The sequence below is a fragment of the Nymphaea colorata genome, chromosome 3, assembly GCF_008831285.2.
Source record: "Nymphaea colorata isolate Beijing-Zhang1983 chromosome 3, ASM883128v2, whole genome shotgun sequence".
In the NCBI taxonomy this organism is placed as follows: domain Eukaryota; kingdom Viridiplantae; phylum Streptophyta; class Magnoliopsida; order Nymphaeales; family Nymphaeaceae; genus Nymphaea; species Nymphaea colorata.
Window position 1 is genome coordinate 2272099 of NC_045140.1, and position 72089 is coordinate 2344187.

The 72089-nt window shown below is 36.8% G+C and overlaps 4 protein-coding genes across 14 annotated transcripts in view; 2 read left to right on the plus strand and 2 right to left on the minus strand.

The window, feature by feature from the left end:
* The window catches only part of LOC116250685 (40S ribosomal protein S28), a 2900-nt gene extending 2106 nt beyond the window's left edge, over positions 1–794 (minus strand). Inside the window, exon 1 of the mRNA XM_031624504.2 lies at positions 638–794. The gene's annotated coding sequence lies outside the window, so the exon portion shown is untranslated. The remainder of the gene's footprint in view (positions 1–637) is intronic.
* Positions 795–15523: 14729 nt separating this feature from the next.
* Positions 15524–24728, plus strand: LOC116250715 (protein STRUBBELIG-RECEPTOR FAMILY 8). Its single transcript, XM_031624565.2, has 17 exons — positions 15524–15809; positions 15969–16129; positions 16806–16938; positions 17039–17110; positions 17192–17257; positions 17351–17422; positions 17499–17570; positions 18409–18480; positions 18577–18642; positions 18727–18792; positions 18879–19186; positions 20992–21251; positions 22226–22497; positions 22590–22725; positions 23280–23419; positions 23537–23693; positions 24254–24728. Exons 2-17 carry the CDS (start codon positions 16042–16044, stop codon positions 24404–24406), a joined length of 2133 nt encoding a protein of 710 aa, XP_031480425.1. The 5' UTR covers positions 15524–15809; positions 15969–16041; the 3' UTR covers positions 24407–24728.
* Positions 24729–26546: 1818 nt separating this feature from the next.
* Positions 26547–33207, plus strand: LOC116250731 (probable anion transporter 5). 11 transcript variants are annotated; one of them, XM_031624602.2, is made up of 4 exons: positions 26547–26908; positions 27839–28072; positions 31330–31405; positions 31696–33207. In XM_031624602.2, exon 4 carries the CDS (start codon positions 31719–31721, stop codon positions 33066–33068), a length of 1350 nt encoding a protein of 449 aa, XP_031480462.1. In that variant the 5' UTR covers positions 26547–26908; positions 27839–28072; positions 31330–31405; positions 31696–31718; the 3' UTR covers positions 33069–33207. The 11 variants fall into 11 exon arrangements, with proteins under 11 accessions (XP_031480462.1, XP_031480464.1, XP_031480468.1 ...); XM_031624606.2 differs by lacking the exon at positions 26547–26908 and adding an exon at positions 27347–27782 and having other exon boundaries at positions 27873–28072; XM_031624603.2 differs by lacking the exon at positions 26547–26908 and adding an exon at positions 27347–27771.
* A 2470-nt stretch (positions 33208–35677) lies between these two features.
* Positions 35678–41939, minus strand: LOC116250260 (squamosa promoter-binding-like protein 10). The gene is made up of 3 exons (XM_031623859.2): positions 41456–41939; positions 36686–36828; positions 35678–36377 (listed from the first exon to the last, which is right to left on the minus strand). The coding sequence occupies exons 1-3, from the start codon at positions 41752–41754 to the stop codon at positions 35890–35892; spliced, it is 930 nt and encodes a 309-aa protein (XP_031479719.1). The 5' UTR covers positions 41755–41939; the 3' UTR covers positions 35678–35889.
* Between the last annotated feature and the right edge of the window lie 30150 nt (positions 41940–72089).

A 72089-nucleotide genomic window follows, 5' to 3' on the forward strand; every position in this document is an offset into this window, starting at 1 on the left:
AGCATCTGTGCACACAATAGGACAACCAATCTGTCTTCTCGATTTTCCGATTCAAATGGTAGTCCCAGATCATTTAAGTCCGTCTCGCCTTTAAAATAAGAAAATGTAGCGTCAGATACTAAATACTCGTTAGGCATATTGACGGCAAAAAAAAGAGACTACACGTAGTTTCAATATTATCGATTAATTTTTGGATGCCGCTACAACTGCAGAAATCAAAGCATCAAGGAAAACCTCACAACAGTAACGTCGAATACCTTGATTCGGTATTAAAATGCAGAGCTCCAGACTCAGGAGAGTTCCAAAGGTACCTTCAACAGCATTGAAAACCCTAATTCTTCGCTTACTTTAATCCGTCTTCCAAAAATGTGGTTATCCCAGCTAAAGATGAGAGACAAGCACCGAAAGTGCTGCTATCCATGCAATCGGCGACAAAAAGGAAGAAAAACACGAAATTTCTCGACAAAGAGTAAAACCCTTGTGAAATTTAAGCATCCCACAGCCCATATGAATCGTCAAGCACCAGGATTTTTAACTCTCCATAACCGAAAAATAAACGCCTAATTCTCAAATAACACCAACAAGGAGAAACTCAGCAAATTTCAAAAGAAAAACGATAGAGAGATAGAGGGAGAACCTCAGAGTCAGCCGATTCGCCTCCGATTGCCGAAAGATCGAAGCTCGTTCGAGAGAGACGGCGGCACCTCCCCTCTCCACTACAGAACAAAACCCTAAACCTTGTTAGGTTTTCCTCCGCACTCTTATAATACTTGAGAATATGTTCGAAGAAATTACAAAAACCCGCCCCACACTTGGGCGAATAACAAATAAGGCTCCACTTGTTAAGCTTGACAAATCGGCGTCCGAGTTTTCCTTATAATTCTTGAATCGCCACTTTCAATTTAAATTAAGGGTGGGCACGGGCTGGGGCCCAGGCCGTAAATTTGGGCATTCTTCTTTCCTGAGTCGGTCTAGTGGTTTTAAATTGAGAAAATATTCTATTAACTAATTAAATTTATATATTATATTTTTACTGTAAAATTTATCACAACTTTTTAAAATGAAATATTACAATTCACCCTTCTTAAAACACATGTGTCTATACATATTAAGACCACATTCCAAGTGTTGAAGTGGCTTTAACACTGCTACAACAATCGAGACTACTCTCGTACGGAACTCGGGCTCATAATGTGAGCTTCTGTTGTAACTTGAAAGGCTTGGAACCAAAACAAACAATCATTTAACAATATCTTTTATAAGTCAATCAAGCTTTTTCATAACTTTAGATAGAAACTAAACCTTTCAAAATGAAAGGTTACAATGTATGTTGTTTATTATGCATTATATCTAAGTTGATGCTTGAAGGCCTTTCGTTGCAGCAATATTAATATGGTAAACTGATTAACATGATTGGTTAACCACAAATGTGACATAAGTATTGCTGCCCAGATTTAAAGTCGACATACTTAAGCTTAAGGACAACCCTTATTCTACATATGAAAGAATATGAACTACGGTATTTCACACCATGTGATTTGGTTACATAGTCATTGGGCATTATCAGCCCTAACTGCCCCTTGCTCCTCACCTGGCTCTTGACCATTAAGCTAATGTTGGTGTTTGATTGCGAAGAACTTTGTGTTCATGGGAACGTAAGGTTCTTGCATTTAAATGGGCTTGGCATGAAGAGCATAGGAAATGTTTGAGGTCGCACACACTGGTCGTGTTTGCCACATTGCCTCCTATGAGGATGAAATGGATACATGCAAAAGTTGCCCTTTTTATACGAGATTTTTACAGAAACCGTAGGGCAGGCATTGTGTGGGTAATTATTCACACAGACTCGCAAAAAATTATTATTTTTATATTGATATTTTAAGAAATTTTTTTCATTTAAATATTGGTATTTCTTAAAAATTGTAAATTTTATAACTAGTGTCTCATAACTAAAGGTAAACTGTACAAAAAACACACCAAGAAGATCAATTCTCGAGAATGGCACATTTATTGTTTCTCCAAGCATAATTCCTTGTGTATTATGAGCCTCTTGACTTATGTATATGACTTCAATATGCCTCTTAATCTTCCTCTGAGTATGTCAACCATAGCTAGTTGGACCTGCGGTGCATGGACAACAGATCTCAAGTTCAATTCTCAGAACGCCCAGCATTGTGGTTGCACCTCCCTCTCCCTCTTCTCTTTCTCATTCTCCCTGCCCAGTTGCTTATTAATACTGGAAACAAAGGGAAAAATAAGTAAAACAAGTATATTTGTATATGGCAATAAGATATATAAACTGCTGCCTTACTCGAATATTTAGCTCAAATCCATGACCAACTAAGCATAACATAAAATGAAAGGTAAAACAAGATATATGGTCTTATGTAACCACTTCTCTCGTTTAGCGGCATAAACATGGACTTGTGTTAGAATTGATTATCTTGTGCATGACAGATGGAATTTTTGGCATCAGACCTTGGAGCTCCATACCTCAAGCTTTTCTCCTTTCGAACCAACTAGTAAGCATGTAAAACATAAATTTATATTTGTTACGTCCGTTGGAGGGGCAATGAGAAGGTTGTGTAAACTCTTTTTCATCAAAAGTAATGGAAAAAGATTCCGATCGAGTGTAGTGTATCTGGTTCGGCCAGTAGGCCGGTGATAGCCCAGTTATTAGCTTGATTCATGTGGGTGCTATTCTGAACTGCAAACAGTGGCTACGAGAAAATCAATATATCATAGGTCCATCCAGATCCCAAAGCTGCCCTGAACCTTAAGAATGGGGAAGAGGAGAGGACTGCGGCCCTTCTTCTAGCTTCTGTTCACCAGAAAAGTAAGAAGGTCTCTTCAGTCTTCAATATTCAACTTATTGCCTGAGTTTATTGCAGGGATTGTGAAAGAGGACATATTCTTTTTTTTTTTCTCTATGGATTATAATCTGCCATGAGGTGATGGGACTGAAACTGAATTTGCTTTCATTTCATTTTAAGTGATCAAAATAAGATCGATCCACATGTGTGTGTGTGCGTGTGTGTGTGTGTGTGTGAGAGAGAGAGAGAGGTGATTACTGCATAACTTGTGATGGATTAGGTCAAATAAATTGATCACAAGGCAATTTTAATTACCGTAAATCAAGTTCTAGCAAATACATACTCTCTCTCTCTCTCCCCCTAACCGATGTGTAGCTGTGGTGCTGAACAATGTGTCTTAGGTTCGACCCCCATGAGCGTCACCTTCTGGTCAGTGTTGGAGCCGAAGGGCTAAGGGTGAAGTCCTGCGGGCTTTCAGGATCAGGGCAATGGCTAGCCTCTTACCAGGGCTCCAAATTTCGACGATCATAGATCCTAGCTCTTATAATGGGGAGACAAAAAGCAAGATAATCGAAGGGAATAATTTAACATATAGTAAACTTCATCAACAGAAAAGAATTTTCTGGGAGTCATATGTATTAATTAAGGGGGAAGATTAAGCCACAACAGCCAACAAATTGACCTCAAGACAAAAAGTATGTAAGTTGGTCTTGAGAACAAATTTAAAGTATATGTAAGCATTAATAAGTTTGATGCGACATTATTAATAGACAAAAGATAAAAATAATTGCTCTTATACGAGACCTTGAGCAAAGTTCATGAATTGGCTGCAGTTTAATAGTAACGCTTTTATGAAGCCTATAAATGAGGTTTTTTGACATGAGAGTCCTAAGTTTAGGTATGAAAAGTATGGGTATAAGTAGGAAGAGTTTGCGTAGTTGAGCCGGACTAGTGTCTTGAGTGGGTTAGGTAAGACCTGTCTCAAGTTTGATGGGTTCAAACTGAGATCGGGCCAAATACATGAGAAATGCAACCTGGATCAAACTTAGTAACCCAACCAAGCCAAAATCCTAAAACCATAACCAAATCCTTTACATCCTCAAAAGATCCACATGTCCAGACTCAGATCACCATTAAAGTTTGTATTTGAACCAATCCAAACTCAAACCAGCTGTCTTACTCCCGCTGAGGATGTGTTTGAAGGGAGGGAAAAGTCATCTAGGGTACCAGATGTCAACGGATTGGATATATCCTTAATCATATCCGCTTTTCAGATATTGACGTATTCGAAATTTGAATAAAGAAAAGTCACATCTGAATCAAAATCCAAAATCCAATTTTACAACCCAATCTAAATTCGATTTTTATATTTATATCCGAATCCAAGTCCAAATTTTGAACCGAATTTTGCCAATTTTCAAAATTTAGATAGATGATATTTGTCCAAAAATGAATTTGATTTGAATTCTTATCTAAATCTAATCAGATATTTATATATATATCCAAATTCAATGGGATGCCATTTATTAAATCCGAATCGGATCCATTACATGGAGAAATGAAAGGACACGCAGGTGCTTGCCGCTCAAAACGCCTCGATCGAGATAGCACCAATAACGAAAACGATGACAACAGAGGCAGAAAATTCAGAATTTTGAAGCTTTCCAGTGAGACGTTTGATCAAAAGGGATCGTACACTGCTGTTGTGTTCAATCGAAAAACCATTTTTCAATCACAAGAATTACTTTTTCTTGTATCAGTATTCTGAGAAATAAATAAACAAACAAGTAAATATATAATATACATATTGATAATGAAACGATTAAGTCGAAATTAGTGGTTAAGAAGTACTCTAAGTTTAAATTTTTAAACTTGAATAGCCACTCATATATAAAATACTGATGATGTTTCTAGAAAAAGAAGAAAGAAGACAAGAGGGCAGCTACCAAACATAGGGGCAGGCACCTTTTCTAATGATGAAAAGAAAAATGATAAAAAAAAAAAAGCGGCTTCAATATGATATTGAAAGAGAGTGTGTCTGCATATACACACTTATACTTCTCAAGATTATTGAATTTTTTTTTTTTCTATTTTTTGTTCTTTAGGGAGAAATTTATGTGTTAGATTGCAATCTCATCTGGTTTTGTGCCTCCTCTGATTCTCTGATCCCAACGTAACCTTCACCAGTGCCGTTGTCCTGTGTGCCCAATTCTAGATCTCTATCACAAAAACAGGTGGAGTTGGGAGGAGCATCATCTCATAAGTTATTGAGTTTTCCCTTTCAGAAAGAAATCTGTATTTTTAATTAACCACTTTGCCTAACAAATTAAAACAAATAATGGGTGTTATCTTTAAAGCTCTGAAAGTTTGGACCCAATTTATCATAATCTGGAGAAGGTAGATAAAAGATTATATATATATATATATATTCTCACACATGCATACATTACATAGGGCCGTCTGCATGTTAAGAATCTCATGACACAGTGCCAGATGTCGGCGATGTGTTTCATCATGCTTGCATCAAACAATAGTAATTGTATGTCCTGATGGTAGGACTGCACATGAGCCGAGTCGAGCCCGAGCTTGGTCAATTCGAACTCAACTCTTTTATCGTTTCGAAGTATCTTTGTAAGCTCGAGTCGAGCCCGAGCTTGGTCAATTCGAACTCAACTCTTTTATCGTTTTGAGTATCTTTGTAAGCTTGAGCTCAACTCGTTTATAGACAAGCCGAGCATAAGCCGAGTTTTTCGAGCGAGTTTGAGTCGAGCCCGAGTTGGCTCAGCTCACTGTGCCGCCCTACCTGATGGCGGGAGGAATTCACCTCTCTATATACACACACAACCATGTATGTCGGATCAGATTTTAGCGACATTAAAGATTTCCAACAAAGTTTTATGTTCATATAGCGGACAAATTAAGCTTTCAAGTTGAAACCGAGCCGTGTTCCAAAACATTATGCATGCCGACCACAATTAGCGTATTTTTCATGTTTGAAAATTTTAGGACGTATTTCATGCATTTGTTCGTAGCAATTTCCCAAATTTTTTGGTTTCCCTGCATATTAAATAATATTTTTTATTTGACAAACTTGTCAAAAGTGAGCTCTATCGAAATCATTGAGCAGGTGAAAAGTTTCAAGATTAGGTGGAAAACCCTCAACTACATGTCAAATCCACTTATTTTAGTGGATTTGAGAATATCATGGATTTTCATATCTTTTCCAATCTGAGTTCCGTAGAAAATTAAGCTCAACCCAAATCCACGGTTAAATTTTAAAAAATTTTACTTGTCTTGTATAAAAATTTTGAAAAACAACATGTCAAAATTTAAAAACTTTAATCGAAAATTCAAAAGAATGAAAAAGATCAAAAGTGGTCTGAAAAACAGGCTCAGCTTTTGCCATTTTGTTTTCTTCGTCTACTTTTCCGGCGAGACATGAAAACGAAAATTTGAGCTGAGATGAAAACAAAGAACCCTAAAGAGAGAGGACGCGTACAATTGTCAAATGTCACTCGCTGTCGTCTAGCTTCTGTTTAGTCAATAAAAGAAATCAAAGGGAGGGGAGGACGGTGACCTGCCTTGGACTTGTTTCTATCCCCCTTTTATTGATTCCATTCCGCCGTGGAAGTTTCAGGTCGCGAACAAAATATATATGGACAGCGACGCAACGTGGTCGGCCCTTTCTGGCTTCCACCATGAGCAGATCATCTTTCCACTCTGTATTTGTCAAACGTTCTATGTGGAAAAGGCCATATGCAGTTTTGGTTTCATTTGTCTTTTTGCGACGCGCTTTCTACGACGGAAAATGTTTGTTCTAAAGCAAGGGCGAGCCAGGATTTCATCTTTATTTAGGATTTCATCTTTATTTAGGACATCTGCCCTTCTCCCGATTGCCTGTATGAGAGGCTGAATCAATGTATATTTTGCTTTTGAATGAAAGGTGGAGAACCAACTCTCCCATACATTAAAACCAGAATGGCTCAGATTTACTTTTTTTTTTTTTTTTTCCCAACTCTTTCCACCACGCAGCCCTACCCACCGTGCCGGCGGTCGCCCTAAGAAAGGAAGGCCCGCCGGCTCTCGGAGTGGGGGGAGCCGGCCTCTCCTTCACCTGGGTGGAGTTCCCCTTCCACCCACAACCGTAGGCGGAGGCTCTTAGCGAGAATTGTTTTAACTTAGCCCTTCATGTTGAGCAGAAGATGGAAGGCTTTTTCCAAATCATGGGTGTTAAGTAGGTGCTTAAGCAGTATTAGCGCAAATCAAGGGAGAGTTGTCTGATTCCGGGGCGGGGAAATTGTGAAGGGGTAATATAGTATTGACAAAGCTAAGAATTTCTAGTTAAAAGAGCACCTTTATTTTAAGTTTCAAAATTTTAAAGTACTCTCACATGTAAAATATAACAACCCAACCCTGGCCTTTGGTCGAGCGGATCTCAACCCACTTCTTAAAAGTTTCAATTTCAACTTAAAAAATGCTTAAAACCAAGAAAACCAACCATTTTAACAACCTCATTTATATATCTTTGAAGATATCTTATAATTTTCAATACATGACTAATCTTTTAGAGATATTACAATCGACCTCCTTTAAAGTACATACGTCCTTGCATTGGAAACTCAAGATATGAGTGTTGAACTGTGCATTGATATCAATGTTATGAGCCGACCTACTTTTAAACTCTAGCCCTTGATTCGTGGATCCCAACGTGCTCCAAAACAACCGTCCATGAAAACCCTAACACATTGTTTCATCAATCTATTCTTATTTATATATTCATGTAATGATAATATAATATAATTCTTCTCTTACCAATGGCTACAAAGGATACAATATTTGTGATAGTGTATCATGAATCTACCTAGCCTTTTAAACAAATTCAATAAAATCTGTTAAGATAAAATGTTTTAAGAAAAAGAGTATTCCAATTATTTGGTTTGAGTATCGACAAGAAGTTGCTACCAAGTGTCTCTATTTTGGGCAGTGGTATATATTGGGAAACACAAAAACAAAGTAAAATATTCCTTTTTTCTTTATATATGCTGATGATAAAAACCTCCAACTGCTACTAACACTTTAATTTAATGAGTCCATTCCTTGGAAATAAAATTCCAGCCGCTGATAAAAAACACAACAAATAGCATAAATATTTATTGACTTTTGATTAGGTGATGTCATTGTGCATGTATTGTTTGAAGCACTCTTGAGAGTGGGAAACAAGAGAAACAAACAAACCAATCCATCTTCAAGTTTAGTTCGTTAATTTCTTTGAGTATCTTAATTAATTCCTGCTCATCATGTAATGATATTTAAGGGTGCCCAACTCATTTAATATTGAACACAGTTTGCTCTGATTTGTCTCACTAATTAATTGATTAATATAAAGTTTTGAATCATAAATCCGATGAACAGAAAGAGTATTTCATGCCATCACTCGGCTAAAAACCGAAACCCCTACCCTTCCAAATCATAAATCGAGGTTATGGAGTCAGAAGTGAGGTTCAAACAACCACGACTCACATAAATTGGTGTTGAAAATCATGATTCACATATGATTTCACTAGCTTATGACTACATACGAGTTGGTATAAAACTATAAATCTAAAAATACAAGTGAATTAGAAGCATTGTACATAACAAACAAAGAAAATACTCATCTGGTGCCTGACAAGAGAGAGAGGGAGCGGCAAGTATTTATGAGAGAGAAGGGCATTAATGGTTATGCAACTAAAAAGTTGTGCACTTAATTAATCTAAATAAAGAGGGAGAGTGAAAGACAGAGAAGATTACCTTGCGTGGAAGGAATACAGGTTGGGAGGTGTTTCATTGGGAGACCACAGATTCAATGGCTTTAAAAGAAATCAGACTGACGAATATTTTAGTGCTCGGCGTTGGATCTGACAGAGACAGATCCAGATCCAGGTATCAAGGCCTCACTTTGGCGATCTTACTCTTAAGGCTTCCTTTGATGAAAAAAAAAACACCGTGCAGATGGATTTTTTTCAAAGTTTGTACGATTTACCCTGCCCCATCAAACGGGACAAATTTTATCCTGTAAATTTTTTTTTGTAATAGAAAAAAATTCACATATAAAAAAAGACGGACCTCTTTAAGTCCGACTTTTTTCTACAAAAAAAACTCCTTGCAATAATTCTACTTCTTCACGTGCATCAAATAAGGCCTAAAAGAAAATATTATGTACCACAAATTTAAACCGATTCACCGGATTCAATAGATTAAGTCATGAAAACAGTTACCCGATTCTCTCCCTACTTTTGTAAAACGATTCACATGTGCTAACGTTGACAACAGTTAATCTAACGCTGGTAATTCTATCGGGGAGTTAATGCAAAGTGAAAGTTGATAAGCGATCAATTTTTGTTTTGAATTCTTTTTATGTTAATTTTTTTGTTCTTAATCTTAATATAGAAGTTAAACTATAAGGATGTCATCATCCCAAAACACTAAAATCAGAAAAATCAAAAAAATGGAAAACCGTGGGATTTCCTTCCTTCTTCAAAAATGATGCTGACTGATGCAAGAACTTCTTGAAAAAACAAGCATTTTAAATTTTTTATTAAATAATATATTAAATATTTTTTATTAAAAATGAATTCATCTAAAACTGTAGGGGTACCAACACCGACACCGACACCGACAACGGTGGTGGCAGTCTGCAGCGGATGTAATGTTTCAGAATTTCTTTTTGATAAGCAAAGGTAGAAGACTTTACGTCAAATCACAAAAAGGAAATCCATTTATTCCACGGCTGCCCATCAGTTTTTTAAGTTGAGTAAGGTGACGACTGCACCATGAAACATCAATGTTCAAGCCAATTAGTTTATTATCGTGAAGCCAACATCACATAGATTCTTGTGATTTTCTTTCTTCTCCTTTGATTTGATTGTGAGAAAGACTGTATTGAAGTGCAGTAGTTCAAAGGCGTTTTTCAATATTGCTATGTGTGCTCGATTGGGACGAACATTCGAGTAGTAGGGTCTGGACTTCAGAGAATTTCGTTGGCGTGGAGTCAGAAACTTGAAGTTGTATAGATGCTTCTTTTTTCACTTAGAAGATTAATTTTCTGCCTTTATCTGTTTGGTAGTCTTTGATCATCAGGAATCGTTTATAAGCTCACCATGCCTTCAGAACTACGTAGATCATGGCAACTCACATGGGCAGATAAAAAAAAGATGGCCTTGTTCTTAAAAGCGGGCATTTGCAAAGAGAAGCATTAATTTAATGCTATGTCACCATAGTGTAAAAGGTGTGGGTGCCAGAACAGCACATCCTAAAAAATTTAAGTGCGGCAATGCGGTGAGGGTATTTTATTATTATTATTATTAATTTATTATGTATATAACAGAATAAACATATTATTATAATTTAGTTATTAATGTATATAACATTCTTATTGTATTGTATAGGAAAATATCAAAACAACATATATTATATAAGTAATTTAGTAATATGACATTTTAACTGGGCTCAAGTGTGAGTCGGAGACGCACCTATGTCCGGTGCGCACTTGACTTGATGCAGACTCCGGTGCAGCAGTAAAATAGAAGAGTCTGGTGACTTAGGTTTAATGTTCCATGAATCTATGAGTCAATTTGATGAACAAAACAATATGTTACTGTTTTATAAATATGGAGGTAAAAATTATGGCAGATTTATGAAATACTTTAAAAAAGTTTTATAAATATACTTTAAAGCTTGAAACAGATTTATGAAACAATTACAAATCATTGCTAATGAAATAAAGTGTTTTAGTATCCCGTGAATTTACCATAATTTTTTAGATAGATTCATGAACGTTATGTTAGTGTTCTGGTCACTCAACACCTCTTAAAATTGCCATGTTGAAAGTTGAAACAATCTTTCTAGCCTCTAGAAACCTATATTTTCAAGTTCCTTTTTTAATGTAATCTCCACGATAAAATAATCTTTACAAATTGAATTTTTTTATATTCATTAGGAGAACAATGTTTTGGTCAAAGTATATATATATATATATATATTAAGTCAGGGCTTATTTTCAAATATATTCAGGAAACAAGGACCAATTTTGGAAGAGGCCATAGTAATATATTATCTCCGATCAAAGCAATTATAAAATGCATAATGGAAGTGGATTTGGATGGGCCCTTTGACGGAAGGAGATGGCTCCGTGGTCACAACACATGTACACATGGAACAGGTGAGCTTTTCTCCAATATTTTATTCCCATTCGAACTACCAACGAAACCACAAATCTCATGCGCACATCCTTTTCACTAGTATTTGTTCATTAAGTGCGTGTTTGCGAGTTGGATTTTTCCACCGGGAATAAATTTCTCCCCCAACTGTACTTTATCTTAAATGAAAAAGTTGGGGCTTCTCCATTCAACCTTTTCCTTTCAAATCCAAAAATAAAAATTCATAGAATGTTGCGACAAATATTAGATTTTCTACCATTGCAAAGTCATGGTGTCAGCATGAAAGGAAGTTTTCCCTGTTAAGTCTAAGCATTAAGTCTGGGCACCGGGGCCCCAGTTTTAGATGTCGAGCCGGTTCGGGCTCAACTGGTTATCGGGCCGGACTGGTCTGATGCCCAGGCTTACTGAGCATCGATGGACTTATTGTAACGCCTCATTTGAGAAGTTTAGTCTTGTGTTTAAAATCATAAAATTTTTTAAAAGGCTTATACGGGGATTGACTAAATATAAGTGTTCTAATTTTTAGACTTTTTGAGTTTAGAACAAAAACTGTATGAAAAGTAGGTCAGGTTGTTACAGTGGTATTAAAACAAGCTCAACACTTAGACCTGAGGTCTCACATTTGTTGATACATGTGTCTAGTTTAGTTATATATTTAAAATTCTGAGAATACTTGAGGTGACTTACAAGGGACCTAACCAAAATGGTTAAGTGTCTTGGTTAATACTTTTTTTTTGAGCTAAAACTAAAACCACTGGAGCGCAGGTTGAGATCCACCAAATCAGGAGTTTGAACCCCACACAAGAGTAGGTTAGGTTGTTACATTTATCATGGTTTTCTTTTACAAAGTTTTACTTAAGAAAAAACCCAAGAAATTACTAACATACTCATCGCGGGCATAAAACTCCTCAATGTTTTTGTTGCCCCCAAAGTCTTGGTATGCATTGACTTTTATAAAGTCCGTAGACATCAATGAAATTTGGACCCCAGCATTAGCCATTGATTCGACCAGCTGTGTCACACCCCTTGAGGCAGATAGACTTAGTACCATACTCATGAGTTGGCGAGCATTATTATTATTATTTAAATATTTACATAGAAGAAACCACATTTGGTGTAAAATCTCTAAGGTCATACCCTTTAAAATCTCAAGGTAAAGATTTACCTTTGATTATAGCAGCCAACTGTTAGGGAGCAGGCTATTATGAATTTGTCTACTATGCCTAACTTTAGGGAAGGTTCCTCCTTATAATCTAAGAAGTACTTGATCAATGCTCATAAACATTTTGTATACAAGACTTAGCTTATGGCTTGTTACAAATGCGAAGTCTCGTGCAATCTTGTTTATATTATCATTTTCAAGCAAGCAAGCTGTATGAATAAAAATATATTTTCTCATCTTCACATATATATGGTTGCGGGGCATGCATGCTATATGTAAAATTGACGGTTGAGGGGTGGCACCTGTAAAATATAAGAATATAAGGACTAAGACTGAGAAACTATGACAGTTCATGAGTCATGACATAAACAATTCTATACAATGACTTTGAACAATTGCCACCTACTTCTTATCTTTTTTTATAGAGTACGTGTTCCAATTTGATATGCCATTACTTGTATAGATAATGTGTCTGTCATGCCTACCACCTTTTATACGTTCATGATTAATACAACTTGGGAAAACATAATTAACTTTTCATTATGTGTAAATAACATTGTAAAAGTATTTCAAAACTATTTTCCTAGAAAAAAATGCAGTTTGTGTTTGGATGACATTCTAAAAAAATGTTGTTATGTGAAAATTAGGTTCTGATAGACTAATTTTTGAAACTTGTTTGTGTGTCACGGTGTTAAGACCAAAACAACACCTCGAGGGGCATAACATAGTTGATCGGGCCAGCGAGCCGGTGAAAGCCTAGTCGTCAGCTCGATTTCCTTGGATACTACTCTTCTAAACAGTGTCCAACTTCCCACTTGGTCCTGAAGCAGCCTTAGACCTCGGCAAGGGGAATGAGGTAGTTTTGAATTTTCATTGAAATTCTTTTTATGAAAAACCTAATGGAGGAGGAAGGCGGGTAATCCATGCCCTTTCGAAAGCCTTTCCACCTATTGAAACTTCACTTTTTCACAACCTTAGTTTTTGAACTTCAATTTTTGAAGGCAAAACACATTTAAGGTCGTTTGACATAAGTTAAAGAAACAATATAAATCCCCAAGCGGGTTGGTGGAATTGGGTAAGGGCTGGCAAGCAACCTGTTATCGTTTAGATTCTCCAATGTGCCAACTCCTTGTGTTGCAAACGAGGGGCTATCGCTGAGCAAGTTGAAAAGCAACAGGAGTGACATCTCGAGACACAAAAGCAGACTTCGACTTTTTTCAAGTAGTGGTAGGTCACTCGAAAGGAATGATATAAGATGTTATTATTTTATATATTTGTTTGAAAAATTGAGGCAAATCTATGAAATACTTTAAAAAGTAATCCTTTTTTTTTAGCAAATAAAAGAACAATAATATCAAGTTATTTATTGCTCACAAACAAACCCTTAATATTGTCATGGAGACACAACTCTCTGCCAGCCAAATATTGCTTAGCCGGTGGGCACCAGTAGAAGCTGCCCTTTTGAGGCCTCGACATATATGAGACCAAGCCCCTAAACCCTAACCCTAAACCCTCTAAGGTTATTTTGGCTCATTTACCAGCTGTTATAGTACACGTCTTAATTACGTTTCTATGGCTCCACAGCCTTTTCTTTTTTAACGTTAGATCTCCCAAGCCAAGTGCACTGCCTACCAATCAAAAAGGCCTAAAAATCAATGCAACAATTTTTTTTGGCAGTAGCGTCCACTCTTTCCTTTGCTTCTCCCAAGACACAAATAGTACTTCGCCTTGGAATCCGAATTCCGACGCCGTTGGTAAAATTCCGGTGCCTCTAAACCCTTGGTTAAGATAGTGATAAATACAGTAAGAAGAAAGGCATATGTTCGTGAATCTGCTAAATAAAGTGCTGACCCCGCAATGCCATATTTATTAGAAAGGGAAATATGCCTTTCTTGGCCCTTAATTTATATCTTTCTTCTTGTATTGTTTGCTTGATATGTGAAATTTGAGTATCGGGTTGTATGAAACCATGAGCTTTAGAGAACCTATAACACAATCGGGGGAGGCACCCTAAACCCTAGTTAATAAGTTAATCGTTGTATATGAGTTTCAACTAATTAAGTCTTGTTTGGCATGCTTGCTCAAGTGAAACTTCTTGGTCTTAAAAAATCATGTTGTTAAAAAATCTATTAAATATGACACATGGCAACATGTATCAGAAGGTTTATCAAGTCAAAGTGCTGCCATTTGGATTCAAGTTGGCAGATTTTGTCGTTGTTTTTTAGGGTTGTGGTAGTACCAAATTGGTAGCATAATAGAATGTCCAAACTGGTAGATGAAAAGAGAAGTTGCAAATTTCGGGCATGGATACCAAGTAGCTATATCTAGGGGTAGAGACAGAAATTTTTCATGAGGTGATCAAATTAAAGTTTATAAATTTTGAAATGGGCCAAAATATTATTTTTCAAAATTTGTATACATGACAAATAAAGTTATCTAAATCAGATTTAGATGTAGATTAAAAAAAAAAAAATTGAGGTGGGACGAAGATCCATGAAGCCCTTCCTTGTTCAACTTGAACGTTTGACCCACCTCCTTAGGCACAAAAATGTAAAATCTCATCAGTCAAAAGAAGAGCCGCATAAGGTACCCGAAAGTTTTTCCATTTAGAAAAGTTGGCTAATTCAAGCCTACTTTTTGTGACGCTGGCATGAAGGTTTTTGGGTCTTCGAGCTGAAGTTTTGTATTATCCTTTATGTGAATTTGTCGGCGTAATGGGTCATCCATTTGCCGTCAGATCTCTTCTCTTTCCGAGGAAAAGATAGCACGAGCTTGGAAAACAGTAGAGATGTTAAGAGAGAAATATGATCATATGTTCTTGACTATGAACGTAAGTTTGATTATGAAACATAATCACGCGTTGACCTTGATGTGGACTCAATCTCGGACCAAGGAGCTCCCCACAGCAGCTATTTGGTCAAGTTGGTATATTTAAATGAGCTTGAGTTTTAAAGTAGAAACTCAACTAACTCCACTAACTTGGACCGCGGTTATGATTTTTCCTTTGGAATTAGCTCAAAGGAGAAGAACAGAATCCATGTAATGTAACTCTACGGTGCTTTTTTCTTTTCAATTTTGTTACTGTACTGTTGTGATCTTTATATTTTGAAAACTAAAAATACACTGTTGGATGGGTTACAGAAACAAAATTCTCGCCAAGATAAAAAATTGGCATTCAATTTTTTGAAAATTCATAAATAACAAAATCCAAATCTAGACATCTGAAGAAGCTGATCCGGACAGGATTTACAGTCTATTAAAGTTGTCTATGCTGGGAATTGCATGTGTTGGGATGCATCTTGATGCCCTCCGCCTCGCCCAGATGAGAATGGATTCTTGAGGAAGGTTGGGGTGTGAGGGTGGGCGCCACATGGCCTTCTAGCTCTAGCCTTGGAGAAAGTCCAGTCTTATAAGACGGCCACCTTCAGTGGTACCAGCGGAGCTGCCGGTAGTAGGAACTCGTAGCATGGTGATTTTTTGCGCACATTTAAATGCTTTGACTCATCAACTTCACGGATGCCCGGTGGTCAGTCAGTGAGCATGTCCCACCTTCTCTCTCTCTCAACTGTGCTTTGGTGGCTTTCCCTACCGACACCCTGATCCTTCAAGCCCATTAATTGCGAGCGTTCTTTATTGGTAATTTTTTATGTATTTCTTCGCTGTTCCTATGATGCAACTTTGACAAATGTTGATGAAAACATAGAAAGTGAAAGAAAGGAGACAGATCTCTCCTTCTCTCTCTCTCTCTCTTTCTCTTTCTCTCTCACTCTCTCTCACATAGACACACGGTTACAGATCCCTGTCCGTGGGTTCTTCAGGCAAAGGGGGAACTGGGAAGATGGAAGCTTTGAAGTCGTGAAAGAAGAAGATGGGACTTCTCCTTAGGATGGGTGTCTTGCCATTTTGGGTTTTGTTTCTTCTTCGTGTTGTTCGTGCCGCAACGGATCAAGCCGATGGTGCGTTCTTGCGCTTGCATTTTATGACATAACTTTTGCTATTTCTTTCTTTGGCATTTCTCTGATCAAAGTCTTGCGCCCTTTGTATGCAGTGGAAGAAATAGATATCTGTCATGCATTCTCTCGCTATTGGTTCAGTTTGTTTTAGGACGAAATGAGAAGGGACAATGGTTTTTCACTTGTTCTTCTACTTGTTGACGCTTGATCATCCTGTCTGTCTTGCTTTCAGACTTTCCTGTGATATTTCTTTTTTAAGGGCTTGTAGTATCAAATTAGTGCAAACATGGTCATCGTCATCATGCGGTAGATTAAGATTGTCCCTGTCAAGATCTGAAGTTTTTTTTGGGGTCATGTGTAAGACTTGCTCATGTATTGTTTTAAGAAAAAGTTCGTTGTTTTGGTGATTAATGAGAAAGTTATGAGCATTTTCATTAAAATATCTCAATCTCGGTTTGTCCTTCATCTCGCTACTTGTTGTTCTTATAGCTGCCCAGATGTTGAGTTGACTGTTCATGTGGACAAAGAATACCAATTTCAGAAATTCCAAGTTATCTCAGCAATAGCGAAGAATGAAATTTCCTTTTCCGTTTAATGTGTAATTCTGTTAGTTGAATCTGTGATCTCTTTTTATATAAATTATATGGTATCAATGATTAATCATCTCTCTTTTGTTTAGTTGGAGCCCTTCAAGTTATCTACAACTCACTGAACCAACCACCTCAGTTAACTGGATGGAAAACAAGTGGCGGTGATCCATGTGGGGAATCTTGGTTGGGCGTCTCCTGTTCCGGTTCGTCAGTTGTATCCATGTATGCACAATGTTTGATGAGAATTTAGATATCTTTTGATGCCATTTCAGATTGAATATTTTCTTTTCTTTGTCTTATTGGTACTTTTTGTTTTTGCCAGCAAAATTTCTGGTCTTGGGCTCAATGGCACGATGGGATATGCACTTGCAAACTTCCTCTCCTTGAGAACGTTGTGAGTATCTTTACCATGGATTTTATTGATTGAGGGTGGTAAAATATGTAATTGACACCTTTGTGGCTTTGTTCCTTATAGGGATCTCAGCAACAACAACATACACGATACAATACCCTATCAGTTACCTCCTAACGTAACCTACCTGTATGAAATTGCCTTCAGTACTCTCTCTCTTGGTGGTTTTTTCTTGGTCTCCTGTTAATTATGTTTCTAACTTTTTCCTTGTTAACAATGTAGAAACCTAGCACGCAACAATTTAAGTGGGAATCTTCCTTACTCAATTACGACCATGCTGTCACTTAATTATATGTAAGCTGTTCATAATTTGATTTACGATAATATTTCACTTCATTTCCGTAATTTACTTGCTATTTAAATTTTGCAGGAATGTGAGCCACAATTTACTTTCACAGCCAATTGGAGATCTTTTCCTTAATCTTAATGGTCTCTCTGTCCTGTAAGTGTGATCATGTCTCAGGTCATATTGTTGTCGTTATAGTAAATCACGCTAACAGAATGTGCTGCTAAGAATATGTTCTAACTTTTAACCCTTCATTTGCTTTGACTACCTTCTTTAAGGATGCATGCTAGAGCCTGTTGTAAATGCTTAAACGAGAAATCTTAAGTGAAGCAAGTTTGGCGACTCGAGTATAAGTTGAAAATTAAAAAGTGACATAGTGTATAGCAAATTTCAAAGGCAGAGGAGAGAATGCTGAGACAATGATCAAGCCCATTGAAAGGAATAGAGATAGTGATAGGCCATGCCAAACAAATGCTTATGTGTTCAAAAAGTATTCAGAATGGTTTTTATTGAAATGTTGCATAAGTGAAGCATCCAAAAAACAGAGACTAAACATGTATTCATGCTCTCACTACTTAAATATTCCATGAAAAAAATCTTTCAGAGTTCCGTCTCTGATATTTCTGCTCGTTAGGGAGAATGGGAATTGTTCTGTATATCTTCGAAATACCATCTTCAATCATTATGAATCTATTGGCTTCTCCAACATTTACTATAAAATATGTGAATGACAACTTTTGCTTATTTTTTAATTTGTGAGAACTTTCCCTATTTGTCGATTTTGAAAGAATTTAAGCATTGATGGCAAAATATGCTAAACATTCCATTTGATGATAGAAGCCACGGATATCTGCATGCTAATTTCTTGTCATCCAAAGTGTCATGAGCTATGTAATTTGGTGACTTAACTAGCAGGCAAGCGATCCATATAAGCCTATTCATATCTGTGTTATGTTACATTTTACCAATTAAAGTATTTGTACTGTCATGGCAGGGATTTATCTTTCAACAATTTTACAGGAGACCTTCCTAATTCTTTGGGTCTGCTGTCAAATCTTTCAACTCTGTAAGTATGCTTGGAGCCCTAGTGTATATGTTCTTCAAGCAGCTTGTGTACATGAGAGGAAAATATGGGATTTATTCATACAGTTGTTTTCTGCAGTGACATGCAAAATAATCAATTGACTGGTTCAGTTAATGTCCTTGCAAATCTGAGCTTAAATGAACTGTAAGTACTTTATTTGTTTCTCAGTTGAGCTGATTACTTAATTGAGATTTGAGAACAATTTCTCATTTAGTCTAGTTTCAACAGAAATATTGCAAACAACCATTTCACTGGCTGGATTCCACAGAAGTTGGTCGGTATTCCTAATCTACTGTAAGTGACAATATTTTCTTTTTAATTTTTTCCATTTGTGTCTTTTTTACCATGACTTTATTGTGTTTTCTTTTTTACTTCTACAGGACAGAGGGAAATAACTTTAATACTGGCCCTGCTCCTCCTCCACCACCATATACCCCTCCGCCTCCAGGTAGCACAGGCAAAAATCATGGTACAGGAGCATCTGCACATAAGCCATCAGTTGTTAACAACCAGAGTGGTTCAAAAAGATTGGCAGCTGGAGCCATAGTCGGCATTGTTATGGGCTCACTTCTGGTGGCTGTAGTTGTTTTAGTTGGCCTTGTCCTTTGTCTACGTAAAATTCCTAAAGGTGGTCATGCAAAGGAAACTGCCATCAGTAATTCCTTGGAGATTCATTCCCTTGGTTCAGGTGACAGCACACCATCTTTTCCTTCTTGTGCTTTGATCTTTACTTAGCAGCAAATTGGTAATGTGTTTTGGGTTGACAATGGTGCATTAGAGTGGTTCAACTAGATCAAAATTGTCAGGGTCCTTTACATGATCATATATTTCACTGATGCCATTCTATATTTCACATAGTTATATGCATATCTACATATCTTATCGGAATTGCTCGTGTTTGATACCACTGTGGCTCTCTTGAGAAGTCATAGCTACATACATCATAAGATTCACAACATGCTGTATTAGGCTTTCAAGCTAACTTCGTGTGTAAAAGAAAAAAACATATGCAGGCACACACACACACTCCAGTAGAAAGTTATGGTTGCAGTGATCATCTGTTTTATGTATCATCTGTTTTTAACGATAAACACACTCTTGGTCAATTGAAACGTTTGATTCTTTTAATCATATTTTGGTCTGTCATGGCTCATAGATTCTGAAATTTCTTTATGGATCTCTTTATACATTTGATCTCTATGCATTCATTGGATTTAGAAAGCAATCGATGCAAATACTAGAAAGTGAATAGGTCTATTTGAGAGCATGGTGCCTGCCCTGGGTCGAACAATTTTGCATGGTCAACATTTTGAAAAATAGTTGAACACACAACATTTTGTAGGTGGAGTTCTGTCATTACCTCAAAAAACGGATTTAGAAATTACATATTTTGAAGATGAAAATCTGGAAAAGAAAAAGTTTGGAGGACCTTGACGGGGCAAAGAGTGGAGCAATGCTTTGAAAATTACATTACAAGACTTGGGGCACCAAGAGACTATTCTCGGTAGGATCTTGATATTGAGGCTGTTGTCAGTACTATTATTATCGTAAAACTTGGAGCTATATCTCATGCTGGGAAATAAGTTTTACGAGCCAAGGGAAACTCAGTCAGCCTCTGACCTGTCAGTGTGCTGGCTAAACTGAGCAAAAATGTGGCTGAGTTAGAGCTCGTTCTGTCATTATTATTATGCAGGCTAGGCTAGGTATCTTCACATATTTTACGAGCTTAGGGGAACTCAGTCAGCCTCTGATCTGTCAGTGTGCTGGCTAAACTGAGGAAAAGTGTGGCTAAGTTAGAGCTGGTTCTGCCATTATTAATATGCAGGCTTCTAAACACTGCTAAAAGTGTGGCTGAGTTAGAGCTGGTTCTGCCATTATTAATACGCAGGCTTCTAAAACTGCTTGTTTTCTAGCCTGTATTTTGTGAGGCTTAAGCTGGATCTTAGTTCCTGCTTAGTGCATATGTGCATCATTTATGTGTATATGGGCATGTGGATGTACATATCTTATACATGAGGGCCTCTATGTCCAATTTCATATTCCAAGGCAGAAACATTACCAAATTCTGGGGTGCGGTCAGAAGTCTTCAGTGGCATGCCTATTCATGCAGATACCTTGTTTCAAAGGGGGTAAAAGTGAGCAAGAAAGCAGAAGTATATCCCTATAGTATGGGTATCATATTAGCTTTAAGTTGGTACTTTGGCTGGTTCAATCTTTTAAACTTTATGGAAGTTGAATATATTTAGTACTAAAAATGCTAGATATATTATGGCAACGGGAATGTGTAATGCTTATCTGTATATTGGCTGCTTCTGCTTCCACATAAGACATCCACACTTGGCACGCACTTGATTTTTGTATGCATTATCTATGTAGTCATGCCTTTTGAGTTTGTTACAAAATACTGAAATAACTGGTTATGAAAACATTGTTTTGGTCATTATTGATTGCTGTTTTATGTGAAAATAATGTATGTTTGTTTGTCTTGCTTAGTTGCCAACATGGAAATACATGAGCAGATGGCTAAAGTTGATCAGTCTGTTACAAGCTTGAAGCCTCTCTCAGCAGACAAAATGACAGGAGAGAGGTCAGTGAGCAAGACTGCTGCTGGAAAAAGAGGGAAATCTCCTATAACTGCAGCCTCTTATACAATCGCTTGCCTTCAAACTGCAACAAACAGCTTTAGTCAGGAGTGCCTTGTTGGTGAAGGTTCACTTGGACGTGTATATAGGGCAGAGTTTCCTAACGGAAAGGTGGAGTACTTGAACAGTTTTCTACAAATGCTGCTTTAGTAGGATTTCCAGTGGTAATTTTTGTGAGTTTGTCTTGTTTGCAATTTTATAATTTCACTTAGTCATCTATCTGACCTATAAGAATCATGTTCTGGCACAACATTGCTGTTGCCAGCAGGCCCTTGGTAACTGATCAACCCCATGGATAATTTGCTTCATTGTTTTGTCACTCAGCTGATTCACTGTATAAAACCTTTTGTTTTTGGTTAAGACTCGGTGTAGGAACTGCTTCCCATTTTTTTAATTTTTTTGTTTGCCAAGAAGCATTAAAAGATGACAATATTTGTGTCTTGCTTAGGCTCAATTAGCCTACTATTGAAACCAAGCATTCCAGTTAAGCCAAAGTGGATTCCATGGTCTGAAGCCTGAATCCCTGATTGTTTGTGAGCTCACCGAGAAAAGCCATATTTCAAATGATTAGGTCCAACTAGCCTAGAATATCAGTTTCCATGAACTGGATTTGCCTGGTTGTTCATTGTCAAAGTGGAGCAGTTGATTCCCTTCTACAAGGCCTATTGGTGAGCATGCTATGTGGCCTGTACAAGTTCATCCGAGTTGGTCTGAAACAGTCTAAGCAACCTATACTTTTCCTTTCTCCTTGTGCATTGGTCTGAGAAAAGTCTGGATGTTTCACCTAGGCACTTGTTTTCTTAGTTTGTCCTCCTTTTCTAGCTGGCTTGCATGTCATGGGTGTCTCAATATGGGCCTTATGTGCGGTTAGTGGGTAAAAGATTGACACAGTTACATTTAAACATGTACTGATCAATATTCTACAGTAGGTCTGATAAATCTTTTGCATGTACCAGATAATTAAATGTCATACTTTAATACAAACCTTATGGAATTGTTTCTCATGGTGATCCTGTTTCCTTATTTTCAATATTATTTATAAGGTTTAATTAGCAAGTAATGCCACATCATTTCCCACACTGTAGGTTCTAGCTGTCAAGAAGATTGACAGCTCGGCACTGTCCCTGCAAGAGGAAGATAATTTCCTTGAAGCAGTATCAAATATGTCACGCTTGAGGCACCCAAACATTACAGCGTTGCTAGGGTACTGTGTAGAACATGGGCAGCACCTCCTTGTATATGATTTCTATGGAAGTGGAACTCTTCATGATATGTTACACTTTACTGAAGATAGCACTAAGATATTGACATGGAATGCTCGTGTCAGGATTGCCCTTGGCACTGCCAGAGCACTTGAGTAAGTTCATTGCAACTACACCTCTTTTTTTTCTGTTGAGATTGAGGCTGCCATAATGTTTTCCTTCTCACCTTTCTCAATTTTCTGTTCAGATATTTGCATGAAGTATGTCTGCCATCCGTTGTACATAGGAATTTTAAGTCGGCCAACATATTACTTGATGATGAGTTGAACCCTCACCTGTCGGACTGCGGGCTTGCTGCACTTACACCCAACACTGAGAGACAGGTGAGCGTTTGTGTGCACATGCACATCCTGTGATGTGCATATGCACATACACATGCACAAAACCCATTATGCCCCTTAAATCCCTAACTGCTTGCAGGTGTTATTTTAATTAATATGATATGATTTAATGCAAATGTTTTGTCTTTCGCAAAAGTTCTAATTGCGTATGGACAATTGTTTTTTTGTTTCTTATAAAAGAAGCATCCGCAGAAAATCCTTGAAGCAGGTACATGCTTTTTACCATGTAAACTAGTGCAACACCTGCCTACCCTATAGAAAAATGGAGGTTGTCAAGCATAAGAAAATCCTGCTAGGAACCTTTCCTTAATGGACAAAAAGGCCAATCTCTTGAATGATGACTGGTCTTGAATGCAGGGCACTAGCAGTATTTTTGCATGGTCATTTAGTGGCAATTTGATCTGTTAAAATTGGATGGTGTTTGTTTGTTTCCACACCCACCATGTTGATTCCAATATGAACCTAAACATTCATTTGATGTAAAATTGAACAGATACTGTGGTTTTCTTTATTCTGACAAAATTTGTGTATATCAGGTTTCAACACAGATGCTTGACTCTTTTGGTTATAGTGCTCCTGAATTTGCCATGTCTGGAACCTATACTGTGAAGAGTGATGTCTACAGTTTTGGAGTTGTAATGTTGGAACTGTTGACTGGTCGGAAGCCACTGGACAGGTTTCCTTCTAGTTCTTGCAAGACCCATAATTTAATTTTTTAAAGAGTGATTAGCTATTTGCACATATCAAATTGAAGTTTTGTTTTGTTTCTGATTCCCAACTCTTGGTTTTGAAGTTCTAGGCAAAGATCAGAACAATCTCTTGTGAGATGGGCTATCCCACAGCTTCACGATATTGATGCATTGGCAAAGATGGTTGATCCAGCTCTTAAAGGAATGTACCCAGCAAAGTCTCTTTCACGTTTTGCTGACATCATTGCCATATGTGTTCAGGTATCACAGGCCATACTTTTTTTTTAATTCCTAAATGTGGAAATGGCTCAAAATGAGATATATTGAATTGTCAAGAATCAAGTAGAGGTCACTATTATTTCCAACTGCAGGGCGGAGGGTAATGAAATAGCTGCTACAATAAATTTTAAGTGGTGGGTTTGTCAATGTTGGAAGTAGCAGGGAGCTACAGTTGTTTCAAGGAGAAAAACTCTTTGTCTAGTGTTACTGAAAAAAGAATAACCTCTGAATTTCTAAGTTTAGAACTTTTGGATGATCAAGAAGGATGAGTTCTTTTTATGAAATCAATCAATATTCCATGTTGCTGTTAGATACTAAAATCTCTTTGCTGGTTAATTCAAAATTCTAGATTTCTTATCTTCGTTAGGTGCAGGGCCTGGTAATTTTCTGGTATTTATATCTTTTATTATATCCTCGAATGTGCCTTTAAGTGATCTTTCTAGTGTGTGGTATTGAAGTTTCTTGTTGCTTTTTTTGTTTTCCCAATGTTGACCTTTATCTTTATTTGATTTGTTAACTAATGCTTTCGTCCAACTTCCTAGGCTGAGCCAGAGTTCCGGCCTCCTATGTCCGAGGTGGTTCAAGCTTTAGTTCGCTTGATGCAAAGAGCTAGTGCCAATAAAAGGCGTTCTAACGATGAAACGAGCCTCCCCTACAAGATCCCAGAGCATGACCCTTCGGACCTGTCCATTTGAGTATCCAGAATGGCAGCAAAAGAGCATGTGCAGGGTTCTTGGTTTTTCACTGTTCTTTTGCTTGAGCACCCAAAATCTATCAGAGCTTGCATCAGCTTCTGGTTTGGTAAGCACTGAATCAAGTATGATGAAATGTTGGTCTTCCTCTCCCCGATATATGCTGTGTATAAGTTTTGTATTTATTTTTCAGTTAATGGCCAATCTTCCTCCACAAGTACAATTAACACACAGTTATTCTCCATATCCGGTACTTGCAGTTGTAATTATACTTCGTGAAACATTCGTTTATTTAATGAAACACGGCATCTGGATTACAAGTAGCTGTAAACGCATTTGGCGCAAAAACCTGTAGATGTCTTTTTATTCTTAAAAGCCCTTTGGCAGCCTGATACATTTGCGTATCCTAATCGGAGACGGTTACTTGTGATATTAATCTAATCCTTGTCAAGGAAGTGATCTCTTGATCCGGCGGCAAGTTTGACGACGCAAACTTTGTATATCTGCTACCTGGGATTGCACAACTAGTCAAGCCATGACTTGAGCTTGAGTTTAAGTTTTTACACGAAATGATAAGAGAGTCGAGCTCAAGTTGTAGGAACTTGACTTGTTTAAATTTGGCTCGGCTCGACTACATAAAGCCGGTTCATCATTGTTGAATTAATTAAAATTAGTTGAGTTAAAAGAAATTAGACAATTTAACATAAAAAAGTTAAGTGAGTCGAGCTCGATGCTGTATAGTGGAGTCGAGTTCAAGCTTGTTTTATGAGCTTGACTTGAGTTCGAGCTCAAACTTTTTGAGTCGAGTTGAGCTTGAGCTGGCTTAGCTCGACTTGGCTTGTGTGCAGTGCAACTACCATCAAACCACAAGTTATCATCTTTGGCTATTCGCTGCAAGTTGTAGAATAAAAGGTTGAGAATTCGCAGCATTTTTACTTTGTTTCGTTAAAAGGATAAATAATGTAATTGTTTCAACCAGCAATGGGTGCGCCTCGGTTTTACCTCACTAGCTCCGCAAAGATATATCATGTTATTGAATATTTAAGTCATAAGCACGGTTATATGCAAATTTATGAAATTGTCAAAATGGGGATTTAATACTTTCAACGTTGTTCACATGGACGTTGGACGAAGAAGCATTCACATTAGAAGCAAAGAAACAATTAACCAGTCTTTTTGAGCTCGTTCTTCTCATATTACTTTATTTTTCTTTGTTCATATTCACTTGCATTTATGCTCATTTTTCTACAGCGGGTGTGGTATTTACATTAAAAAATTATTAATATGACGAAATTATTTTGTTTAGATGTATATATAAAAATTGATAAGATTTGAAGAATTATAGATTCAACATTTTTTACTTTTGATCTCAATTTGCATGTTAAAGGAAACATGATTTTTATGTTTTCAATTTCCAAGTATCGTTTCTACAGTTTTTGATAGAACCGTTCCACTTTTATCGGAAGCAAAAAAATATGCAGGCGTTTTGGTAAAATTGTTTTAGAATACATTGACTGCCTCCAACAGGTTGAAGTTTTCAAGAAGCAATTTCTTATGAAAAGAATGGTTTTGTGTTCTCAGAACATATTGTTTAAAAGCACATATTTGAGAAACACCATGGTTTCATTTCAAAAATATTTTGTACTGTGTTTAGCATTTAAATATTAAATTTGATAACTGCGTCCGTACAGTTTTGAAATAAAATAGTATTCTTACAATACTTGTTTTAATAATATGTCTTTCAAAACAGTAACGGCTTTACCATAGAATAACACCCACAACAAACCGTGGTTGATTTTAAGATACCATACACCCGTTCTTAATTAATATTTTAATATTTAAAAAAGTTAAATTTTAATAATGTATTTTTTAAAATAATCTTTATTTATATATATATAAATATATGTTTAAAATTCACAGTCAAATAAAGTGGACTCGGAATCAGTGAACAACGAGTCGAACCCGCTCGAATGTCGACTCGTTTAATAAAGGAGTCTAGTCTAGCTCAAATTTAGAACCAGTTAACGAGTTGAGTTCGGGTTTATAAACTCAACTCGTTTTCACCTCGCGAGGCTGGGTAAATTTTAATAATGTTACACTAAGTTAGGCTTTTAACTTTTTACGATTTACGAATTAGGGTATCAGCTCCTTACTTCTCATGTTCTCCAATTTTCTCCTCACCCGAGGTCTGGCACCGGCAGGTGGCAGTCTGTGCTTGCCGGCCGGCAATATTTTGGGGCCGATGCCGTCCGGCGAAGCCTTTCTACCCGAAGAAATTGAGAAAGCGCAGCATTTGAAGTGGAGATTGGGAAAATCGAGCCCACTTTTCAGCTTTCACGCTCTGCTGTTCATCGCTTCTCAGTTCTATGTGCTCTCTTGGACTCTGAGGTGTTCGTTCTCTTCTGTATAAAACGGTGATCACTCTCCTTGTTCGCCACTTCTCGTCTCTGTTGGACCAGAATGTCCTCTCTCCTTTTGGGGGCTTCTTCAGATTCACGTGGAGAGGTGAGGGTGAAAGAGAAATATGAATTCGTTTATGCATGATGAGATGAAAATCTACTTTGTCTTGTTCCTTCCTTTGATTCTTCTATTCTTTTCCGTGTCGATTACTGGATGTTGTTTGCTGATGTTTCTCTTCCTGGGTTGATTTTTTGGAATCATCGTTTTCCTGGGAAAGAGGTAATCTAGGGTTTCTAATTTCCTGGCTATTGAGCGTATGTGGAGGCCTTGTGATTCCTTTTAGTTGCTTTAGTTTCATGACATTTGTTGGGCGACACTCTCATTTGCATTTCAAGGTCGGTTCTGTGATTCACAGAGGTATTTTTCTTTTTTTGCATTCAGCTTTTAGGGATTCAGAGTGTTGATTTTGTGCCATTAGCTCAGCAGCAATATATTGAGTAGCTGTTAAGTTTAGTTTAAACGAGTCTAAACGAGCTAAAATAACAAAAATATTGGAAATCAAAAGTTAACAACTTTAAACGGGTTGAGCTCGAGCTCGAGCTCGAGCCGAGCAAGTTGTGAGTCGAGTCGATTTCGATCTGACCGAGCTCGGACGCGGCTCGGCGCTACTACTGAACGGGTCCCCTCTGGCCTCACACGCGATCTCGGCGGGATTAGTCTCAAACCTGTTGCCGGCAGTCTCCCTGCCAGGGAACCTTGACCGCTGGACGGTTACCGATGCTGCCGTGGACTGGCGTCTGTGCTGAGACCCGATTTGAAGCAGTTTCAGATCAGTTTCAGACTTCGTTTCCGCGAGGGGTAACTGACCTTCCAATGAGCATCGCCTCTGCCCCTCCTGCCCCTCTACCCAATTCCGGCGGGACGCCGTCCCTCGCATCGCATGACCCGCTGACCCTCACCGACCCATGGTAGTGACTCTGTGAGTCTCTGTTCCTCTCCTCTTCTTCATCTTCACAATCTATTGTCTCATGGCAGGTCACCCTCGCCGATCCTCTCTCTTCTTCTTCAGACCCTCACCGAGCGCCACGTCTGCTGCGAGACTCATCACTCCAGTCAGGCCCCGTTTGATGCACAGGAAAAAAACTGTGCATCAAGGAGAATTTTACCATTTTGAGGGCTTCTATAGTTGGTATGTGCCCAAGCCGCCGCCGTTGTCTCCACCGCTTCTCGCCAGCCACCATCATCGTTCCTGTCCACCCCCTCCCTCAGGTACCTCTTTCTTCCATCTTCTTCCTCTCAATTCCATATCTCGCTCGCTGTCTGTCTCTCTTCCCCTGCTCCCAATTTCTCTCCCGCTCCCTGTCTGTTTTTCCTCTGTTCGGTTTCTCCCCATTTCTTCTGCCCAATTCTTCCTTACCAACTCCATCGCCATCTCTGCGATCACCAACTCGCCCCCTCTCTTCCCTTCTGTTCTCCACTCCTGCTCCGCTCGCTCTCTCAATTCCCCTCCGTTCTCATCTCCTGCTCTTCTCGCTTCCACTTTTCCGTTTGCCCATGTTTCAGTGTTGGGAACCCAATCCACCCACAATCAGCTTCACCGCCTCGACCGTCTGACGATTCACCGTCGGTCTCAAGCTGTGCAGCCTCACCATTCTCCTCTCCACCGCAGCTTAGTATGTACCGCCTTCACCAACGCCACCATCATCCGGCCGTCTAAGGAGCAGACCACCATGTGCTTCTCTTGTCCACCAAACATTGAATTTTTTACCTTGAAAAAAAATTTCAGACCATCAAACATGGCCAGGATTAGGAAAAAGTAAATTTTTCCTGACCGTACACTTACCTTGCATTTCTTTCCTTGAAAAAATCTTCCCTCAAAAAAAATCTGTGCCATCAAACGGGGCCTGAGTGATTGTGAGTCGTTCTCTTCTTCTCTTAACGGCATGTCCTTTGTTTACGTTGGCTCACGGTTTTCTTTCTGTCATTTCGTGTGTTTTTTTATGTGGTTTGGCATTCATTTTCAGCTCTCCTATTGTTCTTAACCGTGATTGCTTGATTGTTTTTGAATGTGAAATGTGATTGTGGATTGTCTTTCAGGTTTTTTTTTTTCCAATAATTGAAGATCAGATGAGTCAGTTATTCCTGATTCCTGATTTGTATATTTCAGTCTGTCTTTTAGGGTTTTGGTGTCTTACAGTAGTATATTGATTTTTGAGGGTATTGGTGAGTCTTTAGGGGATGCAGCTATCTTTTATTTTATCGATCACGTTTTTGCTGGTTTTCATCATTATATATTTCAATCTTGTTCTCTTGATCATTCATGATTTTTTGGTAGTATGTTCATTTTTGTTTTAAGGTTTTACCATTGCCATCTTTAAATACATGCATCATATTTGGCCACTTAGGTTAAGACAGTACCTCCAAAAAAATTTCTCTCTTGGAATGATGAAAAAAGGCAAAATTTTTCTGAGGTACTTTCTCATGTAATGCATGTATTTATAGATAGGATTGTTAAAAACTCAAAAGAGAAAAAGAATATGGAGATCTGTAAAAAGTATTTGCCTTTTCAAGAGAGAAATTCTTGTTTATAAAATGTTACATCATATGCTTTTACAATTTGTAAGCACATGTATCTCATTTAAAAGTATACAAGGAAAAATTGAAAGTTAGACCTTTTTGCATGATATTTTCATAAGAAAGGTAACTGAGGCCAACTGTAAAATTTTGCACAACTGTAGTTGTTTAATTTGTTTTTTAGACAATGCTTAATTTTGTTTATAAGCTTTTTATTTTATTTTGCTATATATGTTACTCCCATCCTTAAATTTGTAGCTCCGACATTGTTGAGGAGCATCATTTGGATGCCACATCACTCTGGTTCAGGGCCCTGAACAACTTGTCCTGTCATCAAGTGGTCAAACTCAAGCTTTGAGACTTCTTGTTGTGCTTTTGAATCCATTTGTTCAATTTCTTTGAGTGAAACTGTGTGTGACGATTGATGGTTTGCATAAAACAAAAAGAAACTTGAAGATGACTTTTCTCCAATATGCCAAATGAGATTAACTACCTGGGCCCTTCCACAAGATCATTGCCTCACAGGTAATCTGCTGTTGTTGAGTACGAACAACGTTGCACCTTCTTCTTTGAGGATCAGCTGGTCCCTTTTTCTTCTTATCATTCTCCAGCTTCTATGAGCACTTTTGAATAAACGACCTTTGGTTCTGCGGTACAGACATGCTTGAGTCTCCAGGTGGTATTGATAAGATGGGTTAAGCATATCCACATATTTACAAAAAGGGCACTTTGTTTTACTCAAACACATGATAATATTTAAAAAAATACATCTCCACCTCCTTCATTTGAACAGCTATTGATCAGAAAAGAAAATTAACTTTTATGTTTCCCGACTATATACTGGCTAGAAGATGAGTGGCCAAAGGTTGCCTAACATGGTGACCTCAGATCCACCATTTTTCAGCTGATGAATGGCCAGAAATTGGTTATTGTTAAATTTTTACTTTTTGAGTATTTATTTGTTTATTAACCTAAAAGAAGTCAAAACCAGGTTTTCGGCAAACCTAATTCATGAAAAAAAAATATGGTTTTCTTGGAAGCAGGTTTTGTCCTCTGTCGTCCACATGGGGCCTAAATGTTGGAAATTGGGATCTGTTCGTTGGTAAGAAAATTGGTTTTATGACAGTCTTACTTTACTAGAGATTTTTCGTAGTATTCATTTTTCTTCCTGGTTTAATATTTAACTGCTTTGGACAACTTCAAAATTTCAAAGCAAGGACCGTTAAATAGAATGACAAATTGAACTGTTCAATGTTCACAAGAAAGCAGTTTTGCCTGTAATTTAAGAATGATGGAACACTTATGAAAAATAATAATAATAAATTTGAAAATTAAATATAAAAAGGTATATAATAGTTGATTAACCTGAAAAGACTGAAAAGTACTTAATTCACAATGCAGACACTGATAAATACAACTACACTAAAAAAAAGAATACCTTTTATTATTATTCCTTATCTTTCTCACAGCCAGCGCCCAGCAGCTTGACTAGTTTGAAAACCATGATCTGTTTGGTCTCTTGTCGGATGACTTTCATTTTGCGACTCTGATTCATTCCTGTAAAGAATGTTTTCAACTTTGTCTCCCTCCCTCTCTTGTTTGTCCTTTTTTTGCCATCTTACTGGGACCTTGTGAACTGCAATCATAGAGATTTATCAAAGAAGGTGCCAAGGTTACCAATTATTGTAGGTATGTCTTGTATTCAGATGTGATTGCTCCATATCTCTGTGGAAGTTAGGATAATCCACAGTATTGGCAAATGGCAATTACCCTTTTCCATTGATCATCTAATCTTTAGTTTGGAAGATGTTACTTTCAATTTTTTTTATTCCCTTGAGATAGATCAATTTGTCCTTTTGATGGCAATTTTGAGATTCAAAATAATTTTTGGTACAATTATGTAAAGATTGTGTCCCTGAAGGCAAGTTTTTGTTTATATGCTAAAATTTCAGTTTGTGAATGAACACCCAATCAAGCCCAGAGCAAGGAAAGCAGAAAGACTTTTCTTTTACAACATGTGTCTCAAAGGTTTGTCAAAATCCATATCAGAAGTACCATGACTTAATGTTTAGTTTTCTTATGATACTTAAATGTTTGTAGGTTATGCTAGTTGAACCGCTTCATCAAACGATGTGATAGCTAAGCTCATGTTCTATTCATGTTCTATTCCTATATAACATTATTTTACTTTACATTCCTCAGTTGAGGTCATGTTACCAAGTGCTGACCGTTGGTTTCATTTAATGTGATGAAAGTGTTCTCACAGAAATCCTATGTTAGACTTTTTTGGGAGTTACATGCTTTTCTTTTTCCTGCAGTTCAAGGGGCAAGTTGATTGAAAATGATGATGTCACATTTGCCAAAGCGATATGTTATTGTGCTGCTAATGTTCGTTTGTACATGCATTTGTTATGTCGAGCGAGTGGGCTTCTCCATTGCTTACACAAAAGCTGCTGATGCTGCTGATGTTAATCAGAGCACGAAAGGATTAATCTTATCAACATTCTTCTATGGGTATGCGGTCTCACAAGTGCCAGGAGGATGGGTTGCACAGTGTATTGGTGGAAGACGTGTTTTGTTTCTTTCTTTTGTGTTTTGGTCCCTCATAACTGCATTAGTTCCTTTGGACCCTCTTCAAGTGAAGACTTTGGTTGTTGCTCGCTTGTTTGTTGGTGTTGCTCAGGGTTTTATCTTTCCTTCCATCCATACTGTTCTGGCACAATGGGTTCCTCCTCATGAACGATCGCGTTCTGTGTCTCTTACAACTTCCGGCATGTATCTTGGTGCAGCAGCTGGTATGCTTTTTTTACCCAGCTTGGTGAAGTTCAAAGGTCCAGAATCTGTCTTTTTAGCTGAAGCAACACTTGGAGCTCTATGGGCTCTAATTTGGTTTAAGCTGTCAAGTGAGCCACCTCGCAGAGATAGTCTGAAAGCTGCAGGACCTGGGTTTGGTGATTCTCTTTTACCTGTCTCAGAAATCAAAGAAAACAAAGGTAGACTCCAGAAGATGAAACTGGAAAATGGTGTTGGTTCTGTTCATGTGCCTAAGATTCCATGGAAAGGGATCATTCTCAGTCTACCTGTTTGGGCTATAGTTATCAATAATTTTACGTTCCACTATGCCCTGTATGTATTGATGAATTGGTTGCCAACATATTTTGAGCAAGGCCTGCAGCTGAGTCTCCAAGAAATGGGTTCTTCAAAAATGCTACCATACTTGAACATGTTCATATTCTCCAATATAGGCGGAGTAGTAGCTGATTACTGTATTACAAAGAAGATATTATCAGTGACGAAGACAAGGAAATTTTTGAACACCTTTGGCTTCATCATTGCTGCTGCTTCTTTGATGGTGCTTCCTTCATTAAGAACTTCTACTGGTGCAGTGGTTTGTTCCTCTGTTTCTCTTGGGTTCCTAGCCTTGGGGAGAGCTGGTTTTGCTGTTAATCACTTGGATGTGGCACCAAGATATGCAGGGATAGTCATGGGGTTTTCTAACACAGCTGGAACATTGGCTGGTGTCATAGGTGTAGGTCTTACAGGTCGGATCCTTGAGGCTGCTAAAATTGAACATTTAGGTCTTTCCACTCCAGAAAGTTGGAGAACTGTATTCTTTGTTCCAGCGTATCTTTGCATATTTAGCGCCCTCATTTTTCTGTTATTCTCAACGGGAGAGAAGATATTTAACTGATGCGCTGTGCAATTGCTTTATGGTATTAATCCAATGGATTCTTCATTCTTGTGGGATATGTTCGTTGCCAATGTGATGCATTCAAGTGTCTCTTTTGTACTACCATTGACTAAAAGATGAAAGATGAATATACAGAAAATCATGTACTAACAAGATTTGCAGCTTCTGTAAAAAGAAATAGGAATCATATCCAACAATTCCTCTTTTTTTTTTTAGTCAATGAAATGGATTTTTGAAGGTTTTTCGGTTGTTCCGAAGGTTCTCCAAAAAAATGAGAGTTGCATGCACCAGGGTGGTGCACTCAACACATATTTGCGGGAAAAAGGTTAAGGCATCTTGGAGATCTGTCGTAAAGAAATGCATGTTAAAGATTTTTAATTTCTTCACTGTTTTTTTTTTTTTTTTTTTTCCTGAAGAGAGGTTCCCTTTTTCACTAATTAGGGGTACTCTGCTCATTACATCCCAGAGCATATCAACAGTTTCAGCAAAAAGGGTGACCTGCTTTTGCGAGCATCTGAAAAGGAGGAAAAAGGAACTGAAGTGTCTCTGCTCACTTCCCATTTGAAGGAGGACACACTTCCTTCGAAAGGGAACCCAGGTTCCTTTTCTAGTGCAGCGTGTTTCCTTTGAACGAGAACACAGATTCCTACGAATGGCGACTGCTATGGGTTTTCAGAAAAGTTTTGCAGTTCCTTCACGTCTAGAACTTGAAAACAGAATTTCACAAAAAATTTGTCCTGACACTTAAAAGTATTTGTTCTTGGTAAAAAAAAATTGTAATTTTCTGCTTCCTAGTCTCTGTTTAATTCGGTTCCGTTTCACTTCAAGGTCTGTTTCTGACTCGATTCTTAGTTTACTTCTAGTTCGTTTCTCCATTCCCTTTTCTTAATTTTTTTCGTATGGTTGAAGTCGAAGATTGTGAAAATCAGAAGGTTTTCCGGTTCCTAATTAACTGGCAAGTTCGGCAGCCAAAAAGGGCTCCTACAGATCGCTAGGATGTTGGCTGAAGATGGAAAGTTGAAGGAGATCCAAAGTTCAATGACCCAAGGACATTTCTTTGCACAATCTGGTTAGTTTCTGCCTAAACTCAGGTTACCAAATTGCATCAGTTTTTTTAGGGCAGCATAATATAGATCGCATCAGCAGTTAGTCAACTAAAACAATTGATACATCGCGATGAGGAATGAAGTGTTGCATCCATCTATTTTAAATATCATATATTATTAGTTGTTCTATCCGTAGAGTGTTTGGCTGTTGCAACTAGTTGTTTACTCACCAACTGATTAAATCTGTCGACACACTAAAAATCCATTTCTTGTCTGAATTGTTTTTTCCAGAAGTTTCATATTATATATGTAGACAGTAATCACCACAAGAACACTAGTGGAAGTTTATAGGGCAGCAACAGTTCAAGGCACTTCATCAATAATTTATGGTGTTTCCAGTAATAAGTTTTTAATTTTCAACCGCCCACTAGATTTAGATCTTCCTATAAAGGACGTGGATTTCTCTAACCGGCCGAATAAATAAATAAATAAATAAATAAATAAATAAATAAATATATATATATATATATATATATATATATATATATATATATATATATATAAGAGTTGAGATCTTTTGGTCATATCGTTAAAGCCATTATAAATTGTTACCACGCCATAAACGGTTGCTAATGCCAATGTAGTCGCTGTTTATTAGTGTCAGATTTTTAAATTTTAACTATTTACCAACATATGTAGTTTTATAAAGAAATATATGTTGACATACAAAAAACTGAAAGATTAGGCTTGATACTTAACTGGCCAGCTTAACTACGAATATCCACAATTCTTGTATAAGCCAATTAATCACAATTTCATGATAGTCCAGGCCATCAAACACTACCTGAGGAGTCCCGAGGAATTCACAAGGTAGGCTACCACGGGTACGAGCTTGTATGTCAGAAGGGTATCGTCATTACCAAGCTTCGATCGACTCAAACACACATTGACGAGTACGCACAATCTAAACAGATGGCCCTAGTTAATGTCCAACTCAATGCATAAACTGTAGAACATCCCAGTACAAGAAACTTAGGGGCGACAATTTACGCCTCAAAAGGACCACAACGAAGGCAGCTGTAAAGTTACAGGGATAGGGGTAGTGACATAGGATACCACGTGTATGTCAGGCCTAAAAGCCTTGCCATGCTATGCTATGTTAGGACGCATTGATGGCGTGACAATCAAAGCAACAGTGGTAACTCTGGTCTCCGCCACCTTTATTAGCAGAAGACTGTCCTTGAGCAGTAAGACCTTGGGCACTAGAAACCCTGCATGCCCTTAAACGTTTCGGTTGAAACACAACCTGTACTTGAACAAGTACTTATAGGCTTGTTCGGCTCACACGAGCAGAGACTGAATCTGAGTGGATCATATCAATCAACAAATTTTTTATTTAAAGACAACAAACACCCTTCACATACACTGCAAGCAGACCACAATCACAAGAAACCGTTTGTTGAGGACTAACAACAATTGAGGATAATCATGTTGATGGTCAAGAGAGTTACCAGCTAGGTCTCGCATGCAGAAACTTTTAAATTTAAAACGTGACGCACGACGAGAAACAACATTGAAAAGAAAACATTCCAAAACACGTACATCCATGGGTGCATTTAACATGATAACACAGTTTAGGCATAGAAAAACAGTATAGAGGCAGTGTCAGTTCCTCCCAACCAGAAACTTATTTGCTCAAGCGAGAAGAAAATAAGTGAGCATTCAGCAGTCAAAAGTTTTGGCCAGCATCTCCTCTGGATACGGGATACTTGAAACTAAGGCCTGTGAACTACTGCTGAAGGAAAGAAACCAGATGGCTGCAGGTGCACTTGCAGCACATCATCTGAAACCACACCAAATTGCAAATTTTGTGGCACCACCTTAGACGATGGCTTTTGGTTTGCGGATGGAGCATTGTTGATCCCAGTATCGTTCCATCCCTTTGACAGAAGACAGAGAGCACGCCTAGAGATGGAAGTATCAGACAAATTCTCTACGTCATCACCATCACCAGTATATCCATTCCCAAGTAACAACCTTTGAGCACCGGGCTCAAAGTACTGATCATGAAACCTCCTTTCGTAAACAGCGTTAGAAGTGGGATGGAGTGGCAGCGTCTCCGGATTAGGATTAAAGGACATTAGTCCAGGTGAAGCAGCAACAACCTTACCAATGAAAGCGTCACAAGCATCCGGCTTCATGGGCTTTGTGGAGCTAAAAGGAAATGGCCTATTCATGGTAAGACCCGAGGTAAATTGTCCACCTGACGATCACGCAAGAACTTGTAAACAACAATTACAAATACCATATCATACAATACATTACCACTGTTAAAAAAGAAGAAGAAAAAGACAAACTGAAAATTTCCAAAATGGCATTGAACCTCCAAAGAATACAACAAAAACGAGATAAAATTTGAAAATTTTACCTGTGTCTGATTCAAGAACTGAATATAGAATATTTTAAAATTTATTTTTTCCTTCAAAAATTAAAAGTCTTTATAAAATATTCGAAACAAACGAGGACAACTTAAAAAGGCAAATAAACAACGGTTCTGAAGGATGAACTCACCATAGAAAGGAGCAGTAATCTGTGCAGGGTAAGGGAACAAAGTTGCAGGGCTAGATGTGGGTTTCCTGCGCCGCTGATTATGACCAGCCAAACGCCTACGACAGCTGCGTTTAACTTCATCAAACTCCCCTAACTCATGAAACCTGATTTGCACATCCACAAATTGAAAAGAGAAAGGAAAGGTCACGAAAATAGAAGTTATCAAAGGGAAAAAATGTAAAATAGTTTAAGGAAATTCCACGAGAATTTATATGCAAGAAAACTGAATGGGACAAGAACTGCCATAGTTCTGGACAAAACCAACAAAAAACTTTGAGAAAGGTATACAACCTGCCAAGGGATGAACGTGTACACATACCATCGCATCTAATTGACTTCAAACTTAAAATAGAAAAGTTTCTAAACCAGTAACAGCTGCCATCCTAGATTCGAGTGTCCTTGTAGAAAAGTTGAGATCTGAAATTATCTCGAGCAGCTTTATAACCATCCCATTATTGGCCATGACTCCAAATGCTGAACCTCACGTCTAGAATTTCTTTCTTCAGTAGCAATTTTCAAAATAAAAGCTGAAGCAATTTTGTATAAAAATGGACACTTTCTAATATAATTTAACAAGCAAACCAAATGTGAGATCCATGTTCAATGTCAAATCAGAAACTATATCCTGGTACATGTACTAGATGCAATTGCATCAAACTATTCAAAATCAGGATTGGCATTAACCATGGCCTGGTCTCCAAATTCAGAAACATATGAAGTAGGATTTTTCTTTAGTTTTGGATATAACTTTAAATCAACAAAATGTGATTATCAACTTACACACTTTGAGATTTATAGTTTTAACTTACGGAAAGCTAGGAAGTAGTTAAGTACAGCTTTCCATAACAAAAAACAAACATATACTCATTCATATAGTGTCAACCGTAATGAACTAATCCAGGGTAATCTGCGTAGCACAACTCAACTCTACATGGGGATTTTCTAACACATGAAATGAAGTACTCTTGCTGTAGATGGTCCAAAAGAAACTAATTTGCACATGTTCTTTCAATGAAATTTGTTCATAGCAATTCCTTCTACAAATTGAAACCACAATTTCACAGAAATTTTCACTTGGAAATTTCTTGTCTTTTCCTTTTGAAAATATATATACTTACCCTTGCAAAAGCATGTTACACTTCTCCTGCCAAACGCTGAAGAGGCAAGAAAAAGTGCTTGAACATCACTCAAAACAATGTCAAGCTATCTGAACAACTGTGAAACCATCACCGAAAGCTTCCAGAAACAGCAAGATTTTAAGTTTTTGCTAACTTTACCTCATCCGCAAGCATTAAATTTTACGTTTGGAGAAAATTGTGTTTGGTCCTGCTGCTCCTGCATGCTTAAGGTATTTTTAGCTTGTCTTGGAACCAGCAATTAACAACCTGTTTGGATGGAGGGAGAGGGAGAGAAAGGAATGGAAAGAATGGTCTTTCCTGTGTTTGGATGACTAATTAATAGGGAGGGAAAGGAAAGGATTTGTTAATGTAATTCCAATTCCTCCAAAATGGAGAGACCGAGAGGGAAAGGAATGGAAGTTCCTTCCCTTCCCTTTCCTTTCCTTTCCCTTCCCTAGGTATGGATATAGTTTTGGGTTTTTGTTATTTGGGCTGAACCAAATTTGATTCGGATCCAATTTCCCTTGCATTTAGCTTGTCCAAATCGAAACCCACCCTTGAACAAGTCATATACATTGTCAAGAGGATCCTTTCACTGGCTCTGACATGTTCGGAAGCTCTTAATTATTTTGTACAAAAGTAGCTAAATTGTTCTCAATGTTTCAGCGATTCCCTGGCATGGATTTCTCAGTGGTTTATTGTTCTTTTAAGATGTGGACTTTCTTGGTAAAATATCAGGAAAATTTAGAAAATTTTAAAAGAATATATATGTAAAAAAGAAATGGATAATAGATTTTCTTATATCTTTCCCGGAAAAGTTTAAAGAAAAAAATAGAAAAGCTTTTCCAAAATATAAAAAAAACAAAATGAGAAAAATCACAAAGAAAGACTTCTATAAAAGACTTGGAAAATATTGAGAATATCTAGGGATAACATTGCAACAATATCTCCATATTCACTTTTGGTGGTATTTCACGAATATGGAGATACTTTGCCAATGCCACAGTTTATTCCAAAATGGCAATAAATCCAAGGAGACTCAAAACATAGATGTTTGTGACTAGTCTCAAACAGATTATACACCTCATATATCAGGATAGTATTCCCATATATGGCCTGGCTCCGATGTTCATTTTTTGGTCTTTAAAATTCAGGAGGATGTTTAGATGGTAAAGCCATTGGATGTTCTAAAAGGGGATCTAGATCTTAGGTCCAAATCATACAAAGGCAGTCTCTCCATGGTCTACATGATCGGCAGTTTGGAGCTGATTAAAGGCAAAACATCATCTCACATACAGCTGCTAAACAGCAATTAGTTTTTGGCACAAGCTCATTATCTTGCACAGCTGTCAAATAACTATTAGTTTTTGGCATCCACTTATAATTCACATAAGACTACTCACTGCCTTCTAAATTCATGTTGGACGTTCCTGTTTTAGGACTTAAAAGGCATTTTGGTGTTCCTGTTCCATGTGATTGAAAAGAATATGGATCAGAATTGCATTTGGCTTTAAATCATATTTTTGCATGAGTTGCGCATTACAACAACAACCTCCTGTAAGTTCTTGCTGTGTGAAAAACTTATTGTATTTGAAAACATACCAGTACACAAATTGAGTCCGTTCCAACTACAGCAATTGACTCTCTAGCATCTATCATTATTTTGGTATTCATCATTGTTTTTGTTCTTCTCAAATAGTGAACAGAAGAACTTCTATTAGAAGCAAGAACAAAAATCTAGGGGAAATCTAAAAGCTGCAGTGCATCACTTCCAGGCAGCATGTGTCAAGGATGCCCACAAAGCAAGAGAATGCACATAGAATAGGAGCCTGTATTTGCACACAAAAAAGCCGTGCAAATTCAATGCACAATGCTAGTGTTTTTTTTTTCCTCCATGTAAACTGGAAGAAAAAAAATGTTGCCCAAGTGGTGAAAGGCTCATCAATAGGAAAGACAGATGTCAAAAGTTAAGAATGAAGGAAGCATTTTAAATGAAAATGCCCAGGCCGATAGAGCAAAAGATCACTCTAATCAGCATCCATCTTTTAATTTGCCCAAACGTTTGGATTTTTCAAGTAAACAAACTTTGATTCATAACTACTACTATGATATTCCTACCAAATCTCCTACCTACTGGCAATAGATCATCAACAATGAAAAAATTCACACCACAACATATATCTCATGAGAGGAAAAAAGCCAGGAGATGAAGTACAACCACCATGCCTACAGAAGAAATTCCGACTGACTCAAGCAGTTCATGCTAACTTGCTAGCATACTTGCAGAACAAGTAATTGACATTCTAAGATTCTACGACACTTCATAGTAGAAAAAAAAAGAATCTGGAAAAGGAAATAAATAAAGTGCATTCAACCAACAGATAATGAACATCTGCAGCAGAAAATATGGAGAAAGTGCACAAATAGAACAAACTTAAAGCGCAATCAGTTCTCTTGACTGAATGGAATAGAAAAAAAAGCAAACGGACGAATGCAATAAATACATAAATTCCCAACTTCCCAACTTCAGAGAGAAAGATAAACGCCCCAGACGAAATGTGTATGCCAAGTTGATTAACAATCTCTAAGAGCGGTACATGCACACCAAAAGTTCATGTATGCTTACGTGAGAAACCGTAACGCACAAAAATAAAAAGAGAAAGCAAGAATAAGATCCGAGGTAAAAAGAACGAAAGAGAAGAAAAATAAACAATTCCCACCGATCCATGTCGGTTAGCTATGCAGTACCCAAAAAAATTAAGACATTAAATGATTTGAACGAAAGCACCAAACTGTGACAAAAATGGTCAAAACACAAAACGTATGCGTGCATCATATTTATGTTCATGAAAAATTTCCGTTTACTGATGAACAAAAAAAAAAAAAAAAAAACAACAAAAATATGCAAGAAAATGAGAAAAGATCCCAATCATTAAACTCCCAAATGAAAGAATGGTCGATATTCACTCTGAGAGAGAGAGAGAGAGACACACACACAGAGAGAGAGAGAGAGAGAGAGAGAGAGAGAGAGAGAGAGAGGACATAAGCATCTGCAATATCCTCGAAAGCCAAAAAGAAAAAGCCCAAAGCTTATAAGGTTATAGCAATTGTACATAGAAACGTCTTCATAATGATTTCGAAATGGAAAATGAAAACCGAAAAATAAAGATCGCCAACATCGGGTAATAACTATTACCCTCCAAAAGCAATATTCGAGAATCCGACTGACAAGAATACATAGCACAAGAAAAACCGATAAGGAAAACCTCCTGTCTAGCTATATTAAGTAAATAAAAAACGAAAAAAAAAGTCACCAACATTTAAACAAGAAAAACGAGAAAACTGTAAAGGATAACTAAGATGAACAAATAGAGAGGGAAAGAACCGACCAACATTTGTGAAACAACAAATAGGAGAAAACCTCACCGATCAAAACAGAAACCATTTTCCGATATTTGTGAAACCAGCAGAATCAGACAACGTCACTTGATCGTAGACAATCGAAAGAGAAATAATTGACCAAACATTTCTGAAGCAGGAAGAACAAGAAAATGAAACCAGCGAGAGAGAGAGAGAGAGACCTCCCTTCCTCCCAAACCCACCACCAGCCCACCTGCTACACTGCTGGCAGAACCTCTGCCTGCGGCCGTCGACGACGACCATCGGCGACTTGGAGTGCACCTCGCAGACCCTGTGCCGGATGTGGTACGATTTCTCCCCCGACAGGTCCGCACCGCACCCCTCCACCTGGCACCTGCTCTCCGCCGCCCCCCTCCCCCTCCTCCTCTTCTTCTTCCCCGCTTCCTCCGCCGCTCCCGCCGCCCCGGAACCAGCTGCCGGGTCCGCATCTTCCCGTCCATCCGAAACCCTCATCCGAGAGAAGGACGAAGAAGACGAAGAAGAAGAATCCATCTCTCCCTCTCGCTGGTCCGACAGCGGCGGGAGCAGCAGTATCAGCAGCAGACGAAAAAGCCGAAAAGAAGGGCAAGAGCGACCGGGATCGGCTGCGCCCGCTCTCTCTCTCTCTCACTCTCGCCGTCTCTATAAGAATGCCCCAAGACGCAGGGAGGCCGCCTCGGAAGCCATGTATGCCGGCGATATTCCCCCGCAGCGGTTTTAACACGGCGGTTGGTCGCAAAGGCTTCCGCCTCGATTTGATATTCCTATTTTGCCCCTACTCGTTGCTAGGGAGAGGGCAGCCGGGAGCAAAGCCGCAGGCCCCACCGCGATGGACCGGTCACTGTCCCTTCACGTCAAATTACTCTTATGCCCCCGCTTTTCACCCCGCGGTGAATGAAACGCGTTTAGACACTTCCGGTATGGATTCGGCTGAAACTCCTTACCAGATCCGACCCGTTTCCTGACAGAGCAGAACCCAAACTGGGCTGCCTCTTGATCGTGAGAATCTTTTCACGAACTTGTTTACTTTTCCAAATCCGAATTACGCCTACCAACAAGAATATTGAGATTGCAATTCTCAAAACTGATCCGAATTAGATTTGTGGGGTCATATTTTGAGATGTTGGTAATTTCGACTCTGGAGTTGAGCAAAAATTTCCGATTCAACGGTTGAAAAATATAATTTATAAGTAGAGAGAGGAGGCACATAATTATTCCATATATGAAGCACGGATTATATATGTTTGAAAAAAGTAATTCTGACTGTGCTGTCACTGATATATGCTTACGTACCAATCTTACTTTCAACTTCTTGGCGACTTAAAAAGCAGGTTTTTCATACTAAAAATGTTTATCAAGGTTCGAGGAAAACATGTTTTTCCTTTTGTGTGCAGGCTTCAACTCGTTTATTAAGGAGCATTTAATCAGCTTCTAAAACAGGGTGCATGGTTTAGCGACATATCTGTACTTAAAAAACAAGCCTCTTGGCAAAGGGGATGATGGCAAATCACCACTTTTGTCTTTCCTTACCTTCACTTTGCTTTAATCTTTTGAAATTAATTAACATATTCAAAAGCCTTCTATTCGATATATTAAATGCAATGGTCACCTGGTTTCCTTCATATCGAAGGACTGGATCACCAGTTCCATTGTTTGGAACTCAACTATTCCTAATGTAAAGGAAAAGCATCAAATGTTCTGATCATTCCTTAAAGTGAAGCCAATTCTCCACTTGTGTTTGAATACTAGGCAGGCAAGAAATTTAATCCGACATGCCAGGGTTGTTAGCTACTTAATTGCTGCCAACTGAGCTTTAATAAAGTTAATTTCCTATTCTCTCCAAACGTCTGTGCTATCTGCTGTTAGCCTGCAGTTTGCTATGTCCTGGCCATGGAGAAGGGCATTTCAAATTTTCTAAGGCAAAGTGCTAGGAACCAAGGGCACAACCAGAAAGTTATGAAAAAAAGAGCATTAGATATTTAATTTTAAATTTCTAAGGGGCACTAGTATGTACACGAGAAAATTTGCTAAAAAATATCCATATAAAAATAAGAGCCATTTTGGGGTCTGTGTGGGCAATTGTGACATGTAGCCCACACCTGCCTCCGGCCCTGCGTAGCAACTATTGTTTATTAAAGTTTTCCCTTATCAAATTTCCTTCTTTTCTACCCAATTAAGAAGATCTTGTAGAACTGCAATAGTTCTTGGAGACACATCTTAAATCTCATATGGTTTAGATTTGGCAAATCCTTAGCGTATCTGCAGCGAGATATCGAGTGATCGACACAATTTTCTTATCCTTCCTACCAACTTTACACATCGTTTTGGAAATTGAAATCCCTTTTGTTTGAACTTGTGATTTTGAGTGGAAAGCTTTGTTAACTGATGCAAATAAGAGAGTCGGTGACTCTCTTAGACACCTTCTGGTCTTCCAAATGATATTATATGCTGGAAATTTTGTTTTTTGTCTATGATAAACTGCCACTTGGAAGAAAACTGATTGGAGTACCCACACGAAAGGACCATTTTGGTTACTGTCCAGGTTATAGACAATCTAGTTTGTTCTTTCATATCTTTATGGTGATTCCTCGAAATATTTTTCATTTTACAATTAGGATTAGAGTTGTCTTCCATCTATTTTGCAACCTTAACTTTCTCCAGTCCCTAGAAAATATGGTTCTGCTTGAAAGGGAACGAGTCATTATCAGGTGGCCTACAAACAAATCATGCCCTCCCTTTGACTATTATTAATAACACATTTAGCACCCTTTAGAAGAGTCTATGCTCTTTTCTTAATAATTTTCGAGTTACATGGCCTCTTTGGAGACATACCTATGTCCATGAACAATTCCTTGCGATTCTCTCTATTAGAAATGCCACATCAACCATTTTTTCTCTTTATGAACTTTATAAGATACAGACGAATGCAAACTAGCAGGGAAAGAAGCAAGAACAAAATCTATGAATTAATCTGCCTGCCATGAAAAGTATTTTGTTGGCCTATGTATGCAGCTACTTTTGATTTTATTCATTAAGAGGGAACCTAGGGAAATATTCAAATATTGTCTACGACAAGGGAGACCTTGTGGTGCTTAATGGGAAGTTTTGCTCTTGACATTTTGTGTGTTTTATCTCACTCTCATACCTTGATCTTGGTAGACTAAAAAGAAAGAGTCTTTCCTTTTCTATTTGAAGCTCAGATTAAGTTCCTTCAAAATTGCCAGAAATGTTTTCATTGATTGTGCATTGCTAGTTGCTACTAATGAAGGACAATGCTTCTTTTGCTTTTGCATAAGACCATCCAGGTGGGTCCTCCCACATTCCTTGAGAGTCGAATTGTGATTGGAAAGACATAAAGGGACAAAGGAACCACGTTCATGCATTTTTTCTTGAACTATGAAACGGCTTTGCCTCATCATTTATAATCACATTGTTTTTAGAGTCAAAACACACTTCATTGCCTTTTGCTACACATTCATTGCAAAATCTTAAAGTTCCTAACAATTTGTTAAGAATACTTCAATCTACTCAATCATACAATTTAGCTAGTTCTATCCTAAAAGTATCTATCCTTCTTACTATATTGCATAAGTCAGCCAATTCATGGGCTATACATTAAAATGTTTTCTTGCATAGATCTACATGTTAGAAACACTATTTGTTTTCATGTGATTATTCTTTGGAAATCCATCATAATTCTAATCACATTACAAATAAAGTTACATATGTTGATTGGGTAGAGCTAGGAGAAAGTGAAAGCACTTTCTCTCACAAATGAGAATGATATTGGTGTAATTATGAAGCTTAATAAGTTGTTATGCTTTAAGTAGTCTGTCACTAACATGAAATACTTGCAAATAATAACCTAAAATTATTGGACAAACAATGTACATATTTGACATTGGGGTTGTCTCTACTTCATCCTAAATTGCCCATTTAATGCCCTCATTAGTAAATAAGAATATACTTATGTTCCTCTTCATTCATCCTTTAACATTGATCTTCTTTCAAAGCTTTTATTATCTATGATTTCTCAACATAGCAAAGATGTACAACAATTTGCCATCTTCATGGATTTTCTTTGTGAAAGTAATCTCTTCACGTCTTGAATTGATGATTTTTTAATATGATTATCCACAATCCTTTATTTTGCAAAGAGTAAAAAGATTTGCGATTGGTTGCTCTCTTTTGTTCATCCACTTTTATGTTGTTTTTCTTTTCATCTGTGAGTATAAGAGATGAAATGAAGAAGAAGAAGACAAAACTTAACTATGGTTCAACCACCAGGGTTTACGTTCACAAGTCTTTCTTAATTCTATATTTGTTGCTGACACAATATTGAGAGGTTTCATTAAAGAAACTATAAATACTACAAAATAATATCTCATTCCTTTGTTTTAGGGATCATATTAATGTTAAGATCTCCATTCTTTCTTTTTTCTTTTTACATTAACTATTACTGATAACTCATGAGTTGCCTTTCTTATCTCATTGATTCATGTCCTTGGGTAGCTTGGGCATGTTTTCTCGACTGACATCTTCTGTCAGCTCTTGTGTACAGTAACTAGCTATTGCCACCATGTAACACTCATATTCTTGATTTTCCCCACAAACTCAACGGTCTAGAGTGGGTGTTGAGTTTGGTACGAAGGAAAATATAACATCAAGATCACAATTTTTATTTGTTCACGATGACCATTATAGATAGCTTATGAGTATTTTTTTCTTGTATCCACAATTTACATCCTTAGGTAGCTCATGCACATCATCTCCATTGACTTCCTAAGATTCATCTCCCTAATTTTCGTCTTTAGCCAACTCATGTGCACTATCCACCCACTGTTGCTACTAGGTAACACTCATATCCTCGATATTCTCTTTCTAGGATCACCATCTTTTATTTGTTTACAATGACTATTATGGATAATTCATGAGTTGCCTTCTTACATCATTGATTCATGTTCTTAGACAGCTCATGCATATATTTTGGATTGACTTCATTTTGTCCCTTTGATTCTCTACTTCATCTAGCCCATGCATAATACCCACCAGCTATCACTATTGGGTAACACTCATATCTTTAATCTTGATTCTCATTTTCAGGCAACTTATGTGTTTCATCTACCAACTGTGCCACTGTGTGACACTCAAATCCTTAATATTCCCTCGTAAGATCACCATTTTTTATCTGTTTATAATGACCAATGTGGATAACTTGGGAGTTGCCTTTCTTATGTCATTGATTCACATCTTTATGCAGCTAGTGAATATCTTCTTGATTGACTTCTTTAGATATATCCCCTTGATTTACATCTTTTCAACCAACTAATGTGCATTATCCACCAGCTGTTACAACCAAGTGAAACTCATATCCTTGATTCATGTCCTTAGATAGCTCATGCATATCTTATCCATTAACTTAGATGCATCCCCTTGATTCTTATCTATAATCAACTCATGTATCATTGGGTGACCCTCATATGTTTCATATTTCTTTGCAAGATCATCGTTATTTATTTGTTTATACTGATCATTGAACAGAACCCATAAGTCGCCTTTCATCCTTTTAGTTGATAGATATATGGGGCTAAGGTCATCCCAAAATAGATAAGAAACTTAATGAAGAGTTACCCATAGCTTTTGAAAAGAAAATGTTTAAGATAGGGCACTTTAGCTGCAATATGGCAAGAGCTTTGTACTCAGCTTCAATGCTAGGTCGAGCCACTATAGGTTGCTTTTTAGCAAACCAATTAATATATATGTAACGAGATCTTTGTTCTCAATAGGCTTTAAGATTGTTGTAAGCTGATGGATTATACTTTTGGTGCTATAAAAATCCTCACATATTATCTCAGACCTTTTCATGAGATTTTGCAATTGACCATTCAATTGTTTTATGTGTACTAAATCTGGTATAAGGATGTCCATACTTTATATGAACAGTTCAACCCCATGACATGACTATGCACAACATTGGTGAGAGATGATTTACTCCAGAAAAATATGTTATAGTAGTGTGTCATCAATGGTGTGACATGATAAACATAACTCTATATTAGTGATCTTTATCATTTGTATAGATTAGTAGGTGTCTCCCTCGGTGGTTTATGTCTTCGGTATAGATGAAGTAGTTTCCAAAAAAAAAAAAAGGCAAAGCCTCAATTTTTCCCTTGCTTACATTACCTTCGACGACTAAAAGAGCTCGAGCTCCCCTCTTTCTCTTTTTGCAAATGCATGATAGCCCTTTTTTTTACAACGCATCGGGCACTCGTCTGACAAAGAGAAAGAAAAATAGAGGACATCACAATCTCCTGATAAGCAATGGCCAGTCACCTGCCATTCTCTTGCTCTAATTCAATGATGAGTTATGCATCCCCCCTTTCTCTCATGTGGTTAAACATGGGTTTCACTAGTCGAAATCTCTGTCAAATCTCTCTCCCTTTCTAAGTGAAACATTGTATGCTTGAACCACAAAATCATTTCCTTGTAAGTATATTCATTCTTTGTAATGTATGCACTCTACAAAGTACTTTGGTGCTCAAACTTAGAGCATTTTCGCCACTTGGAAGAGGCACTCAAATTTGGTAGGTTGGGTGAGATGATAAGTAGGCTTTTTCTCACCTTTTTTTTATCTTCTTCAATTTTAGCAGAATTGTTGCTTTTGGCTGGTTTGCTATAGTGTAAAGTCATCTTAAGTTGATGCATTATGGTTTTCATTGGTCAACTATGGTGAAAAGTTGGTATTGCTATTGGCTTTATAAAAGTGAAGTAGGGTATACCAATACTTACAATGAAAAATTTTAAAGTTTATGGTGATTGTCATGATTCATTTGGATTGTATTGACAGCTTATAAATAGGAGGTCATTAACAAAAATTTTATTTTGGTGGATGAATTATGCTATGACAATAGCTATTAGTTACCATTTTGCCGTTCTTTTTTTTTTCCTAATTGTAGCAAGGCACTACTGATGGCTACAATGGTGTTGCAGATGAACATTACTTGCTAACTTTAACCCATGGCAGCTTAATGGCCTATTGAATAGTTTGCCTTTACCATATTCTTGAAATTTTTTAGAAGTTTGGCTTTACATAAATTCCAGAAAGAATATAGGTGTATTGACTTTTTGCCAATGTCTTGCAGATATTTGATCCAGCAAGCATATCAAATTGGTCTTTGATGCATGTAGATTCGTTTGAAGGTAAATGACACCCCACAACATATAAAGAGAAGGATATTAGCTATGAACTTTGGGGAGGTGAAGCTGGATCCCTTCTTAGTGGCTATTTCTTGTGAATTCATGAGTTGTCACATGAAGTTTGCCTAGTAGATGGGGTCTATAGCTCATTGGAGAGAATTCTTTGATAATCCTTCTACTATGCCAACAAGCATCTTCCTCAACAAAAAACTAGTAAATGACTTATTAACTTCATATTCCTTATCAAAGAAGAAAATTATGAAGAATTGACAATGATATCAAATCCTTGCTTAATGTTATAGAAGGAAATATAGACTTATGACTGGTGCATGTGATATTGGACAAACATTTTTTACCAATAATGGTTTCAAAATAGTTGTTACATGTGATATTGGTGTGGTTGTTTTCTTATAAGCATTTTTTTTCAAATAAATGTTGTCAATGTTGGGTTTTATAATAACAGAATGACACTTATTTATATTTCCATGAAGTCAATCCAAGATGAATTTGCTACTTATCCATGGAGTGCCTCCGAGGTTGAATGCTTACTAATGCAATTGGCAAGATGAATATCCTTGATGTTACATTGATGTTTTGCATAATTTGGGAGCAATCAAGAGAACATTTCTAAGCACATATTTTTCTCTTTAGCTGGAAAATTAATATTAACCTAATTCATTTTTATATCCATAGAGTGCCTCCGAGGTTGAATGCTTACTAATGCAATTGGCAACTTGAATATCCTGATGTTTATATTGATGTTTTGCATAATTTGGGAGCAATCAAGAGAACATTTCTAAGCACATACTTTTCTCTTTAGCTGGAAAATTAATATTAACCTAATTCATTTTCATATGAATATCCATAGAGTAAAACTCCTAGCAGGTATGCCCCTTTATCATGGTTGGCAAGTTTTTGTTGGAGAAATGCGATGATTGAATTGACCAAAACTAACTACTGGTTCTAAATATGTATATTGACCAGTTAATTGCATTTTATGTTTTTGCAAATGTAGCCATATTTTTTAGCACCTTTGTTCGGTTCAGAAACAAAAAGAGATATGGAAGCTTCTCATAGTTTTGAAGTAGACATTGGAATTGTAACATTCAGAGACAGACATTTTGGAAGTTCAAGTTTCCCTTCAAGAGTGATGTGTAATTGTGTACATTTGTTTATCTTCTTTCATTTTTCTGAACCACTACTTACTAGTCTAATCTCAACATGTATTACTTATTTTTTCTGCCTGTTGCATTAATGACAATGCATATAGTATTTGAAAAGACTAAATACTAGTTCTCATGATTCATGATGGTAAAGATGGTTTAGAATTGAAAAATATCATCTAATGGTTCTCTTTGACACATGGGAAAAGTAATTTGATCATGTTGAAGACAAACTAGAGGCTATCTTCTGCTCTTGGATATAAGTCTGTAAATAAAGTTCAAAGTTATGCTAGTTTGGTACCAGATTAAACACAAAACTTAGTGTACATACATATATAATTGTTCACTATGTTTATGATTTTAGATGTTCTTAGTTCATGGGCTTTATCTCCAAGTAAAACCAGCTTTAACTATGAACAATTTGATCAGTCTGTTGGGGATAACTGACTTATGAGAAGCTTAAACCATACCCCATTTTGAGGAAATTGCTACTTTTGATGCTAAAATGCAAAATAGTATATGGATGCCCTTTTATGGTAAAATTGGAGTAGCCCTAGTTTTATTTTGTGGGTGAGTAGGAATAAAATTTAAGCTCTACTATTATAGTAACTGTAGTTAGACAAGTTCTATTGCTAGCACTGTTTTGAGCAAATTTTTCTCGACTTGAGAAAGCAAACTCTCAGCAAAATAATCTCATAAAAGTTCTTTATGCTAGTCTTTGACATTTCTGTAAGGTAAAAAAAAAGGTAGCGGGGAGGTTTGCAAACCAATAGTTGCAGCTAGAAAAGACAGATCAAATGAAGGTCAATGGCGATAAGAGTTTTCCGTTCAAAATGTATATTGAACTTTATTTAGTTGTATTTGTTACTAAATGTTATATAGTTAGACACTAGAAGCTTGCCGTTCTAAGAGATGAGATGTAGGTTTAGCCGTTAAAATTTGCTATATTGTTTTTTTCTTTTTTTTTGCAGCACTTGTTCTAACCAATGTTTACATCTTATATACTTGTGCTGGTTCACTTTGAATTGCGGCTAGCTTAAATTGAAGGCCATTTTTTTTCTTGCACTGGTAGAAGCATTCATCTCATGACTCCTCCCATCAACCTCCATGACTTCCCACATCCACCTGAAGCACTGACATCACTAATTTTGTCTCCTTCCTCCAATCTTCAACCGTATTAATTAGGGTTGGGCATCAGGCCGGCTTGGAGCCTAGACCCCATCAAGGCCCAACCTGATTTGATTTTAATAATAAATATTTTATAAATGTCATATTTATAATAAAAATATATAAAAATATATTAAATGTAATTGTATAATATACCAAGTCGGCCGGAGACCTTATTTGACGGCCTGATCCAGGCCGGGTACCGCGCTCAATGGCCAAACACTAACTATTGCTCCCATCCTTTGAGGAGGGAATGACTTAGCCATTGCCCCCAACAGGTGTCTCACATGCAAGGGTTCTTGCTGAGTTTCACACAAATTTCATTGATTCCATTTCATTTCTCCACGCTTGGTTTTTGTCCTTTCTATCATAGTTGGCCCCCACCCTTAGGAGGTAAGAACGATGTCACTGTCACCTCTCTTTTGGTATCATCTCCTCACTAAAGTACTAGCCCTTTCAAAAGAGTTACTAAAAATATTGTAAATGAGAGCCAATTAGAGCTCCACATAAATTTTTTAGAAAAGATCTTTCCCGCTTAATTGAAATCAGTGCCAAGTTTGATTTAAGTATTTGAGTGCTTGTTATAATACTCGAATAAGGAGACCCATATGGCAAAAGATAATCACAAACACAATATGACAGAACCAAATTTCAAAGTTTTTTCCAATTATTTTACTTCATAAGATATGATTCTTCAACATTCAAAGCAAGAAAGATCAATAAAAGACATAGTGAACTAAGAAGGGCAAGATTAGGTTGATTGATTTCTCGCTTAATTGAAATTGGTGCCAAGTTTGATTTAAGTATTTGAGTGCTTGTTATAGTACTCGAACGAGGATACCCACATGGCAAAAGATAATCACAAACACAAATTGACAGAACCAAATTTCAAAGTTTTTTCTCATTGTTTTACTTCATACGATATGATTCTTCAACATTCAAAGCAAGAAAGATCAATAAAAGACATAGTGAACTAAGAAGGGCAAGATTAGGATGACTGATTCTTGCCAAGCAATTTAATTTGGATGTTCTTTGACGTAATTGAGCTGTGGGCTAGCATTAACATTCAGTTTCAAGATTAATATTTTATATTCAAGTATCAAGCCTAACTTTATAAGTTTTTAGCAAGTAATAATTGAGTTGCTTTTAAGGTCACATTTATACCAGAAAAACATCTTTTCCTTTAACAACAGAACATAAACGCCCTTGAGAAATAGAAATTGAATGTGAAACAAGTTCACAATAGCATCCATCAATTACACTGGCGACGTAAACACGACAAACAGTTAACTATGATTAAACTAACAAAAACATGGATCCATATAAGATGTGAAAATGTAATCAATGGATTTGTCAGATTTGTATAAGTGAAATAGACTGCCGTACGAATGTAATCTTTTTTTGGTATTTTATGAAAAACATACTTGAGCTTCAATTTCTTTTAGCTAATCATCTTTTTGGTTAGTGATTCTAACAGTTAAATATGACATATATATTTAAACTTGAGCTTCCATTTATGTTATTTCATACAAGGCACATGCTTAGGAATTTCCAAATTCTTTAAGAAGAGACTCTTATTAATCAATCTTTCTACACATATTGTATTACAATTCACCTCCTAGATTCAAGTGTTGAACTAATTAGCACTCTGTCAAGAAATGACTCGAGTGCGGCATGGTGAATCTCCTTGTGCCCTATGGTCCACTTTGGTTAGATCCTTAGAAAAGCTAAGAACTAATTAATTGTAGTATTAGATAAGCAACCCCTTCAAAATTCATCGAAATACTTGACACAAAACTATTCTCAAGTACTTCATTATTCTCTTTAGATTATTTATGCGATTTGACTTATAATTAATGAGCTTAAATGCCTCCCTACTGTTTGTAACTTTAAAAATAATCTGTTTTAAACATTAAAAAAAGCTTTCACGGTTCATACTTCTTATTCTAATATTTCTAACAGGAAGATTCTTTTTTGAGGAGAAAAAAGGAATCTGGAGTACTGCCGCTTTGCACCATGAAATGTTCTTAGGGATACCAACCAAAACAGACCAACCTTCATCAATCTGCTCTCTACCAAAAAAAAAAAACATTTGAAAAAATTGTCTGATTTTCATTTGGAGTGAGTTCATTTCCCACTGTCTCTCTCTTACAACCAGACAGAATATATACAATAGGCCCAGTTTCTTAGGGGAACCATTTTCGATGTAAAACCCTTAAAGTTAACCCTTATGCCTTTAAGATTCTGCTTGCTTCAGTGCCTGGGTAGATCCAGGGGCAGAACCAGGATTTTTTTCAAGGGCGGGCCAAATAAGGGCTAGGTTTCGTGGGTTGGATTTGGGTAGTCCTTTAAGATTCTGCTTGCTTCAGTGCCTGGGTAGATCCAGGAGCGAAACCAGTATTTTTTTCAAGGGCGGGCCAAATAAGGGCTGGGTTTCGTGGGTTGGATTTGGGTAAGACCAAACCGATCTTACATTCAAAAAATACATGAGGCAAATTTTTTTTTTCAATTTTTACATTGTATTTTTGTTTCTTTCATTTGGTTTGGGTGGGGCCATGGCTTAGGCACCCCCTCCCCCCTCCCTCCACCCCGGGTTTATCTAAGGCACGTCCTTCAATTTAGATGTTGTGATTGTTTGTATCGACAAGAAGACTCGAACTTTGGATCCTTTGAATTGGTTGTACTACGCTTGTTATAACTGACATACGTTCAGTTTTCTTTAATAATTTGAGTAATATCGAAACACGTCGATTTCACTTTTGCGTAGGCACCGAGTAGTTATTGACTGACCCATTGAAAAGATAAAAAAAAAAATAAGTCAAGCGACTCAGCCACATGGTTAGAGTCGCGGAGGTTGAATTAATTAAGAACTTCAAGTTGGAAGGAGGTCAATACTTTAAAATTTTCTCTGCATCGCCTATGTCCGATCCCCTACCAAACTTTTTCCCTTAAAATAAGGGGAGAAATATATGCCTGAAAATTCTAGGCAGCTATTCATAGATCTTTCACAGTTGTGATTCACAATCTCGAACAAATTAAGACGGAATTATACGAACCAGTGGAATCAATTAGCTAGCTAATCAGATTGCCACACTGCCTTTTTGTTTCTTTCTTTTCTTTTTCTTCGCGGCTAAATAATGCTAGAAAAATGCCAACAAACCCACACAAATTGGTTACTTGCATACTAGTACCTCATTTATAGGACTGTACATGAGCCAAGTCAAGCTTGAGCTCGGCTGGCTCGACTCAACACATGTCTTGCTCAGCTTGAGCTCGACTCGTTTCAGCTCATTTACCAACTCCCGATTTGACTTGATTTCTTTCCTTGGTTTTAAGTTTGGATTACAAGAAAAAAGATAACATAGATTAAACGAGTTTACTCGAGTTCAATCAAGTTGGGTTCATGTAACTCGAGCTTGACTCGACCTGTTTACAAGCGAGTCGAGTTTGAGTCGAACTCAACTGACCATGTTTAAGTCGAGCTGGAGTTTGCCTCCACTTATTGTATAGCCCTACCCATATGTAGCTATTTGCTTTTTGAAGTATTGGTTATTGGTGCCCCTCAGCTATTTATGATATATTTGAAAGGTCGAATATTTTCTGAATTAGTGTCCCTTGGCGAGAAATCTTTGCCTCCGTAACATCTAGCAGTTCCATATTCGACTAATTTTTTAATACAAATATTCGGGCCATTTTTAGTAACGCTTCCATCGTGTATATCTTAAAAAAGGCACATCACTGAAGATCTGACCATCTAGGGCGATCGCCTTTAAAAGCACATCATTGAAGAGCTCATAATGGTGACCATCTAAGGTGAAAGGAATGAACGATAGTAAAATCCCTAGACTTGGCAAATTATATATATATATATATATATATATATATATATATATATATATATATATAGTCTGTTCGCCTAGATAAAGGAGAAGCCAATCTTAGGTTTGCAAATTAAATTGCATCTTAAAAGAACCCTGAAATAGAGAGGAATCTTTCTTTTTCTTTTTTTCAATTGAGAGGAATCCTAGTGGTTGGATGAAACAGCCATTCACAAAGGCGAAACCAGGAAATTTTTGTCGCAGGGTTTTATCAAGGTCGAAATAAAAATTTTTAAATTTTTTTATGTATATTAAATTAATTTTTTTTATATTTACATATAAATTTTTAAAGATTTTAAAATTTGAGGAGACCCAAAGGCCCCAACTGCCGCCCCCTTCCCTCCGTCCCTGGCCATGCATCCTTTATGCATGAACAAACTTAGTTATGAACGTTAAACCCCTAGGAGTTGGTGCACCTAGTTGGGACAGCCACTACTAGGAAGCCAGTTGCTGGTTCAAATTGTACGAGCGTTGCTTCTTGCACAAGCCAATGGGGGATAGGACCTTGACCGTTAGGGGTTAACTTTGGGGATTTTGTACTTTGGGTGAGCGACAAAACCTCTTATCCAGCCCCCCTCTTAGATCATGTCACTCTTTTCGAGTGTCTTGCCTCAGAGCCCTAAGCGGTTTAGTGTAGCTGGTCAGACTAGTGATTTATAAAAAGGTTAGTCCATGCTTCTATTTCTCATAGGCATCAACTTTGTATACATGTCGACACAGCCCTATACTCTGCGGGCAAAGGAAAGAAAAAGGAACCTTGGCCTTTTGTTCCTAGCTTGCGTGTGTCACCGATGGGCAAACAAGTGGCAGCTATAGAAAAAAATGAGCCAATTTATCCCTACATAGATGCCCACATGGGTTTCACTATCTTTTTGAGCTAGTCAGTCTATCTGATGACCATTTTGCCCTTATTTTATATTATGAAAAGTTACCCTTATGTCTCGGTTTGCTGGTTGCTGGCGCTGAGGGCAATCTGGAGCTGACAAGAGGTCCACGTTTTGCTGACAACCGACTTGTAGTTCTTGTTCATAGAAAATAAAACCCTGAGAAAGACTTGACCAACTGCCCACTTGGACCAATCATTTGTTCGTCTTCTTGTACTTAACCACCGTAATGGAGGCGGTACCTTGAGGCAGCGAAAACATGCCATGTACCTTGAAGACGAGGGGTTAGATGAAAGCTTCAGCTATCATTTAGGAAGTTGGATGAAATACTATTTCTGCTTACCCAAAATGCACTAAAAGGTACCATCATCCTCTCAAAACTATCGTCAATTTTAAAAAATGTAATTGTTCCACGAAAGACCTCAATTCTACAAAAGTAGATCGAGAGTACGTAGGTGCATGCGTGCCCACTGAAAGAGCCAGAAATTTTATCCAGTCGACGAGGCACAGAGCTGGGGGCTGACAAAAACCATCTCCCCTCTTCCTCCTTTTAAATTTAAGAAAAGAAAAATTTACATGTTAATTTAAAAAAAAAATTAGTTGGTCCCTCATAAAAATTTTGAAAAATACAATGGGCTGTGTGAAAAGCTCTCAAAATTTAGTGAGGTACTCAGTGGGCCATTTGCGTTCTTTTAAGGAAAAAAAAAAAAATCCTGGTTCTGCCTGCCCTATGGTTTACCACGGTCATTTTAGAACTCATATCATATTCATGTATTCATTCATTCATGCTTTGCTTATCCGAGCCAATAATTTATGGCTGAGGAGCATTATTAATGCATTAAAAACTTTCAAAGAGCATTAATTCATAGGTAAATAATGAATTGACGATCAGGTGTTAATAATAGGGGCAAGAGACCACACGAGCCCATATGTGCCTCCACCACCGTCGGCGCTCAAATAAATGTTGGTGCGTGCGTGCAAGTGGAATGACGGCTACACTTTATTTTATAAGGAAACTTTACTTACCTAATCTAGATGAGATTGACTTGATCTAGTTTAAATAATTTTTTGAGAATTGGGAAAAGTACGCTAAGGGTAGGGGGACCTCCCTCCTAGACCGGTCTGATTTCTTGTGTTCACGTCTCCTTCTTTTTTTAACAGGATGCCTCGACAAAAGGGAAACCTCCAGGTGAAATTTATCAGCAATTTTTATGATTTTAGGTCTTTAATAAAAGAACGAGGAATTGCTTTGAAAGCAGGGGGCAATCTCGCTCACCCGCAAAAATCAAAGACAAGAACATTAATGAAGAAAATCATTACACTCTCTTAAGAAAATCAAGAAAGGGGCAATTTTTGCCAAAAAAAAAAAAGAAATTTATTTGAAAAAAAACGCATATCTAGCTGGAAGATGTAAACCCATTTAGTCTACCTAGTCATTATAGTTATTATGGCACTGTAAACTTTTCTCTCTCGAAACGTAAGCAACCTTGGCGTGTTTGAAGTTGGTTGATGCATGAATGAATGAGGTAAATGAACCAGATTTAGCCTTCGATGAGGTCAAATTCAGCTCATTAAGTCCATCTCGAGAAATCTTCTACCATTATCATCGTGCAGCCATTGACAAAAAAAATGGTGGGGGTTGGCTAACTTGCAACGTTCCTGGCTTGGCTCTAGTAACATGATGAAAAAATCAAGCGTGCCCCACCTTTTTCACATAGGGAAAAGCTCTACGCCTGCAAAAAATGGGCTGATTTGGAAACATGGATTTGAAAAGGAGTCCGGAAAGCCGAGCTACATCTCTTCGAACTGAAGAACATGTGATGTTTATCTTCGGTTCAGCGATGCAAAATAGTTGATTTACGGGGGCGCCTAGGTTATGGCCGGGCAAATGAAAAAAAAATATTTTACATTAAAAAAATATAATTTTTTAAGTGCTTAATGTATTTTTTTGAGTTGAATTCAATTTGGCTCTTCCCAGATTGAGAGGTTGGATTGTGGGCCCATCCCTAAGAAAAATCCTGACTCTGCTCCTGTATATAACTCCTCTGCTTTTGCATTTTGGACTAGTTCAGCACTAGAAACATCTTCTTGTGAGTGTCTCATAATAAGTTCATAAAATTATTGAACAAGTGTTTTATGAATATATCTCAAATATAATCACAAATAACATCTCAAGTTTCAGTGAAGTTTTTCTCGGATATAATACGGCGATCTTAAAAAAAAGAAAGAAAAAATACAATAATTTTTTTAAAAAAAACTAAAAATAAAAAAAATAAAATAAGTGAAAAACTAATAACACCAAAACATAAACTGTTTGACATTAAAAAAACTAAAAAAAATGAAAAAAAAGCAAAAAAACGTATCAAAAACATGTTCGTTTTGTTTTTATTTTTTTTTAAAACACTTTTTTAAGTTTTAAACAACCATTTCATTTACTACATTTTTTCAAGTTGTTTCAGAAAAAAAAAACATTTTCTGTGCTCAAATAATGGTGGCCGACGCGGAACCTTAGGTCATTCTTCATGGCTGACATGCACGCTTCACCAGAACAAAACAATCCTATCAATAAATAACACTTATAGAAAATGAATGAAAATCGACGGTTCACCAGAACAAAACAATCCTATCAATAAATAACACTTATAAAAAATTAATGAAACTCGAAAGAGGAAAAAAAACTCTCTCTCTCTCTCCTTTAGAATCGTGCACATATTAAACTTGCTAAAGCCCCATTCATGTTAACGATTTCCTCTCCTTCGTCATTTATCTTTTGAGGAAAAAGTCGTTTGGCATCATGGTTATTGTCCTATTCGTTATTGTCATGAATATGCGAAGTCATTTGACATCAATAACATATTATTATTGTCATGAATACGCTGTTTTAAGCTTCGTTACATGTCTATCGGGGGAGGGGGGCGTTATGGCTCAGGTGAGCATAGGATTTTTTTTTTATTTATTGAAAAAATTAATTTTTTTTTAGTTTGGTTCCACTGTCGTCGAGTCTCTTGTTCGCACCGGCGAACTGTTTGGCTGTCCTAAAAAAAAATACTATGGAACTTTTTTGTGAGGGACTCACTGAATTGTCCCTTTCAAGAATTGAGAGTTCACTGTTTGCCAACTTTGATGACTATTCTGTATGCTAGTGACGTTCTTTGTCTTTTGTCATGCATCACGGATAAGCCATGTATCACTTCGTTTGGAAGCTACCCACATCGGGATCAACACTAATGCCATCTTCTTTTCGCAATTTGTCCAACACCAATTTTGGGTCTATGGCTATGAATCCTATATTCACTTCCATTTTAACGAAAGAAGACAACATGAGAGGAGCACAGACATTGCGGTCTGACAATTGGGATCATCTACAACCAAGCTTGAGCTTGGATATGTACCAATATTTGCATATTTTTAAACGTTGGATCTGGGTTCAGATTTTGATTGATTAGATATTAAGTGGGACGCATGAATGTGGCTAGCTTGTTGATGTGAATATATATGTCAAAACTTGATTTGTGGATGTAGATCATTTAGTATTTATGGCTAAAGATGGGTAGATTGAGATCTCTAGTGGGGGAGAGAGGTGCAACAATGGACGAGTTTCGTTGGTCGAGTTAGGAGCCTGTAAAGAAGTGAGTCTCCTCTTCGATTCTCACAAACACTACATCTTTTCATCTTAAGCAGTTAGACATGATACTTAAGTTGAAAAGTGCACAATCGTTATCGCTGATGTAGACACAGGTGTGTCATATGACCTCAAAGGCAAGGTTTAATAGAGGAGCTTTCGTTTTTTTTTTTTTTTTTTTCAGGCAGTGGGCTGAGTTTCGATTGCTGCCATAAAGCTCAAGGTACATTGGTGGCCTAGAGCAGATAAATAAAATGAAATATGTGGAGATTCTGTCCATTGATCTAGAGGAAAGCATCTTTCATAGCCACATAACTAGGCAGGGGCAAAGGGGAAGGGAGTCAGGCAGATGTCATCTTCCCCTTCATCTAGATTTTGAAAAATAAAATTTTGCCTCTTACAATGTTCATAATTCTAATTGGCCTGAACAAGAATTTTGGGAAATGCAGTTGGCTTATAAGAAAAGCTTTAAAAAGTCGATGCCAAAAAAGAAAAAGAAAAAAGCAAGAATAATCCTGAAAAGCTATCAATGGCAGAAGGATTAACACCAAAGACTAAAGAAATGATGCACATGAAGAAGAATTTTTTTTTTTTTTTTTTTTTGTTAGTGCATTCTTTCTTCAACCCTTAGACGACAACAATGTATCTTTAATGTCTACCTGGTACGTTTTGAGCATCTTTATTCTTCGAGTAAACAGGAGGCTATTCCCAACATAAGGTCTAAATCTCGTCCCATTTTTTCAGGATTTAAGGCTGCTTTTGGTGATTCGGGATGACTCCCCCACCATAGTTCAACTTATACATTTCTATTCTAAACTTGATATCAACACATCTTGAAAGGTTAGGCCTTTAAAACGTTATGCACTAAAAGAATGGTGCATGTGCATGGACATGTATACAAAAATAAGTTCTTGAAGATGCACCCTTATCAAGCATCCTTTTTTTTATTAAAAGAGTTCATGTATTCTCCCGTGTTTTTGTCTATATAGTCTTTTTTTTATCTACTATGCATGTTTGTTTATAAGAGAATACCTTCCCATCGATCTAAGTATCACATGTGAAATTTCTAGTTTTTGGTGTTTGATATGAAAATCTTTGTATGCTTGCTTACTATCTCATGTGATGTATTGCATTTCTAAGTAAATAAAACACTTCATTGCAAGTTCTTTTTTTGCTTGTATCCATTGTTTTCTTTATGCAATCTTTGTTTTCGAGTTATCTGCACATTTACTTATCCCTTTAAGCTTGCGCTTGCTTGCTTGAAGAACTGTCATGCCGCACATGACAAAGAACAGTCCCTTTAAGAAGAAATTTATTGAATGGCCATGATACTCTGTGTGTATAAACCATTGGTATAAAAAGTGGAACCCAAATCCAATTTAGCCCAAGCAGCCGATCCATGATTCGGCAAGAGTGTTAATATATTAAACTTCCAGAAAAATAAATAAACAGATATATCATAGATAAATAAAAATATAAACCTTAATAAATATTAAAAATAATAAAAATAAAAATTGAGTGACACTTGGCAGCCCCGGGTGCCATTCAATCAAATCGGCTGACAACCTGATCGAGTGAAAGAAAAGTGCCTTCTACCTGTAAAATTTCTTCAGGGGCACGTAGAAAAGCTGAGAAAAGAAGCCCAGTGGGGAAAACAGCTTACCCGCTCACATGCTACGCTGGGGATAAGCTTGATTTGACTGTTACGACTTGAAATATGTAGGACATTCGACCGTTCGGACTTCAAGTTTTTTTTTTTTGTGACTGTAATTTTATGCATTCGGCGTCCGGTGTGTGCCTATATATATATATATATATTCCTCCAAATATTACCCGATGACTAAATTTTAAAATTTGATTGCCAATAAATAATTATTACATTGACTTTAGTAAGAGTTTATATTGCAATGACATTTAATAGTGGTTTTGTCGATGATTTATGGACCTTTCCAAGACCAACTTTTAAATTTTAGATATCTGACAACTATTCGGCATCCAGCAGAATTGACTTTTCACATACCCCAACATGCGCACACACATATAAATATAAGAATTTCGGGTGCAAGATTAGTTAGAAATCATCTTGACTATTGACTTTTTGAAGATGAAAGTTTGAGAAAAGAATAAGGATAAAATGACATAAAAACAACTTCTTATCCTTGATTATATCTCAACTTTTTATCTTGAAAATATCAACTGCCAAGATGATGGCTTACAAGTCTTGCACATAAGAGTCACATACCTATTAAATTTTTTTTCTTATATATATATATATATGTGTATGTGCATAATGATTGCTTACACGTTTTGTATATGTGTATATATATATGTGTGTACGGAATCATTTAATCAAAGCCAAGCCATTCAATCTAATGTGATAAACAATTAAAAAGAAAAATAAGAACAAAAAGGTGATATACATTTTCATAATCTAATATTAGTTTGTATTTTTTTTTCTCATTTCCCTTCTCTTTCTTCTTCTTGGCCACCCCTCTGTTTGGTGTACATTACTACCAAGCTTGTCCTTTCAAAAGGATGAATAGGAGTCCTTTTTTAAAACCACATTTTAAAAAATATATATACTTTGTTTAATTAAATCAGAATCCTTAATATAAATGATATTTATTTAGAAAACTAGATAAATGAAACTATTAGCTGTTAATTAATTAATTATACAACAAATATCTTGTGTGCGTGCAACATAGTATAAGAGAAGTGCATGAAGAGCAAATGATACTGTTGGGAATTACTGCTCTTGAAAGGCTGAGTGTACTTGCTTGAGAACGACAAGGGGAAAGACTCCCAAGATCACACGGCATGATCTGCAACATTGAAGTGGAAGTACCTCTAAATTTCTTCTCCTCGGACTCTTTTTACTATTGTTTCTGAGAAAGGTCGTGGTTAATTAAAAATATAAAGATGAGATTTTAAGAACTTCAAAAATCTTTGTTTAACATGTATAGAAATTTAAATTTTTTTTTTATTTTGGTCCCTGTTAAAAATTTTGAAACTATAGTTTGATCTGTATTACTGCCTCACTTAACATTTCAAAAGTTGTCATTCCAAAGCTGTCGATGCTTAGAAAGAGTTGACTACACTTCAGCACGAAGCAATTATCACAATTCTACTGTCATCAATCTCTGACGTTGTCCACAAGATGGATGACATTCAAGAGTTGAGAATTTCATTACTTCGACTGCCTTTAATTGGTGTGACATTGTTTTGATTATTCTCATCTTATTGTTAAGACAAAAATGCAAAGAAATCATCGTCCATTAGAGTTTGAGTGGCTAAATATTTAAACTTCACCTATAAAAGTGCCATAAACCATCGCTAAAAACATCATACATTGTCACTGCATCATAAGTGGTTGCTAGTGCTTCTGTTGCATACTACTGCTAACGATGGTTTTTACATATTTACTTATTTGGCAACCAGCTGATTTCAATTCCTATATACACATATATATATGAGGATTTAAATTTGCCGAATGCTGAATAACTGGAAATAAAAATTTGTTGCTGAAAGCACCTTAAACTATTGTTAAAAGCACCATGAACAATGGCTACACTATAAACCGTCACTAATGCTCTTATGTAAATTACTTTTTCGGAATATATTTTTATTTTTTATCTGTCAACTGACATCCAGCACCTACCATAATTAATACATACATACATATATATATATATATATATATATATATATATATATATATATAGAAGCACATTCGCATGAACTACAATTGCTTTCTCTTATGTTGAATTTTTGTTGCCTGCCTTCTTTGCTGTTATTCCATCTTCCACAAACGAATTGATTTTTGATACATCAGTCTTAGACTTCAGTTTGTTCCTGCTAATAAAGATGTCGATAAAAATCAGACCTCATACCAACAAGACGACTCCTATCATTTAAATTCTGCATATTTTAGAAACGGATTAGCTGAGTTTTGAAAACAAGATTCTCAACCAATTTCAAAATTTCTTTTAGGAGCAAAAGATTAGGGGTGTTCGGATCTGGTTTTGCCTCCAAAATTAGGTTTTTGGATTGTTTTGATGCCGTCCAAACTGGGTTTGAGAAAAATCAAGTTTTGATAAAACCAGCTTCTATAAAAGGGAGTGAAAAAACTGGATCCTGAGTATGTCACCTAAACAAAGAAACCAAGTTTTCAAAGTTCAGTAAAAAAAACTAAGTTTTCAAAACACCAAATTTTCACAAGACCTGTTTTGAAGAGGGTATCATCCAAACACCCGATTTTTCAAAGATCCCTATGAGTCCTGTCCTTTCTTTCATTCTTCCTGAAAATTGAATATATATATATATATATATATATATATATATATATATATATATATATATATATATATATATATATATATTACCGCTCGGAAAGGAAATCAACAGCTCTTATAATACCAAAAAATTGACGGTAAGTTTTAATTTTTATGAAATGGACCGTTGAATCAGAGAGCCTTTTTGTAATAAATTTCTTCATATAGAAGTGCTCTGTCTTCATTCTATCAAGACCAATGTGCAAATAAAGTTTCAACAAAATAACTCATCGACGATGTCTGGGCCTAACTAGGACAAATAGATGAGCCGAAACTAATTGAGTTCCCTCGATATTATCGATCAACGATGAGGAATTCAAACACGTTGTTCAGCTAAGAAGACAACAACAATGATTATGTATACAGAATAATTGAGAAATTGTCCACCATATTTTGCCATTTTAGTAATTATAAATGAGGTAATAATTGTTAAAATGAAACACTGTGATCATTTGGATAAATTAAAGCTTTATAAAAACTTTCTAAAATGTCCACCACCTTCTTCTTTATTTCTTTTCTTTGGTGCATATTTGTTGCATGCAACTCAATCTGCTCCGGAACGGTGTCTTGTTACAACCACTATACGTAGAATTGTTATTTATATATTAATATTCTTTGCAACAAGTTGACTTATATAGGCTCATTATTGGTTTGGAATTATGAAGGAAGATAAAGGACTCAGTTTCCCAATTGTAATTGAGGGAACTTGGATTTCAGAATAGATTTATTTTTTTCTATGTAACAATCAAAATCCATTACGGTACGTCCTTTCACTTGGATGTCGTGCTTGCCACCATTTGCAGCATAAAGAAATAACATATTGTAATGTGATAGAACGTAAGATTGAACTTTGGACCTCTTGACTGTGAGTTGCCTTACTACCTGGTTGTGCTATGCGCCGAAGCTACTTGCATCCATTACTTTTGAAAATTGAACACAAAGTCATTTGGTCGCTATCCAAACAAAGAACAAAGAGCAAGGAATCCAATGTAAACATGTTTTAGAAACCAATCCTCTAAGTTGCTGTTTTTCTTCAAGATAGTTAGTATACAAACGTGATTCATATGCGTAAGGACCTAAAATATCATGCATGATTAGGCTTTCCAGGATATACACGTAACCGAGAAATTCAAAACAAAAGGTCTCAGAAATTTTAGATTGTTGAATTCTCCATCCTCTAAAATCTTGATTAGACGTCAAAGTAATCTGATCTACGAACTTAGCTTTCTGCTTCAAAACATGCAGAGTGCACTAGTCGATGTTGGAGGAAATGAAAATTTTGATAGAAAAATTGAACCCTCCTTTCCCTGCTCCTAATGCTTTGAGACCTACGTAGTTTTACTATATGTCCTTTAATTTGAGGGTCGTGCATGTGACTGTTTACAGTTCAGAAGAATAGCGCTCACAAGAATCGAACTGACGACGGTTCATCAAGCGCAAGCGCAACACCTAAGCCAACCAGATATACTATGACCCTCAGGACGGTCGATGCAGCCAATATCAAATTTACATGTTTGCTAGTATCGGCAGTTGCCTACACAAACCTACATAAATTTGTCTTTACGACATTTTACTATACATTTTGAAGGAATAGGATTATTTGAAAGGTTTAAATTTGAGTTGCTTTGTATTATTGTCCTGCACTATTGAACGTGACATTCAACGTCATCCATTGTAGACCAAGTGGTTCCATTAAACATTTCTTAAATCCCCGAGTACATGAAGAACATGTTTTTTTGCATTATCTTATGCTGCTACGCATGTATTGTTTATCATGTGAAGGTGAATATAATAAAGTTTAACTAGCTAATAGCCAAGTAGGGGTATCTTTGCCACCTTTGCAATTCAACGTGATTCATGTTTTAGCGCTTGAAGCTTTGAGTTCATCGCCCCCATTTAATGGCTTTTTTCTCTTTTTTACTTCAAACGGTTGTGTTCTGTGCTGCACCAGGATTGAGGCGGCGACTCTGATCGCCGAAGTTTAGGCGCAAGCAGCATAATCCAAGTGGTCGGTAAATGTAAAAAATTTCTGAGTTCATGCAGTATAGTATCGTTTTCCTATTACCAAGATCGATTATAATATACATATATATATATAACAAAAAATATTTATTACATTTTATTCCTCTTTGTTCTTCTAATCATCCATTATGTTCAATCAAATAGTTTTAATTAGATAGCTGAGTAATTCTAAAAGGCCAAGATCACGGTTTAACTTTTAAGTTTCGAAGAATAATTTGATTTAGCAAGCTTTCAATTTTAGTGTTTGGATGCCCAATACGGGACCAATATGAGCCACACGAAGTTGCAGGAGCCTATATCGTTGTACACTCGGCCTTCTATGCCATGCAGTAATTATATATATATATATATATATATATATATATATATATTGAAAAGTTATGAAGCAGTACAGTACTGTCGACAGCACTTGGGGTGCATCCAATGAGCACATCCAAGTTAAATTATTCGTCCAGGACCGCCCTACTTTTGTCATAGTAAGGTCCCCGATCTTGGGCATCAAGGACACCTGCCAATGGGGGCCTTGGCTCGTAAGGAAGTACTTTATATATATATATATATATATATATATATATATATATATATATATATATATATATATATATATATATATATATATATATATATATATATATATATATATTTTTTTTTTTTCATTCACAAGAATATGTAAATACATGCAAAAGGTTTACCTTGGATAGAGCAGACTCATTAAGTGGATTGATTATGAAGATCAAGTTAACCCATATACTAATAAGCCCTGAGGGAGAGGGAGATATCTTAAAGATGCAAATGCTCCTCTCCATTTCCTCTATTGGAAGCTTCATGGTTATTTTGGGATTTAGGTGGAAAGCGAGACACTCACCAACTAAGTATCATGTCAAACTAATGATCGGACTTTTAACAGTTTGCCAATCCAACGAGCTATGATATGTCCCTCGAAGTTTGGTGTACCGGCACAGGGCAACGGCTTATAGGCATTAGGTGGTTAGTTTGATTAGCATGAGTGTCAACTTCCTGAGCATCAAATCAAACGGATTAATGAATTAGTAGACATGCACACCAAGCATCATCGCAGCTCCGGATTGATGAGATATCTAACATGATTTTGTGGTCGTTTGATCGGAACGGTAAACTGTTGGTACTTGTCGTTTTGCATTTAGGTTTGTCAGCTGATAGACCGCTTTTAATATATGGATTTGCCCTTAATAATTGGGATTCATTGTTTACCAAATCTATGTGTATATAGATAGGGAGGGCAGCTGGCCTATTCGTATTTTATCATCACTGCTTTAATTGCAACACCTATGTGGTGGACATAAAGTGCATTATTGAGAAAATTTTACTATTTTACGTGGACGCCAGCCTCTCGTGAAAGGACAAATGATACAATATTTTAGGCTTATAGATTTGGAAAGTTAGGTAAAGTGTCTGCTATTATACATGACGTACATGATCACACCTCTTTATTATAATTATATCTATGCGGTGTGATTGGTGTTGATGCGTTCTCCATGTTAGCATGCGAAAAATAATTTAATAATTCACCGGATAACGACATCCTGATGACACCTCGATCCATCGTTAGCTTTCTTTCTGTCTTTCAGGGGCAGAGATATAGGATTTTTTTTTTTTTAAGAAGAATTTTCAAAACATTTACCAAGGCCCAAATATGTTTTTAAATTTGTTAAAATGGTGAAATAAACTTTTTTCAAATTCTAAGATATGTATATTTTTCACAAAATCAACATAGTTACGTCCAATAACCCAAATAAAAAAAAAACTTTTTAGAAGAATAAAAAAGAATTATAAAAGAGTTTAAAAAGTCTAAAATACCCATTATTTTATAAAAACTCAAAAATACCCTTTATCTCCTCTGTTGCATACTTGTTGGGAAGTGCAACTCGATCTGCAAAATTGAAGGGAAACGGCATGGGCCCAAAAAGAAAGCCTCCATTGAAGGGAAGGAGCATGGATGCACACAGATTGTTCAAATCAAGCATGATTATTATTATTTATATGTCATTATTATTTTATTTTTATTTTTTATATAATGAAATGAATAATTTTGAATTACATGATTTTAGTAGATAAACAGATTCAACAAGAACTTTTAAAAACTTGTACTCAATCATGACATTTGAGAACTTGAAGAGGAACATACTTTAATGCAAACAAAAATAAAGGAAGAAAACTTTCTGGTGCCTGCTTTTCCGCGTTATTTAGCGAGAAAGACTGACAACAAAGAAGCTATAAAGTGGGAGACCTATATTGCGGTTGGTTAAACCTACACTGGAGTTCATAGTGAACGCTTTCCATGGCATATTGGGCTCTGTGGTACAGAACGAACGACCTTTCAAAACTGAAAAAGCTTCCAACCAGATAATTTTCTCTGTCATAAGGTTCGATTTCCACCTTAGATTGTTTTAGAAGATGATCTCAGTGTTTGTACAGGGCAGAAGGGCAGGGGTGGAGCTAGAATTTTTGTTTCGGGTGACGGAACTATCAAGAAACGGACATTCTTTTTTGAAAATTCTTACTAGAATGTAATTTTTTAAAATTTAAACATGTAAATAAACTTAAAAATTTTAAAATTTTGGGGAGTGAGGTGTGTGGCTTCTTGTGGCTTCCTTTAAGGATGTCAAATGGATCCGGGTAGGTGAGAGGAAATCACACTGCCTGAGTGAGAGGCCGAAGCCCCACTGCCTTCCCTCTATCCCCAAAGTTTAGAGCTATGTTGGGGTGAACTTATGCTTACTCCATTCAACTCGATATATTTGTAAAATTCCCTCTATCCCCAAGGTCAAGTTCCTTTTAAGGATGTCAAGATAAGATTCTAATTGAGACAAACTCTTAATCATATCCATTTTTTTTGGATGTTCAACTACACATCAAAATTTGGATGTAAATGCAAATAAAGAAAAGTCGTATTCAAATATGAATCCAAAGTCTGATTTTACAACTTGACCTTGGTAGTCAAATAACACCCTTCTTATATAATGTTATAGCGATTAAAGTGTGGTTAATTGCTGAAGCCTTATGAGAGCTTTTGTAGAAGAACTTGTATAAAACTGATGTACTTAAAATGGATGTTTGAAAAGCAGTACGTTTTTGTTTTAGAAAGCAGTTGTTGTCAAGTATTGTTAATAAAAATTAATAATTCTGTTTCCTCCATATAAAACTCATATCAGAATCACATACATAAGGGAAATTTATGTTTAATGTAGTCTGCATCTATAGGAAGCGGATTCAATATGCAGAATGGGTGAAGTGCATTTGTTTAGACTATTGGCATTTCTAATCAGATTCAAGATTTATGTTCTTGGACCCGAATAGATGGGAAACTGAAAAAAAAAAAGATTATCATGTTCAATACTGGATACACACACGCCAACATCCACATCAGGCCTATACTTGGTAGGACGTCTTCGCCCTAAAAAAACATAAGGAACTTTGAAGTATGCGATTCTTTTTCCTAGATCAAAACTAAAACCCTAGATGAAACATCAAGGAAGACGCGTTTCAGGGGATGTAGTATAGCTGATTAGTTAGATAGGTGCATAACAGACACGCCGTCTCTTCGATTTTCATGGGCGCTACTAGCGGTAAAAAATATTATCATGCCGAACACAGTTCAACACCTTAGAGCAGGGAGACGTTCAAGGTTTTCTTTTAGTGTGGGTTTAACCTCCAGCTCATTTAGAAAGAAAAAAAGTGAACTTCTTTGGAAAATTTTTAATATATATTGGGCACATCACATGAGATTGGATTTCATCATGAGCTCATATTGGCGCTCAAGTAAAGCTGATACCCTTTATTCCCCACACATGCAGCTAGCCATAAAATGGTAGGTTTACTTGGTTGGCGTCCACTTTAAAACGATCAAACATTTCTTTTTAGAAAATACTTTTAGTTCCAAAAGGACTCTTTCCTCTCCTCCTTTTATCTCTCAATCTTTACATAAGAAAATGTCAAAAGGGCTCAACTTTTTCAACAAGAAAAAGCGATAGGGGGCCCTCGCTCATTCGTCCTTTTTTTGCTTTTTCATACTTTATTTCTAATCAACAGCTTAAAATACAAAACTGGAAAAAAGTTTTCCAAAGAAATAAATAAAAGCAACTTCCTTTGGCCTGCCCGCCAAAGTAAGAGGGCACCTCTCTCCATCGACGACCGACTCCGGTTAAGTCACAAGGGCGCCCTTGTGTTGAACAAATTTAGTGAGAAAAAGAAACCACAAAGTTTGCATGATCATTTGGAGAAGGCCCGTCTCGTAGAGGCTTCCAAAATATGTGCACTTGTTCTTGCTTTGGCCAAACTGTGACCAACCTCTCCACTATAATCCGCTTTCTGGGACATTCATATTCCATTTTCAACATGTACTTCGTTGTTTGCTTGCTTACCGTGGTACATTTAATATGGGAAGCAAATTATGTTGTATGAAGTAGGAATGGTGGCGTTCAAATTAGGCAAAAGAAGAATTGGATTAGCCCTTGTATATTCAAGGTAAGGTGACCTTAAGTTCCCGCCCCTTTTGTTCAGGGTCTTAGGCTGTGTCGGGACCTTTGAAAGAGGGGAGGGAGATGAGGGAGGTGGCTATGATATACCCATCAACTAGAATGTCGCAATCCTACCGTCTTCGGTCTAGAAGAATAACACCTGTGAGAATCGACAGGAGACATGCCATCTACGTGCGTGCCTGCGCGACCAGTTATGATATAGACAAAAGTTATAAATGACGTTAAGCTCCCTGCCCCTTTGCCCTATGTTCAGGGTCTTAGGCTGTGTGGGGACCTTTGAGAGAGGGGAGGGAGATAAGGGAGGGGCTATGATGTACTCATCAACTAGAATGTCGCGATTCTTCTGTCTTTGGTCTACAAAAATAGCACCTATGAAAATCGACAGGAGACATGCCATCTACATGCCTGTGTGCACGACTAGCTATGATATAGACAAAAGTAATAAATGAAATATAAAGGTAATATTTGAGGAAGTGAGGACAACAAAAAATAGAAAAAAAAAGTGGTTTAGCTAAAAAAATTGGTTATTTTCATTATAAAGGTAAAGGAGGCAGCTGGTCTTACAAATGAAAGAAGTTTTTTTCTAAGGGGAATAATTTGAATGGATGCAAGTAAATAAGCTTCATGCTTCATTATAATTATAGGCTTCATTATAATTATAGTCAGTGGTGGAGCCAAAAAAATTTGTTAGAGGAGCATTTGTTTAAAAATAGGAGCACTTATATATATATATATATATATATATATATATATATATAAGATTCTCATTTAAAAATAAAAAATTTTTAAGAAACTGGTGTGGGCAACTGCCCGCACCAGTCACCATGTACCTACACCACTGATAATCAACTCTTAAATATGTATAGAATATAAAGCATCCAAGCAAACTAAGTCACGATCATGCAAGTGAGAGTTAAATATTCGTTTCTTAATAGATAATACAGAAATGGATAGGTATCAGACCGATAGGTGCTAGATTTATAAGGGATTATTTGGTTATTGGTATTTTCAAGGTAGATGATTGAGAGAAAAATAATGAAATAAATAAATAAAGAGAAAATACTTTTAACAAAAGTTAAATAACTAAATACCATATCTTTGTTTTCTCCTTGTTTTTTTTTTCAACCGTTGATTTTGGAAAGATCAATAACCAAATTAATCTCTAATTAGTCTAGCGCGGTCTCTTATCTACCAATTTATAGTGACTAAAAATTAGTTATACCAGTCCCATTTTGGGATTGGTTTTTTAGGTCTTTTCTTCTCTTTACTATTTATATATCAATCAGGTGAAATCCTCTGAGCAGTGGACTTGCCGAATTGGCCGATTCACGGATCCAGTTGTATCGGTTGTGAAGCAGCAAAGAAAAAAAACTAAAAAACGAAAAATATGAAAAAAATAATAAAAATATAAAAAAACTATCATATTAAGAAAATAATTAAGAGTCAATGCATGGCACCCTTGAAACGGCAACCGAAATAAAATGACTTGATTTGTTATTGAGTTTATTTAAATTTGCTGATTCAGACTTATCCTCAAGAGCGTGATCGCTAAAAGGAAAAGAAAGAGAGAGAGCCGACAAAATGGAAATATATTAAAAAACAAGTTCTAATGATAAGACATCACGAATCACAGCAAAGGCAACAGAAGCAAATAAAAGGGACATAAGAGAAAAATTAACAAGCAAAATAAGAACAAAAAAAGAACATGAAGAACAGGAACAGAACAAGAACAAAAGCAAGAGAGAGAGAGAGAGAGAGAGAGAGCTAGTCAGAAGAAGAAGTCATCCTCCGGCCATTGTAAAGGGCGCGAGATGGATGTTTGGCTTGACTATAGGCATCTTCCAATTTAATGGAATAATTGCTTGCATGGTTAAGCTTTTAAAGGAGAAAACTAATACACATGCACTGCTACCAATTTCATCACCACAAGCCTGCCTACGGTGGCATAGCCACATGGTGGTGGCCTGTGTGGGCAGTTGCCCACACCAGCCTCACAAAATTAGTTTAATATGTATGTTAATGTTTTGATATATTTGAGTGTTATACATGTAAGTACCCCAAAGAAAT

Excerpts from the sequence above, each read along its gene's own strand:
- LOC116250715 (XM_031624565.2), top strand. The coding sequence starts at position 16,042 with ATGGGACTTCTCCTTAGGATGGGTGTCTTGCCATTTTGGGTTTTGTTT. Across the intron at positions 18,481-18,576 it reads CTGTCAAATCTTTCAACTCT|TGACATGCAAAATAATCAAT; the intron begins GTAAGTATGCTT and ends TGTTTTCTGCAG. Across the intron at positions 22,726-23,279 it reads CACCCAACACTGAGAGACAG|GTTTCAACACAGATGCTTGA; the intron begins GTGAGCGTTTGT and ends TGTGTATATCAG.
- LOC116250731 (XM_031624602.2), top strand. The coding sequence starts at position 31,719 with ATGATGATGTCACATTTGCCAAAGCGATATGTTATTGTGCTGCTAATG.
- LOC116250260 (XM_031623859.2), bottom strand. The coding sequence starts at position 41,754 with ATGGATTCTTCTTCTTCGTCTTCTTCGTCCTTCTCTCGGATGAGGGTT. Across the intron at positions 36,829-41,455 it reads TTCTGCCAGCAGTGTAGCAG|GTTTCATGAGTTAGGGGAGT; the intron begins GTGGGCTGGTGG and ends TGTGCAAATCAG. Across the intron at positions 36,378-36,685 it reads GATTACTGCTCCTTTCTATG|GTGGACAATTTACCTCGGGT; the intron begins GTGAGTTCATCC and ends CGTGATCGTCAG.